The sequence below is a fragment of the Mytilus californianus genome, unplaced genomic scaffold (genome assembly GCF_021869535.1).
Source record: "Mytilus californianus isolate M0D057914Y unplaced genomic scaffold, xbMytCali1.0.p SCAF_8, whole genome shotgun sequence".
Classification (NCBI taxonomy): Eukaryota; Metazoa; Mollusca; class Bivalvia; order Mytilida; family Mytilidae; genus Mytilus; species Mytilus californianus.
Genome location: NW_026262734.1, coordinates 51,469,599 through 51,541,687, shown reverse-complemented (window position 1 = coordinate 51,541,687; position 72,089 = coordinate 51,469,599). Strand labels below are relative to the sequence as shown.

The following is a 72,089-nucleotide window of genomic DNA, read 5'->3' as shown; positions in this document are numbered from 1 at the left end:
TTATTTCCATAAACATCTGAAATGAAGAACCTTCATGAAATAACAACGACCGCTTTCATGCCCTAATAAAATAGGAACTGCCTCATCAAGTGCTCGGGTTTTTTTTTACTTCTGCATATAACTACCGTTTTGGTTTGACAATAGTGTTTGTTAGAAATTTCAAGATAGTGTCAAGTACTGAAATCGACCGCATACTATTCTTGTATCTGTATAACAATTTTGAATGCATTACACCTTCAAAATCTATGAAAATGATGCTGGGATTAATCATAATGTTTCGTCTATACACCATGCATTTACACGGCTTTCATTCGGTATATCGAAAAAAATTATCGTGAAAGAATAAGTAACAGTGGTCAAGCATTGCGATCAGATCGTAAAAGAATAAGTGACGGTGGTCAAGCATTGCGATGAGATCGTGAAAGATCTGGTATCGGATCGTGACGGCAAATAAATACAAATCAACAGCAAAATCTGTGAAAATATCCATTGTATTACATGTATTATGAACAGGCGAAAAAAATAAGAAAACAAAGAAATATGTCTGTCAAAATGGTTCAACTTACTTAATAATACTGTGCTCTAATTAAGTTAAAACAAAATGCAGTACTTTTGAAGAAAACGAAAAAGGCGACACATAATAAGCATTGTGTAAAAGTTTCCTAACATTTGGTTGAGGCAAACTAAAGTTAAGAGAACGGAAACGAAAAATTCAGCAAATTGTTACATTTGTAAAGGAGCATAACTCTAGAACGGTAAAAGAGACGCCCACATTCAAACGTGATCTGTGTTTTGTGGAAATAAGCATTGTGTATAAGCTTCATAACATTTAGTTGAGGCAAACTAAAGTTAGAGAACGGAAACCAATTTCGGGACGTTCGTACGGACTGGGCTGCGGCGGGAGCACAAAAACCACATTTTGGATCCACAATGGTCACATTCCAATAAATCATGATATATTTGAATCTAAACTTTTTATTTGTCAGATAATACTGTGTGTAACAGTAAAATGGAAGTGATTTTTCCTTGAAAATGTAAAGCTTATTTTTTAAAAGAAGGATATTGTTGATTTTTAATCAAAATTGATAGTGAAAGATTCGACATCGCGTTATTTTACGATAATTTTTCTCGATATACAGAATGACAGTCGTGATATTCTACGTTGACCAGAACAGTATTAATTTGTCCATTTATTTGCTTTAGATCTTATAAATTAAACAAAGCTGAACAATCTATATACTCTACCTGTGTTACCTGTAAAAATTATAACTATAATGCGGGCAAATGTAATGCGCCCGTAACTGCAAATCTGAAAGAAAAATATCCTTCGACTTTTCTCATTATTTCATTTTTAATTTCATGATAAAAATTATTTTATTTAAAAGACTTTTCATTTATATAAAGTCAGACAAAAAAAAATAAAATAATTATATATAAACAAAACAGATTTAAAAAAAAAATCTATTAATGAAACTAGGAAATTTAGTCTTCTCGGTTGCTTCAATCTCATCTTGCATTGCACATTTTAAATAAAGACATAAATTGATCGACGACGAAAAAAGATGAAAAACTTTCATAAACTAGACAGTGTACTTACTGATCTGTGTTCCTGTCCTCAGTAAGAAACCATATAAGAATTCGTAATTTTCAAGTAACACATTATTGACATGTTGCAGTTATATTGACTTTCATTCTATATCTAACATTTCTTAAATTCTCTGTTGATCAATTTAAAAATAAATAAGAGATTTATGTCCAAACTCCGCAATAATTCTAGTTATAAGTTATAAGTACACTGTAAAATGGTGTTTAGATCCTAGACAGAATTCTAAGCACATCTTTTGTGCACTCTTTTTTACACGTTTTGGTCTAAACGTGTCTCAGTACAATGTGTTTATATAGGATTGTGTTTAGAATCGTATTTAGCTTAGAAATAAGTGTTTTATTCCTAAACACTTTCATTCTAAAACACATCTAAAGGTGTTTAAATTCAAGACATGTCTACATTTTATGTGCTTACTTAACATGTGTTTAGAAATTAAACACAATTTTAAACACGTTTAAATCTAAACATGTAATGCACGTGCTTAATTTCTAAGCACGACTTTTACAGCAACTTCATAAATGACTAAAATAGTAGTACAAAGACTAAATTAACTATGTAGGTGTCACACCACCAATTCAATCAATCCAGTCAATATCAAGGACATTTTGTTAAAGAAGACCTAATTTTTCAAAATATTGTACTCTTAACTGTGCTGTTTATTGAAACTGCATGTAACAAATAAATTTAAACAAATAAAAATTTTGCTTAAAGAAATTTGGTCATAACTTTGACTTCTCCATTCTGGCAGTAAAACCCTTGCTCAAGTTTGATGTTTGTTTGGCTGCGCTGGGTGTATAACACGCAGCCACGCCTAGTAGGAATTTGTGATTTTAAATCCGAAGCATCTTGTTTAAAGAATGCTATGCTTTCTGCACAGTAACGAAACTTGCAACAATTACGCGAATGTTTGGATTGATTGATTGTTGGTTGCTTAACGTCCAGTGTCATCGAATGTTTGGAAGAATGTCTGCTAGGTATAAGGTAATAGATGCTTACTAGTGGACATTTCATGTTCAAATATTATCATATCTCGCAACAAGATTGATGGACTGATAGTTTGCTTAACGTCCAGTGGCAAATATTTCATGAATGTTCAGGACGATAGCAAACAAGAGAATTTGGTAAGTATTATTCATATTGTCTATTTATTGCCTGGGCAAGGACATATGATATATATATAAGAAGTATATATTGTAAAAGACTGTTATGTGCCATCTATATGTCTTTAGGTAATGATTGTCGTTGGAGGTATATCTCTTTGACGTATACCGCACATCTATTTTTATTTATTTTCATGACATCATGTCATTTTATCCTTACTTATTTTGACTTAAAATCTAATTTTAGAAATTTAAACATGGATGTAAATTTAGGTGAAAGAAGTATATAATAAAGAATCTGATTGTTTACCTTAAAAGGAGGCCTTATCACATATTGGTACATCATTCTACAAAGTAATGCATTAGGCCCTATGAAGATATATGTTGCTTACTTGCTTGCTTGATTTTTTGTTGTTTGCTTAACGTCCAGTGGCAAATATTGCATGCATATTCAGGACGAAAACAAATAATCTGTTAGTGCATCATATAGGTTATGTAAAGTGGGTCGACCGAAATAAAGGTTGATAATTTTCATTAGCTTACACCTGCAATTGGGGGTATTTTGTATAGGGCTGATATTTTGCTTTCAACAGGCCATATACCCCTCAAATTGGTTTGTTAGTGTGCATAATGGGTAACACTCTCTCTACAGGTGGCATTTAATTTTACGTCCCCTTTCCGACCGAACGTGGCTGTGAATTTATACATCTCACACATCAAAACAGACGCCCAATAACAGCAAGAGTTTAACTGTCGGACAGATAAAAAATCAAGAAATAACCAATTTACTATTCCACAATCAAACCTGAGGGTCTGGATGGGGTCCTTCATTTCTGTATTCTTTAATTTGTTAGGCCATTTTCTCTATTCTTTATACTTTTTTACCATTATTCTCTATTCTTTATATTTTAGCACCTCATTATTCACTATGATAATTCTTTTTTTTTTGCCAATTTTTCTGTATTCTTTATATGTATTGCCCATTATTCTCTATTCTGTAAACCCCCATTCACATCCTCAACCATTGGGTTCGTTTGTCAGAGTGTAGCTGATTGGCGAAGCTGAACTACTTTAGAATATATTACAGAGGAATACGAATGCTGAACAGAATTAAGGTTCATCATAACCTTGTAGCAAATATGGGCGTATTTACACCACAAATTTCACTTTGAGTACATACAAACCTGTGCACCTGGAAAAGTTTTGGAGCATGACTGGACCTAGATATATAAAATTTAAATGCATTTCAAGTTTCAGAATATTAAAAACTTAACTGGATTTTGCTATTCATTTTTTTTTGTCATTCCTCAGAAGGTGCCAAAATAAACTAAGTTGGGAATGAGGTTTGAGAACTTCCCCACAGGTAATAATTGAAGTGAACTGTATTGATTGACATGGACAATAGATGGACAATAGATAACTGACATTACCTGGTGATTTAAACTGTGTACCTGAGTGACACCTGAGTGGACCATATCAAGTGTAAGTCAACTGTTTTTTTTTTAATTTTATCATCTTCTGCAGGGACGAAAAAAAGTGCACTGCAAAATCCAGTTAAGTTTAAAATTTTCTAAAACTTACAATGCATTTGAAAATTATTTATCTAGGGCATGATATGCCTTAAAACTTTTCCAGATGCACAGGTTTGTCTATACTCAGAGTAAATTGTGAGGTGGAAACGCGGCCATTTTAGCCAAAACATGAACCTTAAGCACTATAAAAGTCAAAAAGTCTAAAAAGACCAGTTTTTGTCTGAATTTGCATGAATTTTTACTCGACATTCTTAATTTGTCTGAATAATTTTTAAAAATTCTTGACATAGTATGAATTTGTCTAATAAGGTTCTTGATTTTTTTTAACAAGTGTCTTGACAGTATGAACATTGTCTTAAAATTTCTCGACACTTCCTGTATCATCTGATAAGAGTTTGGATTAGTCTCGACCAATTCTTGACTGTCTTAAATTTGTCTCGATCTGTCTTGACATATTCTTGACATTCTTAATAATGTCTGAATATGTCTCGACATATTCTTGACATTCTAAATAATGTCTGAATATGTCTCGACACATTCTTGACAGTCTTAAATATGTCTTGACACTATCTCAACAGTATAAATTTCGCCTGAAATGTGATCAGACTTATTCTGCACTGTTTATGACATTCTATTGCTGTTATATACTCCTTTGTATTATGGCTAAACTAAACTTTGAAGAATCAAGGATTAATTTGGTATAGTAAGATACCCTTTTGGTGCAACTAAGTTGGAATACCATGAATAATCCCCCATGTAGTTTAATTTTGATTTATTTTTATTAAACATTTAAGTAATTGTTTTCACTTGGAATATAAGTCGAAGGTATTGACAAACAGCATTTAGATTTTTGCCGTTCGCAAAACTGCCAGTCAAATTTGCTTTACTAAAATAGGTGTCTTGTATCTCTTTTGGACCCCACAATTCATCTTTTGGGTTTGTGTGGCTAAAAAAAGTGTGTGGGGGGGGGCTTTCGTTTAGGTCAAAGAATTTGTTCCCATCTTGATTCAAAAACCTTATTCATTTTTTAGAACAACCCAAAAACATTTTTTATTCAAATTTGAGTGTTGAATTTTATAATTTTTTATCAAAAATAAATATTTGTGATAACTCCTTCCTGAAAAGAAAAAAATGTTTAGATCTATATTATGCATGTCTGTTTGAGAACCATTTCATAAGACCGATGATTTCTATAGAAATCATTGATGGGACCCATTATAAATACATTTTTTTTTTTATTCCTGGAGTAGATAATAATTTTCTTTTAATCTTTGGGAATTATTCAATTTGTTTTTATGTTAAAATAATTAACTTCATAATTTTGATGAAGAAAATCCATTTCAATTCAATTTTTTTTCATCAAAATGATGATTTTCATTTTCATCTATCAACAAACTTTTTAAATTGTAGTGGCATGGTCGGTCAACTGATAAGTTGTATTGCTGATTACAGGTAAAGAAATAACTTCTATTTGACAGTTGCGTGTACTCTGGGGTGTGGAATACCTTAATTTTATGGGGAACATCCTGTCCATGTGTAATACTTAATATATTCCAACAGATGACATTACACAAATTTTTCTTCTGTTAAATGAATGATTTGTATATCATCATAATTTGCTATTTATATATACCACATTTTGGTATAATAATTATTTAGCATATCAACATTGAATATTATGAATGTAGAATGAAATATGTCTACAGTATGATTGGTTTGAATCATTTAATTTATAAGATTTAGGAATCAAAATTTGTAATTGTTTAAAAACCCACATTGAAATTGTTTTATATCAACACACCCACATTTGAATTATTTTATACTTTAGATTTCATAGCCATATTTGCATTTATAAAAATATTTATGTACCCAAATTTTCAATTATTTTACATGCCCAACTTTTATTTTTGTTGTAAAGAAATGTAACTTGAAACAACAGTATATCATATAAAGAGAAATAAAGATTAAAGTTATATCATGAATATTGGTCATGATTTGTAAAACTTAGAACTGTCAAGTAAATTTAAGACACAATTCAAAATGTTCAGAATATGTCAAGCCATACTGAGAAAAAATAAGAATGTCGAGAATATGTCGAGAAATTTCAAGACAGTATTCAAATATCAAGAATTTGTCAAGAAATTTTAAGACCATATTCAGAATGTCGAGAATATGTCGAGTAAATTTCATACAAATTTAATATAAATGAGAATTTGTCAAGAAAAATTAAGACACAAGTCAAACTTTTGGAGAATGTCGGGTAAAAGTTCATGCAAATTAAGACAAAAACTGGTCTTTTCAGACTTTTAGACTTGTGTAGTGAAGGTTCATGTAGTCAGAGTAAATTTTAGATTTGGCAGTGCACTTTTTTTCGTCCCTGCAGAAGATGATAAAATTAACAAACAGTTGAGTTACACTTGATATGGTCCACTCAGGTTAAACAGTTTAAATCACAAATTAATGTCAGTTATCTATTGTTCATCTATTGTCCATGTCAATCAATACAGTTCATTTCAATCATTACCTGTGGGGAAGTTCTCAAACCTCTTTCACAACTTAGTTTATTTTGACACCTTCTGGGGGAATAAAAAAGAGTGCACTGCAAAATCCTGTTACATTTTTCATTTTCTAAAACATAAACTATATTGAATTCTATATATCTAGGGCATGCTATGTCTTAAAACTTTTCCAGATACACAGGTTTGTCTGTACTCAGAGTAAATTTTGAGCTGAAAATGCAGCCATTTTAGCCAGAGGGTCCACATAAACCTTAAAGAAGCTCCCCTCATATAATAAATGTTGTGAGTAGTATTGATTTAAATGGACAATAGATGGACAATAGACATATGCAAACAATAGGTGATTAAACTGTGAAACTGAGTGGACCGTATCAAGTTAGTTTATTTTGCTATTTTCTGTAGACTGGAAAAAATGCACATCAAAATCCAGGTAAGTTTTTAATTTTCTAATACATAGACTACATATAACTTTTATATATCTAGGTCTTGTCATGCCTTAAAACTTTCTTACATGCACTAATTTGTCTGTACTCATAGTAGATTTTGTGGTGTAAACAGGGCCATATTTTTCAATTCGTTTTGATGAACCTTAAGTCTTATATATCAAAATATCATCCAAGTGTAATTCCAGATTTTGAGATGCCGTGCGCCAAGAAGTCCTATAGAAATGAAAAGAATACATACAAGATGAGTTTTGTTTTATGACTCTGTGGTGGCTTACGGTTCATCAAAAGGACTTGAAAAATACGACAACTGATGCATCTAGGAAAGTTTTAAGGCATGGCAGGACCTAGATATATAAAAGTACGGTAATAAAAGTTATATGTAGTCTATGTTTCAGAAAATTAAAAACTTACCTGGATTTTGATGTGCATTTTTTTCAAGTCTGCAGTCTGCAGAAGATTAACAAAATAAAGTAACACACGAGTTTCATTTGATACTGTCCATCAGTTACACAGTTTAAATCACCTATAATTATTTGCAAATGTCTATTGCCCATTTAAATCATAACACTACTCACAACATTTATTATATGAGGGGAGCTTCTCAAACCTCTTTCCCAACACTACAAAAGTCCAAAAGTCTGAAAAGACCATTTTTTGTCTTAATTTGCAGTAATAATTACTCGACATTCTTCAAATGTATGACTTGTGTCTTAATTTTTCTTGACAAATTCTCATTTATATTAAATTTGTATGAAATTTACTCGACAAATTCTTGACATTCTGAATATGGTCTTAAACTTTCTTGACAAATTCTTGACATTAAATACTGTCTTGAAATTTCTCGACAGATTCTCGACATTCTTATTTTTTCTCAGTATGGCTTGACATATTCTGAACATTTTGAATTGTGTCATAAATTTACTTGACAATTCTGAGTTTTACAAATCATGACCAATACTGTAAATTCAGAAATTATTGCGTTCATTTATTATTGCGATTTTATCATTTTAGACTGAAATGCGATTTTAATTTTTACGATTTTGAGAAAAATCCTGTTTAATTCAAATAAAATATTTCAAAATGCGAGTTTAAATTATTGCGTTTACAACTCTGTCGCATTTTTCGCAATAATAAAAACCTCGCAATAATTTCTGAATTTACAGTATTATACATGATATAACTTTATCTTTATTTCTCTTTATATAATATACTGTTGTTTCAGTTACACTTGTTACAACAAAAACAAAAGTTGGGCATGTAAAATAATTGAAAATTTGGGTATATAAATATTTTTATAAATACAAATATGGCTATGAAATTTAATGTATTAACAATACAAATGTGGGTATGTTGATAAAAACCAATTCAAATGTGGGTTTGTAAATAATTACAAAATTAATGTTGATTCCTATATCTTATAAACAATTGCTAAATGATTAAAACCAATCATACTGTAGACATATTTTGTTCTACATGCATAATATTCAATGTTAATAGGGTAAATAAACAATTATTGTACCAAAATGTGGTTTTATAAATAGCAAAGTATTATTGTATCCTAATTCTTTCAAGGATTTGTATAGTCGTACTATACAAATCCTTGATTTAACAGAAGAAAATTTGTGTAATGTCATCTGTTGCAATATATATTAGGTATTACACGTGGACAGGATGTTCCCCATACAATTAAGATATTCCAAATAAGTTATACACACCCCAGGGTACACGCGACTGTCATATGGAAAATTACTGCTTTACATGTAATCAGCCATGCAACTTATCAGTTGACTGACCATGCCACTACAATTTGAAAAGTTTGTTGAGAGATGAAAATGAAAATCATCATTTTTATTAAAAAATTTTGAATTAAAATGGATTTTCTTCTTCAAAAATTATGAAGTGAAATAATTTAAAATAAAAACAAATTGGATAATTTCCCAAAGATTAAAAGAAAACTATAATCTACTCCAGGAATAATAGAAAAATGTATTTATAAAGGGTCCCATCAATGATTTCTCTAGAAATAATTGGTCTTATGAAATGGATCTCAAACAGACACGCATAATTAAGATCTCAAAATTTTTTTTGTTCTATGATTTCTTGAGAAAAAAATCAGGAGGGAAGTATAACAAATATTCAGTTTTTATGAAAAATTATGAAATTCAACACTCAATTTTGAATAAAAAATATTTTCGGTTGTTCTAAAAAAAAAAAAAATAAATAAGTTTTTGAATCAAGATGGGAACAAATGAAAATCCCCCCCTTTTTTTTAGCCACACACACGCACAGGATGAATGGTGGGGTTCAAAAGAGACACGTGGTCACATTTTAAAACTGCCTCAAGTCACCCATTTTAGTAAAGCAAATTTGACTGGCAGTTTTTTGACCGGCAAAAATCTCAAATCTTGTTTGTCAGTAACTTCGACATTTATTCCAAGTGGAAACAATTTAATTCAACGTTTAATAGAAAATAAATCAAAATTAAACTACATGAGGGGTCAATCAGGGTTTTCCACATAGGTGCACCCAAAGGGTATCTTACTATACAAATCCTTGATTCTTCTAAGTTTAGTTTAGCGGCAATAAAAATGAGTATATAACAGCAAAAGAAAGTGTTTAAACAGTGCAGAACGTGTTTATACACAATTCAAGTGAAATTTATACTGTTGGGATAGTGTCAAGACATCTCTAAGACCGTCAATAATGTGTCGAGATATATTCATACAGTTTTAAGACTGTCAAGAATGTGTCGAGACATATTCAGACATTATTAAGAAAGTCAAGAATATGTCAAGACATATTCAGACATTATTAAGAATGTCAAGACTATGTCAAGACAGATCGAGACAAATTTAAGACATTCAAGAATTGGTCAAGACTAATCAAGATTCTTATCAGATAATACAGAAATTGTTTAAATTTTAATACTGTCAAGACATTTGTCAAGAAAAATCAAGAACCTTATTAGACAAATTCATAATATGTTAAGAATTTTTAAAAATAATTCAGACAAAGAAAGAATGTCGAGTAAAAATTCATGCAAATTCAGACAAAAAATTGGTCGTTTCAGACTTTTTGACTTTTGTAGTGCAACATAGTTTATTTTGGCACCTTCTGCAGGAATGAAAAAGAAAATGAATAGCAAAATCCAGAAAGGTTTTTAATTTTCTGAAACATACAAAATGCATTTAAAATTTAATTATCTAGTTCCTGCCATGCCTTAAAACATTTCCAGGTGCACAGGTTTGGCTGTACTCAGAGTAAAATATGTGATGTAAATACGGCCATATAAGCCAAAAGGTTATGATGAACCCTAAATTTCTGAACAATTTCATTTATCTTGGTACAAATTTTGGAAGGGGCCTATAATTTTTAATACAAACACCCGACATTGGCCAGGTCTTCACAGCATGCAGTAGGAAACTTAAAAACATTTTTAAAACTTATCCATGAATGCTTCTTTCTACTTATCATGCCATACAATATTGAAAATAAACATGATATTATCATAAGAGTGAAATTTGTTTCAAAATTCTGGGTACTCCGCTGACTATTACAGTTTCATTTTTATCAAACTTAAGTACTCCGTTTGACTTCTGGTTGCCTCGTTTTCATTTAAGTTATATAAATATATACGAAAAAAGCCGATTTCAAGATTTATAACAAGAAGCTGTGACATAATTATCCCCAACAAGTACTTTAACTGGCAAAATTTGCCATTATAGCAGTCTTTGATTAACTGCACATCAGAACAGTTTTCTTTTTCTGATATAAAATTTGGATTTTATATTAAAAAAGTAAAAAAAAAATTTGAAGATTCATTTTAAAAGTGTTAAAGAACTTTTTAATGTGCTTTGAAGAAAATTGTTATTTAAACCTTTTTGGTTATGATGCATTTGAATACAACACATTCTGGGTGACAATCGATCATTTAAGATACTATAAGAGAGGGTAGGAATGCCCTTTTCCGTCAGGCGTCAAACGGTCGTGATTCGTCAGAGGTCTCAAATAATTATCCGTTACCGTTATTTTTGTTAAAAATTTAAAGTGCAAAATCAGTCATTTTTTGTATCGTCATAACGAAAATGTACATTTTATCGTCATGCACCAAAAATTACCGTTAACGTCATTTGGCAAGATTTTTTACCGTTATTCGTCATGAAGGTACCCAAATACTTCTTTCTCAACGAATATTCATAAATCTCGCTTAAAAATTCAGAACGAGGCTATATTCGGTAAACATTTTAACAAACATGGCCGCCATGAGTGAGGACGAGAAAGATTTCCTTGAATTATCCAAGATGGGGAAAGGTAGTGATCAACATTGTTGTGTCCCCAACTGCAAGAGCAATGGTCGTCGCCATCAAGTTTCTTTCCACAGATTTCCTCAAGCTGGTGCAAGGAGAAACTCGTGGATTCAGGCAATCAGAAGAGACCCTGTACCACTATTCAATGTAAGGTTATGAATCATCGTTGTTAAACCCTCTTGCTGCCAAAGGGACATTTATGGCTTCTACACACAAATCTTGTTGATTGTGTAGAACATCAAAGGTCCATGGTAACGTCACAATACTGAGGGGCACTGACAACGTCAAAAGACGGCGCCAAAAGGACGATTTTGGCGGGAATGAAGCAAACTGAATAAAATGCATTATTTGTAAACTTAAAACGGATGTCAAAAAATGATACAGGATCATAAGCTTGTTAGTACTAGAGTACCAACTTATTTAACGTGTTTACTAATTATATAGTTCGTCATTTTCATGTAAAATGTTGCATACTTTCGAGAAATTTTTTAAACGTTTTTTTCATACATCTTTCAATCAGAATATCTCATATAATAATCGCATTCCTAATAAATAATCATAGAAAAGGTAACTGTTATACATTTCTTTAGTACGGAGCCCTGTTGGTCTCACACAGATTATAAAGAGTCTTTTAAAGTCCTGCGCTGAAGATGTGCAAAGTCTAGCGCTGGAGATGTAAAGTCTAGCGCTAGAGATGTAAAGTCTAGCGCTGGAGATGTAAAGTCCAGCGCTGAAGATGTAAAGTCTAGCGCTGGAGATGTAAAGTCCAGCGCTGGAGATCTAAAGTCTAGCGCTGGAGATGTAAAGTCAAGCGCTGAAGATGTAAAGTCTAGCGCTGGGGATGTAAAGTCTAGCGCTGGAGATGTGTAAAATCTAGCGCTGGAGATATGCAAAGTCTAGCGCTGGAGATGTAAAGTCAAGCGCTGAAGATGTAAAATCAAGCGCTGGAGATGTAAAATCAAGCGCTGAAGATGTAAAGTCAAGCGCTGAAGATGTAAAGTCTAGCGCTGGAGATGTAAAGTCAAGCGCTGGAAATGTAAAGTCCAGCGCTGGAGATGTAAAGTCAAGCGCTGGAGATGTAAAGTCTAGCGCTGGAGATGTAAAATCAATCGAATTATACAAATTCCAAACAAAAAGAAATTAGAAAATTCAGCAAAGAGTCAGAAACTCACTAAAATAAGTAAGAAAATACCAAAACGAGAATAAAAAAATTTATAGACGGAAGAAGAAATGAAGCACACTATGACCAGCAAACAACCATTAGATAGCTGATAGTGGGGGCATAAAGAACCCTCAGATAGCTGATAGTGAGCATAAAAAAACCCTCAGATAGCTGATAGTGGGCATAAAGAACCCTCAGATAGCTGATAGTGGGCATAAAGAACCCTCAGATAACTGATAGTGGGAATAACGAACCCATAGATAGCTAAAAGTTGGCATAACGAACCCTCAGATAGCTGACAGTGGGCCAAAATGTGGTTTTATAAATAGCAAAGTATTATTGTATCCTAATTCTTTCAAGGATTTGTATAGTCGTACTATACAAATCCTTGATTTAACAGAAGAAAATTTGTGTAATGTCATCTGTTGCAATATATATTAGGTATTACACGTGGACAGGATGTTCCCCATACAATTAAGATATTCCAAATAAGTTATACACACCCCAGGGTACACGCGACTGTCATATGGAAAATTACTGCTTTACATGTAATCAGCCATGCAACTTATCAGTTGACTGACCATGCCACTACAATTTGAAAAGTTTGTTGAGAGATGAAAATGAAAATCATCATTTTTATTAAAAAATTTTGAATTAAAATGGATTTTCTTCTTCAAAAATTATGAAGTGAAATAATTTAAAATAAAAACAAATTGGATAATTTCCCAAAGATTAAAAGAAAACTATAATCTACTCCAGGAATAATAGAAAAATGTATTTATAAAGGGTCCCATCAATGATTTCTCTAGAAATAATTGGTCTTATGAAATGGATCTCAAACAGACACGCATAATTAAGATCTCAAAATTTTTTTGTTCTATGATTTCTTGAGAAAAAAATCAGGAGGGAAGTATAACAAATATTCAGTTTTTATGAAAAATTATGAAATTCAACACTCAATTTTGAATAAAAAATATTTTCGGTTGTTCTAAAAAAAAAAAATAAATAAGTTTTTGAATCAAGATGGGAACAAATGAAAATCCCCCCCCCCCCCCTTTGTTTTAGCCACACACACGCACAGGATGAATGGTGGGGTTCAAAAGAGACACATGGTCACATTTTAAAACTGCCTCAAGTCACCCATTTTAGTAAAGCAAATTTGACTGGCAGTTTTTTGACCGGCAAAAATCTCAAATCTTGTTTGTCAGTAACTTCGACATTTATTCCAAGTGGAAACAATTTAATTCAACGTTTAATAGAAAATAAATCAAAATTAAACTACATGAGGGGTCAATCAGGGTTTTCCACATAGGTGCACCCAAAGGGTATCTTACTATACAAATCCTTGATTCTTCTAAGTTTAGTTTAGCGGCAATAAAAATGAGTATATAACAGCAAAAGAAAGTGTTTAAACAGTGCAGAACGTGTCTATACACAATTCAAGTGAAATTTATACTGTTGGGATAGTGTCAAGACATCTCTAAGACCGTCAATAATGTGTCGAGATATATTCATACAGTTTTAAGACTGTCAAGAATGTGTCGAGACATATTCAGACATTATTAAGAAAGTCAAGAATATGTCAAGACATATTCAGACATTATTAAGAATGTCAAGACTATGTCAAGACAGATCGAGACAAATTTAAGACATTCAAGAATTGGTCAAGACTAATCAAGATTCTTATCAGATAATACAGAAATTGTTTAAATTTTAATACTGTCAAGACATTTGTCAAGAAAAATCAAGAACCTTATTAGACAAATTCATAATATGTTAAGAATTTTTAAAAATAATTCAGACAAAGAAAGAATGTCGAGTAAAAATTCATGCAAATTCAGACAAAAAATTGGTCGTTTCAGACTTTTTGACTTTTGTAGTGCAACATAGTTTATTTTGGCACCTTCTGCAGGAATGAAAAAGAAAATGAATAGCAAAATCCAGAAAGGTTTTTAATTTTCTGAAACATACAAAATGCATTTAAAATTTAATTATCTAGTTCCTGCCATGCCTTAAAACATTTCCAGGTGCACAGGTTTGGCTGTACTCAGAGTAAAATATGTGATGTAAATACGGCCATATAAGCCAAAAGGTTATGATGAACCCTAAATTTCTGAACAATTTCATTTATCTTGGTACAAATTTTGGAAGGGGCCTATAATTTTTAATACAAACACCCGACATTGGCCAGGTCTTCACAGCATGCAGTAGGAAACTTAAAAACATTTTTAAAACTTATCCATGAATGCTTCTTTCTACTTATCATGCCATACAATATTGAAAATAAACATGATATTATCATAAGAGTGAAATTTGTTTCAAAATTCTGGGTACTCCGCTGACTATTACAGTTTCATTTTTATCAAACTTAAGTACTCCGTTTGACTTCTGGTTGCCTCGTTTTCATTTAAGTTATATAAATATATACGAAAAAAGCCGATTTCAAGATTTATAACAAGAAGCTGTGACATAATTATCCCCAACAAGTACTTTAACTGGCAAAATTTGCCATTATAGCAGTCTTTGATTAACTGCACATCAGAACAGTTTTCTTTTTCTGATATAAAATTTGGATTTTATATTAAAAAAGTAAAAAAAAAATTTGAAGATTCATTTTAAAAGTGTTAAAGAACTTTTTAATGTGCTTTGAAGAAAATTGTTATTTAAACCTTTTTGGTTATGATGCATTTGAATACAACACATTCTGGGTGACAATCGATCATTTAAGATACTATAAGAGAGGGTAGGAATGCCCTTTTCCGTCAGGCGTCAAACGGTCGTGATTCGTCAGAGGTCTCAAATAATTATCCGTTACCGTTATTTTTGTTAAAAATTTAAAGTGCAAAATCAGTCATTTTTTGTATCGTCATAACGAAAATGTACATTTTATCGTCATGCACCAAAAATTACCGTTAACGTCATTTGGCAAGATTTTTTACCGTTATTCGTCATGAAGGTACCCAAATACTTCTTTCTCAACGAATATTCATAAATCTCGCTTAAAAATTCAGAACGAGGCTATATTCGGTAAACATTTTAACAAACATGGCCGCCATGAGTGAGGACGAGAAAGATTTCCTTGAATTATCCAAGATGGGGAAAGGTAGTGATCAACATTGTTGTGTCCCCAACTGCAAGAGCAATGGTCGTCGCCATCAAGTTTCTTTCCACAGATTTCCTCAAGCTGGTGCAAGGAGAAACTCGTGGATTCAGGCAATCAGAAGAGACCCTGTACCACTATTCAATGTAAGGTTATGGATCATCGTTGTTTAACCCTCTTGCTGCCAAAGGGACATTTATGGCTTCTACACACAAATCTTGTTGATTGTGTAGAACGTCAAAGGTCCATGGTAACGTCACAATACTGAGGGGCACTGACAACGTCAAAAGACGGCGCCAAAAGGACGATTTTGGCGGGAATGAAGCAAACTGAATAAAATGCATTATTTGTAAACTTAAAACGGATGTCAAAAAATGATACAGGATCATAAGCTTGTTAGTACTAGAGTACCAACTTATTTAACGTGTTTACTAATTATATAGTTCGTCATTTTCATGTAAAATGTTGCATACTTTCGAGAAATTTTTTAAACGTTTTTTTCATACATCTTTCAATCAGAATATCTCATATAATAATCGCATTCCTAATAAATAATCATAGAAAAGGTAACTGTTATACATTTCTTTAGTACGGAGCCCTGTTGGTCTCACACAGATTATAAAGAGTCTTTTAAAGTCCTGCGCTGAAGATGTGCAAAGTCTAGCGCTGGAGATGTAAAGTCTAGCGCTAGAGATGTAAAGTCTAGCGCTGGAGATGTAAAGTCCAGCGCTGAAGATGTAAAGTCTAGCGCTGGAGATGTAAAGTCCAGCGCTGGAGATCTAAAGTCTAGCGCTGGAGATGTAAAGTCAAGCGCTGAAGATGTAAAGTCTAGCGCTGGGGATGTAAAGTCTAGCGCTGGAGATGTGTAAAATCTAGCGCTGGAGATATGCAAAGTCTAGCGCTGGAGATGTAAAGTCAAGCACTGGAGATGTAAAATCAAGCGCTGGAGATGTAAAATCTAGCGCTGAAGATGTAAAATCAAGCGCTGGAGATGTAAAATCAAGCGCTGAAGATGTAAAGTCAAGCGCTGAAGATGTAAAGTCTAGCGCTGGAGATGTAAAGTCAAGCGCTGGAAATGTAAAGTCCAGCGCTGGAGATGTAAAGTCAAGCGCTGGAGATGTAAAGTCTAGCGCTGGAGATGTAAAATCAATCGAATTATACAAATTCCAAACAAAAAGAAATTAGAAAATTCAGCAAAGAGTCAGAAACTCACTAAAATAAGTAAGAAAATACCAAAACGAGAATAAAAAAATTTATAGACGGAAGAAGAAATGAAGCACACTATGACCAGCAAACAACCATTAGATAGCTGATAGTGGGGGCATAAAGAACCCTCAGATAGCTGATAGTGAGCATAAAAAACCCTCAGATAGCTGATAGTGGGCATAAAGAACCCTCAGATAGCTGATAGTGGGCATAAAGAACCCTCAGATAACTGATAGTGGGAATAACGAACCCATAGATAGCTAAAAGTTGACATAACGAACCCTCAGATAGCTGACAGTGGGCATAGCGAACCCCTAGATAGCTAATATTGGGCATAAGGAACCCTTAGCTAGCTGAAAATGGGCATAAAGAACCATTAGATAGCTGATATTGGACATGAAAAACCCATAGATAGCTGATAGTGGGCATAACGAACCATTAGATAGCTGATAGTGAATAGAATAGAATAAAGGTTGGCGACGTTGGCGACGTTGGCGAACAGTATTAATTTTATAAAGATTGGCGACGTTGGCGACGTTGGCGAACAGTAATGATTTCGTAAATGTTGGCGACGTTGGCGAATAGTAATGATTTCGTAAATGTTGGCGACGTTGGCGAACAGTAATGATTTCGTAAATGTTGGCGACGTTGGCGAATAATAATGATTTCGTAAATGTTGGCGATGTTGGCGACGTTGGCGAACAGTAATGATTTTGTAAATGTTGGCGACGTTGGCGACGTTGGCGAACATTCACACAATCCTGTACCAGAATGCAGCTTTCTAAAGGTTCGTTATGCCAACTATCCGCTATCTAAGGGTTCGTTATGCCCACTATCAGCTATCTGAGGGTTCGCTTTGCCCACTACCAGCTATCTAAGGGTTCTTTATGCCCACTATCAGCTATCTAAGGGTTCGTTATGCCCACTATCATCTATCTGAGGGTTCGTTATGACCACTATAGGCTATCTTAGAGTTTGTTATGCCCACTATCAGTTATCTGAGGGTTCGCTTTGCCCACTATCAGCTATCTAATGGTTGTTTGCTGGTCATAGTGTGCTTCATTTCTTCTTCCGTCAATACATTTTTTTATTCTCGTTTTGGTATTTTCTTACTTATTTTAGTGAGTTTCTGACTCTTTGCTGAATTTTCTAATTTCTTTTTGTTTGGAATTCGTATAATTCGATTGATTTTACATCTTCAGCGCTAGACTTTACATCTCCAGCGCTTGACTTGACATCTCCAGCGCTGGACTTTACATCTTCAGCGCTGGACTTTACATCTCCAGCGCTAGACTTTACATCTTCAGCGCTTGACTTTACATCTCCAGCGCTAGACTTTAGATCTCCAGCGCTGGACTTTACATCTCCAGCGCTAGACTTGACATCTTCAGCGCTGGACTTTACATCTCCAGCGCTAGACTTTACATCTCTAGCGCTAGGCTTTACATCTCCAGCGCTAGACTTTACACATCTTCAGCGCAGGACTTTAAAAGACACTTTATAATCTGTGTGAGACCAACAGGGCTCCGTACTTTAGGGCTCAAATGCCGCGATTGAATTCTCAGTGAAGATTTTTTTTTGTAAAAGTACACAAATGTTACCCGATATACTTGTATTGCCATACGATATTTCAATACATTTTATACCCGTTTCATCACTGAAGCACTAATCTTAAAATATTTATTTTCATTCGAAATGGGGATGTTAAATTAGTAGGTGACCCAATGATTTCCTTTCCTATCCTACATATCATCCTTTCCCAGTGGCAACCTCAATTTTCAGCCATTCATCACAGATCTTTTACTTTGTAGGACCCACTGAGCAACAGATTTATTGTACGTTAAATTTCAGACGTCCTTAATTTTGCATGAAATACTTGCCACTGAACGTTGAGAAGAGAACAATTTATCAATCAACAGATTTTAAAAGATTGTACTTCATCATAGAAAATGAAAATGAATTATTATTGATTCAGGTTCATTTGTAGACAATAGAAATTAATTTTAGAGATTTTTTCCCACGCTTTTCTGTTTTTTTTTTAAATTCGCATTTTCAAACATTGCTCTAAAATTTTGAGCAATATGTGGTCAACAAAATAGTAATAAAACATGATTAAAAAACAAACAAAATGAATATGGATAATAACGTCTATAAAAATTATTTTCTCGCCTACCGAAACAAGGCTTGGAATGAAAATTTTAATCTGACACGTTTGATACTTTACAACAAGAAGTAGTCCATAGAATCGGCTGCTCGGAGTTTTTAATTATTTTTGTTTGTACACGCATTGTTTTTATTTTTATTTTTATTGGGGGCCGTTGTTTTGTTTATACAAATATTTGAGAGATTTTTTTACTGTATTTATCAATTATAACAAGGTTTACTAAGCTAATCGAATAACAAGGATAAATATATTTTAGTATTTTAGAGGTGGTTAAGAATCAGTTGTGCATTTCACTTGACAAAGAAAGCGCTTATAAAGCTAGTAGCAATGGGTATATCATTTTCATTTTTTTAAAGACAAGAAAGATAAAAAAAAACTATATTTCAAGGTTAAAAGTTGCATTTTTAAATAATAGTGTATTAAAAACATCGTTTATAACAATCTTAGAGCAATAGTTTTCATAAAATTACTTTTACATCGCTTTTCATAATTACGGCTACATCGACGCGGGAAAGCGCTGTTCTACAGAGAGGCACAAGTTTTGCAACGTCACAGATATGAAACGTCAAGATGATTTTGGCGCGACAAAGCAAGAAAAAAACTCGGCAGCAAGAGGGTTAAGGTTCATGTGGACCCTTTGGCTAAAATGGCTGCATTTTCACCTCAAAATTTACTCTGACAGACAAACCTGCGCATCTGGAAAAGTTTTAAGGCATGGCATGCCCTAGATAAATAAACTTCTAATGCATTGTATGTTTTAGAAAATTTCAAACTTAACTGGAATTAGGGAATGGTCATTATTTATCAGCTGAGGGGGTCGGTTTAAATTTTTCACATTAAAAGTCTCTATCGATTAACAGTTGGGAGAAGATGATGACTGCAAGCTACAATGTAAAAAGTTGCAGGCATTGACTTGAAAAATAGCTATGAGAAGTATGTGGACATTGACACTATCCGTAACAGAATACGACATAAAGGGGTTTTCCTTGATTGCAGTACTCATTTTCTTTGATTTTGAACTGATATTTCATAATACATTCTACACTATAGTTCTGTTATTTTATATAACATGTATAAGTAGCTTGAACTAATTAATTTGATAAAGATAATTTACTTTGTCTGGTTAGCAGTCATTAGTAAGTGATATTCTGTAAATATTATATTGCCTGATGTTTCATCATGACCTTCCATATTCTTTATTTTGAAGCTGATGCAACTGATTTTAGAAAACATTTTTCTGTTGTATTCTTCTTTGAGAAAACCCTGAGTATACAATAGAGTTTTTCTTCTTGTTTTTTTTTTTCCTTCTTTCGAATATGAATAGCTGACACATGCAAGAAGAAAAATGGACAAAATGAGCATTTAAATGAAAACAAATATATATTGCTTTTTTACTTGAACCTTTATGAACAGAATGAAGTCATACCTTAATACAGATTGTCCCTGATTTTGAAACTGCTAATTCTTAAAAAGTTAAGCTTTTAAAAGCACAGTTAGCCTAATTTGTTTATATACATGAGCATGTGCTATTATAAATGAATGGAATGAGGTAAAAAGAAAAAAAAAACAGAAAATTCTTTGTTCCAATTTATTTGAATGCAACCTATAATTCTACAATATTATGTATAACCTTTCAATAATGAATTTCCCTCTGTTATGAATAAATGTAAATTTACTGTCTGACACAGAATTATTTGTGAATGAAAAAACATTAAAAAAAAAGAGAAAACATGGCTCAATTCTTTTAATGTCTTTATTAAAATTTTGAAGTTTTGTAAATGTTTTTTGGATTTTAATTTTCTCATCATATAGTTATTTTTTTTATTTCAATCCCACTCTTGGAAGTGCAACTGAAAATAACACATTACAAATATTACTAATTGTATGGTTCTAATCCTTCCTGGATCAAATATGTACAAAAATGAACATGATTTATTTGAGATAAAGAAATATTTATGTAGGTTAATAATTATATGAACATTCAATATTTTATTTCAATGTGAAAATGTTTTACGAAATCCGATGTGTATTGTTTTGTGTGTGTGATTGCCATGCTGCCCAACAAGGACCCTCGATTTGAACATTAAAAATTCTTTTTATTATTCGATATCTTTGAAATAATTTCATAAAATAATAATACATATTTCACGACAAATGATTTTAGAACGTACACACCTTTTACAGTCCTATATCATCCTAACAGGCGGAAACCCAGTTGAAATAGAACAAAAGAATCGAAGTTCTTTGTTAGAGAAGGCGATAAATGCTTACTGTAATGTTTACTATAGTAACAAAAAGTTTAAAAGTTAATAGAAACAAATAAAATGACAGTTTTCGGCTAAATTACGAAGTATTTTATCATAAAAACACCATTTGCATAAGTTTTCAATTTACTATTACATAATTAAGCAGAACAATAAGATATCAAGTCGACGACATGGGTGTCTATTCAGTTGGATCTAAAAGATGCATAACCTCCGATTTAAAAACAAATAATACCACGGACGTAGAACATATTAATCTATTTGTTCCTTAATTTTCGTTTCTGCCCTTCCATTATGTGACTCAAGAAATTTTCCAAAAAATGGGTAACAATTGCATCGAATAGAGAAAATCGAGTGCACCTTTTTATGTTAGGGCGTGTTTGAGTTGAATATTTTGTCTTGAAAACGTAAAAAGCAAAAGTATTTGATACATCATCTCGCTTCAGATTCTATCATTTTTATATATCAAGGCTACAGGTTGACTTTATAACATCGAAAATACACAGTACTAAAAAAATGAAATATATGGGTCAAGTGAAATACCTTTCTAATGAATCACAAAAACAGAGTAGGTGTGTTTGAATAGCAAATTTTTACTAAAAGTACTTGACGACAGACTTTTAAGTTGGATCTTAAAAATGCATATTTTCGAAAAAACTTCATTTTTTGTGTGTGATATCTAGGGTTAATAGTCTTCAACCACTGAAAATGTTTAGTCTGCCCTTCCACGAAATATTGAATTAGAATTTTTTTAAATGTTTATGAATTTTCGAAAATTCCATCTGACAACCGATCAGACAATAGTTTTAAGTTGACTGAATGCAGACAAGTACATTAACTGATGCTCATAAGCTAGTAGATACATTTGTCTTTTAAAATACAACTGGCATATAAGGATCGTAATGATGCTATGTGGATAAATTTATCGGTTTTCAAGAGCTAAATTGGCAGCGCGTCATCCCTACAATGGCTTCCATTTTTACAATTGTAAAAATGAACTGGCGTAATGGGGAGATAATTTTGACGAAGTAGAATCCTGACTGCTAAGAAATCGCATCAAAATGATGTGAACACTTCAGAAAGTTGTAATACACATGTTCAGAAACTTTTAAAACTCAATGTTTCCTGTGGTCAAAACTAGACACTGCTAGAGACAAATGTTTTATACAGTTGTTAATCTTGAGATAAGTCGGATTGTAAACTTCCACATCCTACTTGTCCTATGGATAATCATGGAACTATTATATTGAATAAAATAGTTCCATGGGACAATGAACCATAACAGATGACTGTGATAAGGAGTGATCAGATTCACTATCCTTGAGAAATTAGGCATCCTTCTAGTGCTCACTGTACATGACCAAAGATTTAATAATGACAGAAATTATTTTAAAGATTGCACACTCACTTCAATATTGTCAACAATTTATATGCTTGTCAGACATAAAAACTTTCATTGTGTGACCCCCCCAGTCAAATAAAATTTTTGATGGCAACCCCCCCCCCCCCCCCCCCCAGCTGTATGATATTTTTGGTAGTGACCCCTCCTAAAATGAACCGACCCCCTCAGCTGATAAATAAAGACTGTTCCCTTAGCATTGCACTTTTTTTCGTCCCTGCAGAAGATGATAAAATTAACAAACAGTTGAGTTTCACTTGATATGGTCCACTCAGGTACACAGTTTAAATCACCAATTATTGTCAGGTATCTATTGTCCATCTATTGTCCATGTCAATCAAAACAGTTCACTTCAATTATTACCTGTGGGGAAGTTCTCAAACCTCTTTCCCAACTTTGTTTATTTTGGCACCTTCTGGTGGAATGAAAAAAAGTGCACTGCAAAATCCGGTTAAGTTTTTAATTTTCTAAAACATAAAATATATTTGAATTTTATTTATCTAGGGCATGCTATGCCTTAAAACTTTTCCAGATGCACAGGTTTGTCTGTACTCAGAGTAAAATTTGAGGTGAAAATGCAGCCATTTTAGACGAAGGGTCCACATGAACCTTAACCTGCAGAATCTTCAAAACTATTTGCTACCGCTATATCACCACATACACGGAGTTTTTTCTTTCACATAAAATCAAAAACAAAAAAAAATATTAATAAGATATTGTTTATTTTTTGTAAACAGAAGTTGTATCGTCTGGTGACCTATTTTCGCCCTACCTTTATTTCATCTATTTTTATCGCACATCTGTATATAATATTGTGTTTTCAGGTTTCTATAAATAAAACTGAACAACAAAACTGCATGCTTTTTCGAATGAGAAATGTTGAAATGTGCTATAAAAGACTTTAAATACAGATTCCATTCAATGACAATGTGCATGTGTACATGTTTAACAATATACAAAAATCAGTATAATTGTATTTTTTTACTCCTGCAGTGCCACAACAAAAATACAAATTACTATAAATGAGAACTATCTTAAGTATGGATAGTCATTAATATAAAAAAAATATAATTTGCTCAGCTGTGATTCAATCAGGATCCATGACGTACATGTATATTAAACTATTATTTACAATTACTATTTTATATGTAAGTTTGTGGCAACTACAAGACCAAATATTTACATGTATAACCAGTGGTGGATCTAGAACTTTTCTAAGGAGGGGGCAGCTCCAGTCATGCATTGGTGATTCCCTATTCTATCATTTTTTCCCCATAATTATTTTGACTACAATGATTAAAATAGTTAATACAATGTATGTCTGAATGTCGCTATAATATGAAAAACAGATGGCATGACCAAATCATGAAATGACACCTAGTTTTAATTTTAGCAAATATTGGTATACCAGTATTCTCATTCCTTAAAAAATAGATTTAAGATATGTATATGTATTAATTAAGTTGTTGTAATCATTATATAAAATATATAAAATTAATAATGAAACTTTGAATGTTTAATACAGGATTGCCATTTTACCCATCAGCAGTTTACATTTTTTAGATGCTGGATCATCAACTTACCCTGGCCTTGTGACAATGTGTGACGGTTGATGCTGGAACATCTTCATAAGAATACAAAAATTATTCTCAAAATGGTTTTTGTTTGTCAAACTTTTACCAATATTGCTGGTCAATATTGTTATGAAATATTAGTTTGCAATTAAAGATCATTTTGGATGATTTGAAAGACATCCCCATGCAGCCGGACTGTTTGATGTGGAAATAGATCATGCCAGTCAAAAATATCTCATGCTTAAGATAGTAATGTATATGTATGCAGTCATTTTGCTTTTAAAACATTTTTTATTTCAGGTAACTATCAAATTATTTACATGTATTTCATATTATAATTGTGAATGCCAGGCTTTAATCAAGATTTGAATAAATTACTCTTTTGATATGCGAGTTTCATGATTGTTTGAGGTATTGTTTAGCCAATAACCCCAGGCTTTTCTGGTGAATTATATTTTGTATTGCAATCAAACGATGACAGCGCATATTTATGAAATAATACTCTGTTCAATTACTCAATATTTATTTTGTGGTAATCAGCATCTTTGAAGTTTTTATTTTGGTTGTTTACAGCCACTCGTTATTCCACTTCGCAAATTAATAGATTGATTTTAATTTAAATGTGAAATTATCATATATTTTTTAAACATTGAAACAATCTTTCACCGTCATCTACATGTATATGATATAAATAAAATTGAGAATGGAAATGGGGAAGGCGCCAAAGAGACAACAACCCATCCATAGACATAAATACATGTTTATTTTATATCATTTATATACTTTAAATACAATTGTTCAATTTTAGATCAATGCATACACATTTGTGTGTTCCTTGCACTTCTTAAAAGAGGATTTCAAGTGGACACCAGATAGGAAACTCTGAAACCAGATGCTGTACCAACAGTGTTCAGTTGGACAAGAGATTTCACCCCAAGAAGAGCTTTGTTTAAACACATCACACCAAACAAGAAGCCAAAACTGCAGTCAGAGAATGAGACATTGTTGGATAGTATTGTTAGTGAATTTATTATATAAATTATAATTTGTAAATTGATATGACATTATTTGAAGTGGTCGTATGAATACCACATGGTGCTGTTCTTTTTAATCTAAGGAATGGGATTTCAAATGCACTGTAAACAGAATTAAAACACTCCAACAATTAGTTCTAAATGAAAACACAAAAGTGTCAAAAAGTTGGAAATCCATGGTAGAATAAAAATGTCCAAGAATATATTCAAAAGGACATACAAGTACATCAAACTGACAAACAAGACATGAAATAAATAGTACATGAAATGAGCACCAGAAATATTTACATTGACATGTGCAGAGTTCTTGAAATCTTTTTTCACCTGGTGGTCCTTGAAGAAAATCTGCAGGTCCTCACTATCATTTCTATTGCAAATTACCAAAATTGTGTTGGTCCTTCCCAAAAATGTGGTGGTCAAATCCCTAGGACCACCACATTTTGAGAACTCTGCATGTGTACATGTACTAAAGTTGCTTTACTTAAACATGTTTAACTACCAGGTACACTGTATCTTGGATTAAGAGTTGTCTCATTGGCACTCATATCACATATTCTTACTTGTATATAGTAATAATATACATGTATATTCACGACAATGTAGCATTGACTAGGATGCATGTACATGTACATGTACTTCATATTTAAATGTTGATTAAAGTACTTTAATCTTGAATCTAAAAATGTTATTTCAGCAAAAATTTATTCCATTATAAATGAAAAGTCAGTGTACAAATCATACAATATTATGAATTTGGTCAGAATTTCTCATTAGGATGAATGCCAGGATGTAACTGAAATTTGTACAGTTTACTAAATAAGACTAGAGTCAACATAGTCACGATAAAAGTTAGTTATAAAATCATCCCATGAAAATATAATTTTATCCATTTTATGAGGCCCTTGATGTTTTGTCACATGTAAATTGTAATCATGACCTTAGACATTACATTATGTGTATTTGAAGGATAGCCAGTTACATGTAGATTGTTCATTTGACTCATTAATTCTTATTTCAGTCAGAGGAGCACCAGTTAAACCAGGAAGAAGATATTCAAGAATCTGAAGAATTTGAGGAATCCTAGGTATGATAAATCAATTAATTAGGGCCCTACCATGAATAGGCAGTGCCCAAGAGCAATGCATCTGACATTTTGGTAACATAATTTCTAATATTGACATAGAACTATTTGTATTTATCATTGCAAAGGAATACATGTGAAAAAGGGATGTCCTAAACTATATGGAATTATCTATAATTATTATAGATATAACTTGCTTTGCTCCACATCAATTACATGTAACTGGTGAAATTGAATGTTTCAAACAAAATGTAAGTACTGAGTATTTTCTGGAGTATTTTTTTGTTTGTTTTCAAACACCATTGTAAATTTCCGCTCTTGGTTTCCTCCTCTTTTGCTGTTGCATTAATTAAATAATTTGAATAATGTGAATTTCAGTGTGGTTGCTGAAAACATAGAGAAAGAACTAGAGAGAAAGTTGATAGAGAGAGATGAAGAGATTAAGCAGTTAAAGGAGAAGTTAAGAATAGAACGTTTTGGGGTGTGCAGATTTTCTAATGATGATGCAATGATTATGTTTTATACAGGTTTTTCAACTTATGCTTTGTTCTTGGCTTTTTTTAATTATGTTCAACCAGCTGCTAATTCAATGACCAGCTATTATTATAAAGCCACTGATACTATTAATTTGTTGGTTTCCAGACAAAGGACCATGATGGTTTTAATAGACGAGTTGTTTATGTTTCTGTGCAGGCTTAAGTGTGGTTTATTTGAGCAAGATTTAGCTTGTAGATTTAATGTTCATGTTTCAACTGTTAGTAGAAAATTAATAACATGGTCAAATTTTTTGTATTTTGTACTGGGTAGCATATATATATGGCCAACAAGGCAACAGATTCAGAACAAAATGCCTCAGGTTTTTAAAACTTTGTATCCTACTACTAGAGTTATTATCGACTGTACTGAGATACCAACTGAGAGACCATCATCTTTGGCACTCAATTCTAAGTGTTACTCTACTTATAAGAGTACACATACTTTTAAAAGTCGTGTTGGTATTGCACCGCATGGTGCCCTTATTTTTATTTCTTCATTGTATACTGGTAGTATGTCAGATGTTGAGATCTTCATCATCAAACTCAATTGTCTCCAGATGCTGTTCATCAGCCCTCCAAACATACAAATGACACCACTTAAGTCCTGTAACAGCAAGTTGCATAATGACTTGATGATAATAATTGTGATTTTTTTTTTAAGGTTAGGTTTCCATCATCATTCTTTCTCAAATAAAGACAGTCTACCAGAGGCTTCACTGGACATTTTATTTCTAGCAATCCATATGGTGGCAACATGGCTGGGTTGTACACTTTCCTATCAGGACTAGCTGCCAACCAAGGTGAGAATGGGCTGACAATGATACCACTGGGGAAAATATTCACATTTTCATTCTGTAACTGGAAAAGTTAATTCATTTAATTATGACAAACATTTGATGTACAGTCATTTCTGATTGATGAAGGGTTTAAGTTAATTTTTAATAAATAGAAACTGGTCTTTGACTATGACATCATGCTTATTTATTAAAAGCATTTGACAAAAACTATTTTGAATTTATTATAAGGAAATGAATGAATCTCATATTATTTGCTCATAAAAAATATTTTTTTTTTTCTCGAAATACTATGATTTGAAAGGGCTAAAATCGAAGAATATGATATAATAGTTTTGAGATTGAGAAATTATTTCATATCCTTACTTTGGCATAGGAATCAGCAGCCACAGCCTCAAACATCAACCCATGACGCATACTCTCTGTCACCACTTTTCGTGTTGTCTAGCTACTAATGGTTCATTATCTGAAAAAAATTGAGAATATGGATATATCAAAAAGGGGCTGTATAGAAGGGGAATCAAATTTTACATGAAATAATATTGCTAATACACAAATACATGCATACTGTATTTTTGGTAATTGTTTTATTTCTTACAAGCTAGATTGTGTACTTTTTGAGAAGAAAGGAATCAATTTTTTTTAAATTTCAAATTCTTCTGCCATTTTTATCCCCTGAAAAAGAGGTCTTTTAAATGTTTATGCATGAAATGCAATTATTTTGCTATATATGAATTTCTTTAAACTAAGGTTATTGGTTTTTTTTCTACTTTTTTTGTCGTTTTAAATTTATTTGGTCATTCACATCAAAAATCAATTTACAAATTTGCAAGATGCTAAATCAAATGGTATCAATCTATCTTAAAGTGATTGTATGTTTTTTTTATAATGCATGTAATAATTTGGTTGTTTGAAGATACATTATTTTTTGTGAATTTCTAGTAGTAGGATACAACCATACATGTACATGTGTATATATATTATATTTTAATTATTGTCCTATAATAAAATTACTTATATTTTTTATTTGTGTCTTTTATAGAAAATAAAGGGATATGGATAAATATATTAACATTTTAACAAAGTCAAATATGGTGAATGGTTTAATGAAAAGAAACTCGTGCAAACAATTCAGCTAGTGATCAAATAAAGGGATATGGAGTAAGGGCTATTCCAATAACAGTTATGTGGGAGGGTAGGAAGGATAGTTAAATAATTGAATGTGGGTCATTGGTCTTTTTAGCTCACCTGGCCCAAAGGGCCAAGTGAGCTTTTCTCATCACTTGTCGTCATCGTCCGTTGTCGTTAGCTTTTACAAAAATCTTGTCCTCTGAAACCACTGGGCAAAATTTACCCAAACTTGGTGACAATCATCATTAGGGTATCTAGTTTTATAAATGTGTCCGATGACTCCGCCAACCAACCAAGATGGCCGCCATGGCTAAAAATAGAACATAGGGGTAAAATGTAGATTTTGGCTTATATCTCTGAAACCAAAGCATTTAGAATAAATCTGACATTAAGTAAAATTGATTATCAGGTCAAGATCTATCTGCCCTGAAATATTCAGACAAATATGACAACCCGTTGTTGGGTTGCTGCCCTGAATTGGTAATTTTAAGGAAATTTTGCAGTTTTTGGATATTATTTTGAATATTATTATAGATAGAGATAAACTGAAACAGCAATAATGTTCAGCAAGTAAGATCTACAAATAAGTCCTCATGACCAAAATTGTCAGTCGACCCCTTTAGGAGTTATTGCCCTTTATAGTCAATTTTTAGTAAATTTTTGTAATCGTTTACAAAAAAACTTCTTCTCTGAAACTACTGAGACAAATTTACCATACTTGGCCATAATCATTATTAGGGTATCTAGTTTAAAACATTTGTCCGATGACCACGCCTTCCAACCATCATTGCTGACATGGTTAAAAATAGAACATAGGGGTAAAATGCAGTTTTTGGTTTATATCTCTGAAACTAAAGCATTTAGAGCAAATCTGACAGGTGGCAAAAATGTTCATCACATTTAGATTTATCTGCCCTGAAATTTTCATACGAATCCGACAACCCGTTGTTGGGTTGCTGCCCCTGAGTTAGTAATTTTACAGAAATTTTGCAGATTTTATACGACCGCAAAACAATTTTGCGGTTGTATATTGGTACGACGTTGTCGTCGTCCGAAGACACATTGGTTTTTGCACTCTAACTTTAGTTTCAGTGAATGGATCTCAATGAAATTTTACCATAAGGTTCAATTACACAAAAGGAAGATTGGGATTGATTTTGGGGGTTATGGTACCAACAGTTAAGGAATTAGGGGCCAAAAATAAGCATTTTTGTAACTTCCAGACAAAGCTTGTGTGTTAGTGTATGGATTTTTCTGACATTGTACATGTACCACAAGGTTCAATATCACAAAGGGAATGCTGGGATTGATTTTGGGGGTAATTGCCTCAAAATTTTAGGAATTAGGGGCAAAAAAAGGGGCAAAAAACAACCATTTTTCTAGTTTCCAGACAATAACTTGTGTGTAAGTCTATTGATCTTTCTGAAATTGTACTACAAGGTTCCATATCACAAAGGGAAAGCTGGAATTGAGTTTGGGGTTAATTGCCTTAAACGTTAAGGAATAGGGGCCAAAACTAAGCATTTTCCTAGTTTCAAGACAATAACTTGTGTTCAAGTGTATGGATCTCTCTGAAATTGTACTGCAAGGTACCATACCACAAAGGGAAGGCTTGGATTGAGTTTGGGGGTGATGAATCATAAGGGGGTTCAAAAAATTTGGGGGGGGATTTTTTTTTCCTTTTTTATACGCCCGTTTATTTTTCTTTTAAAATTTTCAGTTTTAAGTTGGTTATTTCTGATTTATATATATAAGGTGAATAATATGGTTTGAATAGGTAAATTAGAATTTTTTAAGTTCTTAGACCACATTCATTCTGTGTGTCCATACTTGCCCCAACTGTTCAGGGTTTGACCTCTGCGGTCGTATCAAGCTGCGCCCAGCGGAGCATTTTATTTGTTATTATCTTAGATATCATTATAATATCTAATATCTAATATTATTAATTATGATTTTACCCTTACATTTGTATTTTACATGATTTCCAAAGCATTAGTAAAATACAGGTGAGCGACACAGGCTCTTGAGCCTCTAGTTTTAGTATGTGTCTATTACCATTATGCAAAATTATTTAAAAAAAAGTTCTTGGTTGTAGGGATATTTTAAAAGTCCCTTCCTACCCTCCCACATACATTTTAATGGAATAGCCCTAAATGTGTATGTGACATAATCGCACATAAACAATACAAAATGTACATAGAAAAATGACGTTTACACAATGAAAGAGGCTTTTATTTCTGTTCATCATCTTGACAGTCGCTGGATGGTATTCAACAATGAACTAAGTATTCGTACCCTACAACAAGGTCAATAGGGCTCTTAACGTCGACTTAGCAGTACTATTGATAAACATCAACCACAGTTCACCATCTGCGTCGCCACCAGCTGCAGGGTGTAAATACTCCCAGTGTCTCGCCAAATAATAGTTTAATTTCAACAACTGCAATATTTTTATTTCTATGGAAGTAAATTATTGCGATTACCAAAGTTTTAAAAGAAATACAGGGATCAATGGGCAGGAAAAAAAACTGAAAACATGAGAAAGACTGCAGATAAGCAACAAACAGGAAAAATTACTTAAGGTAATAAAAGTAATTCAATTATAGGTAGCATGCATTCAACCAAATATCTGAGTTGAACTCATGTGCTTTGAAAGGGTAAGAATTTCAACAAACTAAAACCTAGAGGTCACTCACTGATTATAAATGAAGTAATGACCAGCAGTATGTTGATATTTTGTTAACTTATAACTTACAAGTAGTAGGTTTTTTTTGGTGCAAATTAATTAAAAAAAAACTCAAACTGTCAACACAATAAATGCACATCTATATACTCCCTGTCGAGGACTTGAACCTCAATCTCTTACCAGTGGTAAGTGTAATACATTATACTAACAAGGTTTGTAAATATAGATTATGCAGCATTGAACAGTTCAGGAGATGTGATCACCTTCCTTCAAAGTACCAGTACACAATAATGAAACTGAAATAGTTTTGAATACAAAACATGCCAATAGGACCCTATATAGCAGTAAATAGCTTATTCTTTGGTAGGAGTTAAGTTCTACCTTGAAGGCCATATACTGCAGCTTAAACTACATTGTCTCTTAGATAGAGAATTGTCTCATTGGCGCTCATGCCACTTCTTGTTTTTAAACCTATTTTTTTATATATATATTTTAAGACACAACATGGTTAAATGAACTCCATTTGTTTACCTCTATTTCATGTGGACTTTCATTTTTTTTTGGGATCTGTGACATCTTGCTGTTACCATACAACCATTATCCAATTTATGAACTGTAAGCAAATTAAATTGGTATATATATGCAAGTATGCCAATACAAATGTAGCTTAAACGCATGTTAAGAGTAAACAATATTGTTCTAAGGTTTACACATGATTGATTGATGGCTGCATTATGTCCAGTTGCAAATACCATTCATACACAGGATGATGTGTAAACGTAGTTAAATAAAACAAAACTGTACATGAAGAATAAAAAATGGGATATAAATGAATCAGTTTTATTACGCTGAATATTTTTTCATGGACACATGACTTTAAAATATAAACTGCAAAGTATGGATGGTGCAGTGTATCTTATGACAGACCCTTGACCCTTAGGCCGCGAAGAAAAGAGCACACATTTTCGTGCGAACGTTCACTCGTTCAATGTGACGTCAAGTAACATTGTTTTAAAACACACAGATCAAAAAGGTTGAGAACTGAGGACAAAATAAAACATGACTATTTATTCTTCAGATAAAAAAATCCATTCAAATTATATAGGGACACATATGTCCTTCCCACGGCCTGCCAACAATGGACACATATATACGTCCTTCCTGCTGCCTGCCAACAATGGACACATCCTTCCCGCTGCTAAAGGGTTAAAAAAACAGGGGACAAATAATTATATACTGTACATTTACTCATGCATACAAGATTCAAGGTTAATAATTAAGGGCTTTCAGTTTTTTATAGGGTAGTGGTTGTTACCCTCATGTAGTGCCATAGCCAGACTGCACTCTTCTTGGTCTCCAGGATTAAAATGTTTAACTTAAGGATCAATTAACTTGAACAGCAACAATGATTGTGCACAAGAAAAATGACTACAAAGATTTTTCACCTATTAAAAGGCTTGTAATAAATTTATAGGTGATTTCAGGAAGCTGATGCTTATATGTTATTATGTATGGAGATAACAATAAATGAAAAAGATTATTTATCATTCTAGCATGTCTAGTGAAGATGGGGTCAAAATATTGATAGTTCAATCTCAATCATGATCTATATTGTCGTATTGTCCCACATTTCTCTGCTACGTAATGTCACATTTGATAAATTTACAGTGGATTTGAACAGGGGGATAACACAACTGTAAATAGTTTGTTTACTATTTTTTAGAGGGACCTAACGTGCTAACGTAGACAAACAGATAGTTCATTTTTGCGAATTGTTATTATGTACGATATTGAAACAACATGAAATTTAAAAGGGTTAAAAATGATGAATCCGCGCCAGAAGTGAAGCCTGAAGGACAAATACCTGAAATTATATATTAAATAAGTATTTCTCGCTGAAATACTTATATCCCTTGGATATCTCTTTGTCTCCCTGACTCTTACTTCCTGATTTTACAACAGATTCTACAAAACTAAAATAATTAAATAGATGGCCGGTAGACAAGTCAAATCCTTCGTAGAAGTAGAATCTGATGTTTTTACGTTGTCATTTGCCGCCATATGTTGTTGTTGTTGTTGTTGTGCTGGTAAATTCCTCCGTTGACTTCGGAGCACCCTGTCGTAAACAGGTATAAGGTTACCAATTGAAAAGATTGTTGGTGGTGTTCGGAAATATTGTTTACTGAAGTGACCGAATATAGCCTCGTTCTGAACATGTTATGAATATTTATGAGGATCTCATTAAGAAAAGAGTATTACGAGCCTCATAAGAGGGTGTTATTGTTTCGCTTGTAAGGAAACACATACATTTAAGTTTAATCGAAAAATTAACCGCATTCTTAAAGATCTTTGTATGTGTATCGGACTTATCTAAACATCCAATTCGATTTTAAATCTAATGTCCGTTACGTGGCAGGAGTACTCCGGTGTGCTTCAAAAACGTGCACCCAAATTGGACCATGCCAATTTCATGACGTAATTTGTTTTTCTACTTGGCATATTATGTAATTGATTGCTATTTCTTACTTGGCTACACGTGTTTACAGTTTCAGTGTTATATACTTCTTATCTTGTATCTTAAAGATGATGAAAGCATAAAATATAGAGATAAAACTCTTAGAAACGAAACATACAACATTATTTTAGTGTGTATTGATATGTGTGCACTGATAAATAAATAACATTATACACTGCGAGTATGGTGTTTTGTGACAACCTAATTTTTTTTTACTTTGCATTTACGTAAATGATGAAATATTTACTAAAAGAGGGACGAAAGATACCAGAGGGACAGTCAAATTCATAGATCGAAAACAAACTGACAACGCCATGGCCAAAAATAAAAAGACAAACAGACAAATAATAGAACAGATGACACAACATAGAAAACTTAAGACTAAGCAACACGAACCCCACCAAAAACTGGGGGTGATCTCAGGTGCTCCGTAAAGTAGAACGTTATCACAGAAACTATATCGCTTGTACCTCAATTTCCCTTAAACATGTTAAAAAAGAATGTGAGGATGTGTAAGAAGCCTCATTTATTTGTGTTACGAACCAATTTGTTATCATTTCATAACAAATTAGCAACAGCAAAGATAAGAAAAAACATATTATATACACATTGTATACCATATTATAAGTATTGCTGATCATTTTTGCTTTTCAAAGTTTCCACCTATATCTTTTTCGAGAAAAAGTAAATTCAAGTCGTTATATAATTTGACTCGGTTGGTAGTTCTATAATAACATGTTGACAATAATGCTGTCTCAATCGATAGAACTATATAACCCCTTAATTCACATGCTTAAAAGCTTAAAAATAGACAACTTGATATTTATTTTTATGACAGTACGCATATTCAGCATCACCTGTAGACCGTGTCAACCTTGTCGACCATGTCAACCTGTCATCGTGACAACCTTGTCGAACATGTCAACCTGTCGACCGTGTTAAACTTGTCGACCATGTCAACCTGTCATCGTGATAACCTTGTCGAACATGTCAACCTGTCGACCGTGTTAAACTTGTCGACCATGTCAACCTGTCGATCGTGTTAACCTGTCAACTTTTCGACTATGTCAACCTTAAAAAACAAATATGATAAGCAGCAACAAACGACAGCAACTGAATTACAGGCTCCTGACTTGTGACAGACATATACAGAATAGTGCTATAGTTCAAAGCCAATAATAACTAAACACAAAAAATCGTATATCAAAAACTAGAATATCAATTAGTGCACATCCAATGGGTTTAGTGTAAAGACGTCTTAAACATTCTTAGAAAACATGACCTTGTGCAATGCAAAAATATAAGTATCGATAAAATGAAGGACCGCTCATAGCTATATAGCAATAATATTTAGTTATGTTTATTGATAACAAAATCAATGTCTGTACCGATAAAACGATATTCAAAGATATTGTTACAGTGTTAAATGAATAACCTTTTAGAATAAGTTTATTTAAAGGATAGGTAAGTTTACACAGATCGTATCTAAAGGGCTCTTTAGTTTAAACAACATCGCCGTACGAATTTGTGTACATTGTATTTTTTTCCAAAATGTATTGCATGTTCCTACTGGTACATTATTGAAAATACGCGTTCATTTTGAGAAATAGTTTGACACTAGTGTCGGAATAATTTTTTTACAAGACTATAGGCTATACAAGATATTGTTGTTTTAGAAGAGTCGAGCAAGAGTGAGGGCAAAATTTGAAATCCCTAAAAACAAAACAAACAAAAAACCATATGATCGATTCAAAGGTTACCGGGTAGTTTAAAGACGTAATATAGCCATCTACTGCCTTGGTCAAAACCCCTCGTCTATGTGCTGGAGAATCAATACCACAGTACTATAGGAATTTCAATTTCATTTTTAGATGATCGGAACAATATTGTATATCGAATCACCGATTAAGATGTATTTACTGAAGTTACTACAATTCAATATTTATATTTAGACAAGATTCAATATTCTATAATTTTCTGATAATACTTCTTTTTTTTCAATTCATGTATGCCAGGAGTCATTCCAAAGAAATAATTTCATTAAAGTTCAATATTTATTATCGAGGCAGTTAAAGATAAGTGAATTCATTTATTTTTAAAACAATTTGGTAACAATAGAGCAAACAATTTTCTACCAAAAAATTAAAACCTATGTCAAATGTGTTTTGTTTGTAACCTCAGGAATGAACATGATGAAGTAAACATTTTTTATTTCAAATATAAGAAATTACAGGTTTTTTTCGCAGTACGGCGAAAAAAAAAACCTCAACAGGTTGTATTCATGTAAATGTATAGTCATTGCATCTCTAGTATCAGAAATCGAAATTCACAATATGCTTTTCTTAGTGCGGTCGGAAAAAAATAAATCAAGATGTTACCTTCATTGTAAATGTCTGGTCCCAAGTCAGGAGTCTGTAGTTCAGTGGTTGTCTTTGGTTCATGTTTGTCATATTTGTTTTTCGTAAATTGTTTTGTTATAAATTAGGCCGTAAGTTTTCTCAATTGAATTTATTTTCATGTCCGTGCCTTTTATAGCCGACTATACGATATGGGGTTTTTCTCATTGTTGAAGGCCGTACGGTTGCCTAAAATTGCTTACATCCACTTCAACTTTGAACTTTGATGGATAGTTGTCTCATTGGCAATCATACCACATCTCGTTATTTTTTATATTCTGGTATTTTGATAACTAGAGATAAATAACCTTGACCAAATCAGACTGAAAATCAATATTTTGCCCTACAAAGTTAAGGACAATGCAAGAAATATTTAAGTCTGAAATTGGGAATAAAGCAGGGGAAAAAAATCGCTATTTCAATAAATTCGCTATAGTAGCATGCTAGCTAAGGTAGCAGCTGATGTCGATTTTACTACACTTGTTAGATATGTCATAAAATTCAAGATATTATGATTTTGTTTTCAATGAGTATTCTTTCTTTAAAACTAGGGATGTAATAAAACAAAATGAATTATAATTTTGATTTATTTAACCGTATAAAAGCCAACCGCCATATTTAAAGACCTAGTCTCCTGATGTCTTGTTGTAATCATATGTGATGTCTGTTCATAAAGTCTAACTCTTTAAGATATTCTTTCAAGATCACAATCTGGTCTGGTAAAGTAACTGAAATAAAAATTAAAACAAGTTATTATCAAGTAATTTGAATAGAAGTTCCTTACATGTTTTAATGCATAGTTCAGACTCAATAGAGACAAATGACACCGACTACACTGTTTAACACCATCCGTTTAGTAGCAACATCTATGTTGTGATAAGTTTGGTACGTCTGAAACGCTGTTTAAACCTCCTTCAGGATGATGTGACAAGTTTGGTACATCTGAAGCGCTGTTTAAACCTCCTTCAGGATGTTGTAATAAGTTTGGTACGTCTGAAGCGCTGTTTAAACCTCCTTCAGGATGTTGTGATAAGTTTGGTACGTCTGAAGCGCTGTTTGAACACTCAAACCCATAGATTGTAAAGCCATGTTTTGTTAACGTTGGGTTAAATGAATAAAAAATGTGATGTATTATAAATCAACGAAACCCCAGCCCGTGAATAAACATGACTTCGTTTAGAGGTCAACATATTCAAATCAATGATAGACCAGTGCCAATGCCATGATTTTGTGTTAATCTCTAAATCTCTGGGGGACAAGGTGTGAAATCATAAAATTAGAAACTACATGTATACAGTTTGTGCATTAAAATAATTTGATATTGGTTGCTCATATATATTATATTTTTTTAACTGTTGTATTCACAAATTCTTAGACTCTGGGCGATTTAGAGATAGGTAAAGCGTATACTCATTTGTCCGTATCTGAAGACCATATGTTGACTTTAAAATGTCTTATGATTTTGTTTATGTCGTTGGGTAGCTATCATATATCCCACAACCATATGTTATGCCTATTGACAGAGACTACAAAAGATCTGTGCTAAATATTGAATAATTTAAAGGCAAAAAAAACATAAGATATTAACAAAGACAACCGCTGACGATATTTGTTTTGGGTACACAATCCTCACGTTTCCTAGTTAAAAGGGATAGCATAAGGTACAATGAAGGATAAACAATAAAAATCGTTTCAGCTTTGAAACAATTATATAGGAATAAAAAACGACATTAAGAATTCTGACCATCTTAACCTCATTATAGGCGCTGTACTTCCAAGATCTTGTAGCAATGTTCATACAGAAAAGACATGACTTTATGCAATGCCAAGTGCTTAATCTGTACAAAATCTTGTAAAAAGGGGGAAATAAATGATAATAAACACTTGATAGTGGTCTGCATGAAATTTTACATGTTCTTTTTGTCGAAATTGACATGCATAAAAGGACGTCGCTTACCAAAAATGAATCAATTTATATCCTAAACACAATAATATATAATTTCACTTCAAACATAATTTTGGTTTTGGTTTAAGATGTTCTTCTTGTATATTTCTGGAATAAATAATATTTAATAATAACAGCTTGCCAAATTCTGTCAAAACTGTGTCTCAAGTTTGTGCTAACTTCAGGCGTTTACAATTTATTGATATGTCTAGAATAAGCCACAATATTGTAAGAACCTTATAATTTAAGTTAAGATTGAAAAACGTTTTGAAAATGGCCCTAGTGTTAAATAAATACTTACCTCTTGCTTAATATGTGTTTACCAATCATGGTTTTAAGTGTAAAAATAAAACCACATGAGTGGCTACCAAATGTACTTATCCGACCAGGAAAGCATTGTTAAAAAAATCAAGATAGTTGACAAAAGCATAAACCGAGCAAATTCATTCATTTTTTTAAAATATACTAGTTTACATTATTGTTTAGGGACCAGCTGAAGCACGCCTCCGGTAGTGGGATTTTCTCCCTGTGTTGAAGACCCATTGGTGGCCTTGGGCTGTTTTCTGCTCTTTGGTCGAGTTGTTGTCTCTTTGACGCATTCCCCGTTTCCATTCTCAATTTTACACTTTATGATATGAAATATATCCAATTGTCAACTCAAGATTAAATAGACAGCGTTGTATGAACAATTCATCACAGAGTCAAATACGGTTTTTACTGATACCTAAAGGGACAAAAAGAACTACCTGTTGAGATTAATGAAGGGAAATCAATGTTATCACATACTTTCCGTTATTGAAAAGTTTTTTAATAAAAATAATAAATATAATTCATATAATTGCAATGTTAAATGAATAACCCAATATTTTTATTTCCCTTTGCTCATAACAACGAATAAAAATGTTATGCATTTTTAGACGAGTCTTAAAAAGCAATACAAGCAAAATGAAAATATTTTTCATTCTTCCCTATATTATTAATTCTTTGCTCATTTTTCTGTGTTCATTATTTTTTGCTATTATTCTCTATTCTTTAAACACAATTCAGATCCTTATGAAATGGGTTCGGAAAATTACGTCTACAGAAGAATAATGTCAAGAACCGTTACTATCGTAATTCTAAAATAATGGACCTCGAAGTTAGTACTTCTTTAAAATAAACATGGTTTTACTCAATATTCTATATTTCATTTGATTTAATTTTATTTGTTTTCCATAATCATTTGTTCAGTTGTATAACATGCCACCAACCCTTAAGGAAATAATCATACATTTGATATAAAGTTGGAACTTAAAGATATAATTCAGAAACTTACCTGCATAGAATATTACCCCTCCACTCCTACTATGGAAACAATCCCGCAATCACGTGATTTCTGTCGCATTGCTCGCGACAGGTGGGATACTACATGTATATATCGATTAAATTAATGTTAAATTCATTGTGACATATGGTTTCAATCAAACCTTGGCAAATGCTGTAGTGAATATCTTTGTTTTTTTGTTTTTTTTAAGATCGTCAAGATATATTTAGGATAGGTTTTGAAGTTCGAATCGAATCCGCAGGTGATTGTACCGATTCTTGGAATTATTAAGGGGCATTAGCTACGATTTTGACAATATAAGCTAAAATAATTGATTTGTTTTTCTTGCCTTCAAATATTTACATAAACAAAATATTGAATAATTATTCGATCGTTATAAGCAGTCAGTTTGGTTCAATGTTGTCAAAAAAGGTCCCAAAGCATCGCTGCTATATTTTTGACTTGCAAGACAATACGTTGACCTCATTTGGATCCATCAGACGGCCGTCCGATCAGTCAGCCTTCAAGTTCCCCGCTGAAATTTTTTTTCGATCGCGGACGGCCGTCCGTTCAGCCTACCTACGTCCCACCTCATTTGGATCCATATGCATATTACCGAACCTTTAATTTGAACGCAGTAAGTTCTGAAACTAAGATCGAACAGTAATGCATATGTTTACTTTATATATAGGCCTTGGCATTTATTACATGTATATTTAGTTTGACACATGCAAACTTTTTCTGTGTGTCAAAGTTTGTTTTCTAGACACCCTTCAGACACTTGCTCAAATGTATGATCCAACCATTTTAACTTCGTGAAATACGTGGTATCCCATGATGATGTTTTTTTTGTATATTGGTTACCTTTCGATCATTTATACAAGATTATATTGCAATAATGCTGCAGAAGTTGTTTTTTGTGTTTGACAGGTTACCCAAAGTGAGAGTAAGAATTATGATGCTTTTCAAAAACCACAAGAAAATGGAGTTTTAAAGACAATTTTTTAACAACTTAATTTCAAAGACTAGTACTGTAGTGTCGGAATTTGTGGTCCATTTTCAGTCGCCAATTTGCAGTCCCTATGCAGGCGAATGTGCTATTGCATATCATTTGAATTCCTTTTTTAGACGACCTGAACAATAAATGTATATCGACACAAAGAATAAAATGCATTTACTACATAACAACAATTCAACGTTAGACATTTTTCAATTCTTTAAAATCGATGTCAAATGTTTTGTTGATCACCAATATGTTGCATTTATTGTAAATGTAAGGTTAGTCACTCGGCTAAACTCGGCCGATTCCGTTCCTTCATCTAGAAGAGTAGCGGATTAACTCGAGGATTGCCGATTGTAAGGTTAGTCTGAACCCAATACCAAGATGTTGCATTCATTGTAAATGTAAGGTTAGTGTGACTCCAATATAAATAATAAAAATCCAGTTTATTTTCCTTAGTGCGTTGCAAAAAGTAGTGACATCTTTGTAAATGTAAGGTGATTCAAAACTTAGTCAACCATCGAAAAACAAGTAAAGATGTTGCAGCAGAAATGAAGTACATGTATAAAGAAACACTATTCTCTGTTCATAATTAATTATACACTTAGTCTTGTTTGCAGCTTTCACGCATTCTTTACCGATATCCAACTATTGTGACGCCATGAAAGTATTTGAAGTCTTGTTGATATTAGTCGTATTTTCTTGTTTTACTCAACAAGTCTTTGGACGTCCGAGTAAGTAATTACTTTATTATTATATTCAGTAACTTTTGCGATGTTTTAATCATTGCAAAAATTGTGACAGGACAGGTTTCGCGAAAGATTTTTTTAAATCCAGGATTTCAAGAAATCGCATCTAATAATTTCAAATTATTGTCCATATTTCAATTATTGGTAGCGATCAGTGCTACCGTACTGACACAATTTATAACAATGTTCTTCTATTGAAAATAAATTTTGATAAATTAAGAAATTAAGGTACCAACTCCCTTAGGCAAAGTCGAACTTCGATGAATTAGGCTTTTCTTTTTAAGTTCCAGGAGTCGGTTTCACAAAAAAAAATTACGACTAAGATTTTTTCAAAACATGCATAGTTTCTTCGAATTATTCGCATTTCCTTGTTAAAAGAAAATATCACTTAGTAAAATCTCTTTAAAATTCATAGTAGTATGAAGAGGACATAATCCAGAATTTTTGAAAGGGGGCGTAATTTCAGAAAAAGTAGAAAAGTGATGATAGAGCCGCACGGAGTGAGGCAAAAAAAATGTTTGGACAATTTGATGCTTTTTATTCAAATTAATTGTGAGAAACATGGTAATTTTTATTGGCGATCAAAACGGTAGGCGTACGCTCTCTACACTCTATCCTGGAACCGCCACTGGTATGAATCACTGGTGTCTAAGGTTACTAGCCAGTAAGGTGACAGTATGTAAAACACTATTTATCACACAAAATAAAAATAAAAGATAAAATTTGAGGGAGAGGTTATGCTGCCTAAATGGTGTAGTAGCACCTTCATACAACACAATTTTATTTGCGGATCCAGGGGTTGGAACCCCACTTTTTCCTCTTTTTTTTTTATTCATGAAATTTCATGGTGTTCTGGGGTTGGAACCCCTTTATAAAAATGGCTGGAACCGCGCCTGCAATTTTATTCTATACATTTTCCAAAACCTCTGAATACAAAAGTTTTATCCGCAGCTTTCGGACATAATTAAGTTTGCGTTTAAGAAATGGACAGCTTCTTTTTCTAGCTAGTTAACTTGATATTCAAAAAGCGCAAAGACTCTGGGAGGAGTAATGTTAAGGGAAGATCCTTATTGTAAATTTGATTAAATTACGTTCATAATTTTGATTTACGCCTAGTATTTTTTGTCAATTTCTATAAATCTCAATGGCATAGTTATTGTTTATCATACATGTAATTGTAGTTGGTATCTTAATTATTCTAGTGCAGTCAAAAAGTATAGAAAACAGTTACAATACACGAATCGAGGGAGCGATACGGGGTTACTGGGCTTTTTGATTACAAAATCTGAATGTACCATTGGAGACATGAAATGAAACGATATATTCTACAGAAAAATGGGCCAAACAAATAAAGAACACACAAAAAAAGCCCCCCCCCCCCCCCCCCACAAAAAAAAAGATAAAAAAAAAGATAGCAAATAGCGGGGTGCAAAAATTTAAAGAATAGAAAATATGGAGCAAACTTTAAAAAGAATAGAGAAAAATGGTTTAAAAAATGAAAGAATATATAATTGTAGGACCCCTATTCAGATCCTCGTATATGGTTATGTAAATAACTAATACATGATTTCTGTATGCGTACTTAAACCATTGTCGTGACGTCGGCCTATTCATTTACCGTGGATTCTTTTTCTAGAATCAACGCTTCCTAAATCTGTCGCTGAAGTGGACTCACAAAACTATATTCAATTGTTTCAATTGTGTGTCTAATTTCATTAAGTTTGAATTGCCTAATTCACTGATTTCTGTTCACTAATGGAATTAATTTAAAAACTTACCTTCCATTTTTGTTATTTTATATGCCTTCACTGGGAATCGAACCCGTCCTTGAAATCTGTTATGTGTGACTGACATCAACATATCCTCTCGGCTACCAATCGGTTACAATTTAAATGTCTATTTTATATATATAAATGAACATATGATATACATCGGTACAACGGACACACAGGACTTGTACCTTTATATATACATAATAGGCAATCATATAGTATAAGTTGGTAGCCGCGATGTTAGCATGGTTAAGATCAATGAGTTAAAGGTAGGGACTTGTCGGCCAAGTTTAGGATCGAATCCCTGTATTCTCTTTTTTGTCCCTATTCCTTAGTTTTCCTTTTGTTTTTTGTTTTCTTGTTTTGTATGTTATTACCGTTTATTTTTGGACTATTATGGACTATTTCACAAATTTGAAACGAAAATGATTACATTCTATTTGTCCATTTTTGTTTTATAAATATAGTATGATTTCATTTGTTTTGCTACATAATTTAACAAATGTTTATTCGCAAATTCCTATGCGAGAAAATCATGATGTGCCTAGCTAGAATTAGGCTTCTTGCTGGAAATGTCGGTAACATACCTATTATATATACTTTATATATGCTCTCTGGTCGGGTTGTTGTCTCTTTGACACATTCCCCATTTCAATTCCCAATCTTATTAGAAATAAGTTCGAATATGTCTTATTTTGTAAAAACCGATAATATATTCAGATGCCTGATGATATAAAGATCTTTAAAGGCAGACGTGTTGTGTTATGTTTGTATTTTTTTAACCAATTAATTATGATCTTAGATTTATTAATGCATCGTTGGACACGATAACATGGTTATTTAAACTCACTTACAATACCTTCTAATTAAGAAAAGGCTTTAATTTTGAAAAGACATTAACACAATAGTTTAAGTTATAGATACAATGGATAAGCGTTGATTCATGAAAAACAAACCATTCGCCCTCCGGGCTCATGGTTTCTTTTTCAAGAATCAACGTTTATCCATTGTATCTATATAACATAATTTATAATATCATTTCTATATTAAGGAATTGATAAAGGTGGAAATGATCAAGGCAAAAATGATAAAGGTAAAGATAATCAAGGTGGAGATAATCAAGGAGGAAATGATCAAGGTGGAACTGAAGATGGAAATGTTCAAACTGTAAATGTTCAAGATGTGGATGAGGGTGGAAATGATCAAGGTGGAGATATTCGAGGTGGAGATGATCAAGTTGGAGATAAGCAAGGTGGAGATAATCAAGGTGGAGATAATCAAGGTGGAGATGATCAAGGTGGAGATGATCAAGGCGGAGATGATCAAGGTGGGAATGATCAAGGTGGAGATAATCAAACGGGAGATAATCAAAGTGGAGATGATCAAGGTGGAGATGATCAAGGTGGAGATAATCAAGGTGGAGATAAGCAAGGTGGAGATGATCAAGGTGGAGATGATCAAGGCGGAGATGATCAAGGTGGAAATGATCAAGGTGGAGATAATCAAGGTGGAGATAATCAAAGTGGAGATGATCAAGGTGGAGATGATCAAGGCGGAAATGATCAAGGTGGAGATAATCAAGGTGAAAATGATCAAGGTGGAGATAATCAAGATGGAAATGATCAATGAGAAAAATAAAGGGGAACATGATCATGATGGACATGAAGGAGGAGCATCACAGTAAAGAATGAAAAACCCAGGAAATCTTCTGAAATGAAATAAAAAAAACTATCCTATCATGTATTTCTTATTTATTTCTGACGAATAAAAGTTATCAAATATATCATAACCCTACAATGCATGCGTAAGTCTGGAATGTGTTGAAAAATAAGTACACTTACATTTGTACATGTGTATGACACCTTTAATTAAAATAATATACATGGTATTGATAAAATTGTTGATATAAACGTGTAGTGAATTTTTACGATTTATAATTCCCTGAACCAAGGTTTACTAACTTTTATTTTTTATTTGGCAATATTTTGTTTTGTTTGTAATATTTGTGTTTACAGTTTTTAATCTTTTATTTAATATTGTAATCAGTGTTTTCCTCGAGTTGATTTTTGTGTATATATGTTAGAATGAGGAGATGTGTTATGATTGCCAATGAAATATTATATACCAGTAACCAAAAGGCGAAGATTTTAAGAACTATCGGTCATCGCACGGTCTTGAAAAACCATATCATATTGTAAACTAAAAGGACTCAGCATTAAAAATGTGAAATGTGAATCTAAATTTAAAAACTATGAACGATGCCCCCTCCTGTTCTGCCTTACGCATGTATAGTTCCTGAACCTACTATTTCCAGTGGTCACCAAGTTCCCGGTATTGATTAAATATTTGACAATACTAAAAAATCTTGTTCATTGCATTAGGAACATTAAACTGTGGAAGTTCAAACCATGTTTTCAATTATAAAGCAAGTGAGAAGAAAATAAAGTTCAACTACTGGTTTTTGTGAATATCTAACCCTTCTGACTTTCAGTACCAAAAAAAAATTACCTTTATACGGACGGACGGGTAAATTAAAATGCCCGTCGACATTTTGTCGCGGGGGCATATAAAGAAGAACCGACTGCTGATCAGCTAAATGCAATAAACGAAAAAACTAATATGGCAGACAGCTACCGAAGGACAACCGCTGAACTACTAGTTTCTGACTTGTGAAAGGCATATAAAGAATGTAGCGATGTTCAAGGAGAAAGAAACTAAAAATATAATGTGCTTAATACATACATCAATAATTGTATAATATTGGATCAGTGTTTCTTTCACTTTGTTTAATATTTCGCATTGGATAGTAGATCTAGGACATAATATATTAACATTAGTATAATACAAAAAATGTAGTCCCAGAGCAGATATACAGTTTAAGACAAACTTTAAAACAAACAAAAGCATTTATTTTGTTTGCCTAAATCCCGTGAGATACCATTCTGCCACATTGTCGATACTTTACATTTCGAAGCAAAATTTACCTTGAAACCAAGACTGTTTTACTTGGAAGATGAAAAGGTTTCATTCTATTACACGAATTTATTTCTATAAAAATATACAGACTTGGGACAAGGACGTATAACTAACATACATTCTTGCTTGTGGTCATAATATAGAAAATTGAGGTCAAATTCGATATAAATCTTTTTTTACTGTTGCCGTATGTCGTTTACGTGCAATAACTTGAGACTGTTTAACAAAGGCTTTTCAATTTTTGTTTGTTGTTTCTGATGACAAATTGTTTCGATATTGACGATTTCATTTTTGCTGTTTGGAGTTATGGTCCCTTTTTTTTTTTGGAAAATGACAGTTTCAGTTGTTCTGTGCATTAAGTTAAGAACTGTTCCACCAATGCTTTTCAAATCTTAAAATAATATTTTGCTACTGATGACGAACTTCAGGTCAAGTTTGATATTGATGATTTTCACTTTTGCTGATTAGGAGTTATATATATATATATATAGCCCCTAACTTCCTTCTATTAACAGTTACACAAATAAGTTATAACAAAACCTTTTGCTGTCAATTTGGCGATCTCTTCTTATTTTTTCCAACCTTAAAAATGAATACCTCTTTCAGATCTTCTCCCTTATAAATGTAAACCTCTTGAATTTTACCTGCTTTTACAGTTGATGTATGTATGCTACGTTTAAGCCTCCATTCATTGATTTAGTAAGAGTTTGATATATTGTATACACTCCTGTTTATATATGAATTCTAGATTTATCCTCCTCAGAAACTATGTTTGACAGGTCAACAATACTTTGTATGTGGTTTTTTTACCAGTTCATGTCTATACTGCCTTCACCTTATTTTTTAGTGATCAAGTCATCAGGTTATTTTTTCATTTCTTGGGTCTGTCCTACAGCAACTAGACATCACAGGCCAACAATACTTGGTATGTGAAATTATGAATAGTATATGACAAATGATATATTCTAATTTTGAAACTTCATTGTTCATGTACTTCGACTCCCAATTTTAGAGTTCATTTGCCTTTAATTTCCAGCTAGACATTCTTCTGTGTCAATACTTCATTGTTCATGTACTGCAATTTCCAATTTTAGAGTTCATTAGTCTTTATTTTCCAGCTAGACATTCATCTGTGTCAACCCTTGTGTAATCTTTTACATGATCTTTAAAAACTAAAACTGCTGAAGACTAGGACTGGAAAAGTCCCAGCTGAAGAAAAGGACAAATACCCTACTTCCAAATTTTATTAAATATCTATTTTATTGTAAATATTTTACAAAAACAAGCCAAAATTCTAAAAATTTAAATAAGTAACCAATGGTGCATGCTCATGGAAGTGTCAACGTCTTAAGAGCTTCCAATATAAAGTTTCATGAACATCTGATGAAGCATGTAGAAGTAGTTGCAACCACAAAGAACATACTGAGTTTTTTTTAACTGTAAAGTGGTGTAACTCTAGGAATGGACCAAAATGGCCTATTAATAAGTGCATCTTAATACAAAAATCTTCCAATATACAAATTTTCCTGAACGTCTGATGAAACATGTATCAGGAAATACTTCTACAAAGTACATACAGAGTAGTATCAAAATTTGTGTAAGTGAAAAGGGACATAACTAGGATTTGTCAGTTGACCAGGATGCTACTTTATATATCTTTACAGATCTTCCAATATACAAAGTTTCATGAACATCTGATGAAATATGTATGATGAATTGCTTCTACAAAGTACATACTGGTTAGAATCAAAATTTGTTTAAGTGTAAAGGGCCATGACTCTAGTGTTTGTCATCGGAACTAGGATGGCCAATTTATTAATAATATGTGCATCATCATGTTTAAATCTTACAATGCAAAGTTTCATGAAAATCATGAAACATGGAGGAATTGCTTCCACAAAATGCATACCAGTAGTAAGAATAGAATAACAAATTTCCAAGTGCAAAGGGGCATAACTCTTGCAGGCTAATATCATGTGAGTTGGCAACTATGCTTGCAGCAGCATAGCAGGTTCTCAATTGAAAAACATACAACAATTTAAAAATTTATTGAGAATTTATTTCATTTTTAATTTGAAGTATTTCTTCTTCATCATCTTGTGCAAATTTCTGTTGTAAATCTTCAGGAACTTCAACTTCCCGTAAGTTTTCATGTTCAGGAGCTGGTTCATCTCCTATTAAAACATCTATTAAGTTCATTATTGCAGGATGGTTCATACGTTCTGGTTCCCATTTATGATATTCTCTCATTATGACATATGTGTTCTTTTCTTTGACAAATTGTCTCCCTTTTTTTGTTGCACAAAGCTGAAAAATAAAATGAATCAATCTAAGAAAAATGTATGTTTTTCATATTACACTTCACATAAAATCAAACTGTTTCTTATTACTATTAGAAGGTACAGCACAGAGCCATTGTACTTCAGAAAACATTTCATAACTCGATTCAAATCATTGATCAACTTTCTTTAGTTCTCTTATGGTTGTGGCCTGTTATCTATTTCTTGCATGAATAGATATTTCTCGTATCACACTGCATGGAGTGTGATACGAAAAAGTGATACGAAAATATGCCTTTATTTGATTGGCTTATCCAGCATCATAAGACAATATTTTTGTATTACAGCATTTCCATTGGCTATTCGTTAGGTCATTGATGACTTTCAAAGGTTAAGATGATGTACATATCGTCCATGGCAACGAACATACTGTATAGCGGGTTATTTTCGCGGGGTGTTTATTTTCGCTTATTTTGGCAGGCCAGGAGAAATCACGAAAATAAATTCCGCGAAAATTTATGCATACGTTCGATACTTTCTAAGTTCAGTCAAGGGTCTAACTTAAATAAGTTATTAGAGAAAATAACATACATTTGTTATTGAGGGCTAAAAAATCAAAAATCTGTGATAACACATGTATGTTACATGTTTCAAAGGGGCATTTTACATCCTTTATTTTGTTAAATTGTGTACTATTTCTATTGAAATTATAATTGTCTTTATGTTTATTAAACTTTAGAAAGATATAACAGCCCATAGTTTGCCAATCATGCATAACACACCCATGTTATTACAGAAAAAATATGCCTGTAATAACTAAAGGGTGTTATTACAGCTTCTCTACATTTCTTCAAAGCCTTTTCTCCTACATATATCACAATGTATTTTAATATATTGTAATAAATAATGATAAGGGCATGTAATGAGGTTCTGCGCAAGCTTCCTAGTCATTCCCAAGTGTCTCATGTAATAAGTTAAATGCCTGTAAAAACTAAGCCTTGTTACTACAGCTAAGTTATCACTTAAAAGCCTTGTCTCATTGATTTACCATGGTTGATCAAAAATGTATTAATTGAATTGGAAAATTAGTTTTCAAGGTTATGTATTAAGTTACTGCACAAGTTTCAAGAATTCCCAAAATTGCAAGTGCCCACTGAAAATAAAAAAATTTATGGTACATTTAACTGATAACAAACATATGTTACTACAGATTTAGAGAAAGTATCCATAATAACACATGTATGTTATTTTTCTCTAATAACTTATTCAAGTTACACCCTTGACTGAAGTTAAAGTGTTTTGTAAACTATCTATTTTTTCCCTTTCAACGGATAAATCAGGGTTTTTGTTAATTTAAACAACATAAATGCCAAAGGCCATTGTTCACTGGCTATCAGGTGTTAATTAGTTTATTGGTTACATGATAAAATAAATAATAATATAAGAGTGTAAGGTACGCTGTCAGGTTTTTTTATCCTTATTAATTAGTGTCAAATTATATAAGAGTTGCAAGTCACTCATGATAATTTTATAATCTAATAAGTACATCAAAGGTCCGGTAAATTTCGTAACTGATCAGCCGTAACATTTACAAGAAGTTTGTACACCTGTGAAAAATAACTATGTACCGGTATTCTATTGACTCACTGTATAAAAATAATCAATAAATAAATTCATGCAAGAAAAACAATCATTTAACCATAACAATAGACCCTTGTTTGTCAATTTTTACAACTTTTTAACTGGCTCCACTTCAGTATCCGCCAAAATATTTAATTGGGATTAAAGAATCTGCCAAAATAAAAACCACCAAAATTTTGTATACATTGTTGCCCCTAAATCGCGAAAATTTTACATCTGCGAAAAATAACCCGCTATACATTGCTATACGGTATATCATGTATATGTGATTTCTTCAATAATATACTAAACACTCACACTTTTTACCTGACAATCTTCTCTTTATCAATTTTATTACATTCTGAAGCGTACAAAAAGTCTTAAAATGTCTGCTGTTAAAGTTTGACACCGGAAAAGGACATATGACGTCATACTGGAATGTGCAAAAGACTAGATCAACGATTCACAAAATTTTTAATTTAACACAATGATAGTGTTGACCATAAAAGAAATAGGTTTAACAACTTGTGAGAATTGGATATCGCTTGATATCACTCTTGTTATTTAACTTAAATAGTAATAATAAACTTGCCACTGGCTCGTTTATTATTATAATGAAATTAAATAACTCCAGTTGATATCAAGCTATATCCCATTCTCACTCGTTATGAAACCTATAAATATCATGTATATATTATATCTTCTTTAATTTTTATTTGTATTAAATTTTAAAAATTACAAACATCATGAACACTTGTATAACAGACACCTTGAATAGATACTGTAAATTCAGAAACTATTGTGTGCATTTATTATCATATTGTGATCTTTGAAAAATGGACAAAAATGTGAGATTAACTATTGCAATTTCAGGATAATCTGCATACAGATATATATATATACAATTTATTTGGCAATCGTCAATGGCAGTCAGCAGGGTTTAAGAACATCAGTTGTTCGACCTGTTAGTCAAATGCGATTTGTTAAAATATACTTTTCACTTTTTTGGTCTTTTGGAAAATGTTGTTTGTGCTGTATTTAGACCCCTCTACCAAGAAATTTGTTTTACATGCACACGTATAAAAATTGCGGTTTTTATCCAACGCAATCATAGGTTTGAACGTTGTTTTCAATTTAGACTTGTTTATATATATATATATAATTACTCTTAATATCAGCACAACAATGTTAAATCTGCAAATTTGCGGAAGCAAGTTTTTTTTTTCCCTCGACGGGATTAGAACTCATGCTATTGGGATATCGAGACAAAACCGCCTGCACTGTGTCCAGCGCTCTAGACCACTCAGGGCACCTAGACTGAACTAATAATTCAGCTTTCGGTTGCCTAGTGTTACCTTTCCTCGTCAGTAGAATCTAGAGTTGTAACACAGTACATGTTACAGGGATTGACACCATCTTTAAATAGGTACTAGCTATACATCATGTACATAGTCCATAGGACCATTCAAAAAAATAAATCACTAGTCCTTATGGATTCATTGTAGTCCCAAGGCGGATCAAGTCGCAAAAAACAATTTGCCGACGGTGTCGTACCTTCTGCATATTTTGCAGTAAATTTTACCCATCTTGTTAGTTACGTGATACTCGAGCCAGTCAAAAATTTTTTTAGCCAATTTGGCTGGAACTCCCGGACTCGAACATTTTTATTATATTCTTGTTTGTTTTGTCGCATTTCCTCACCTGTTTTTGTTTTTTTGGCTGGGGGCCCTTATAATCATCAGGTCTCTCCTATGACAATGTATGAAGTTTACATTTGTGTGGGAATGACTAAAAAGAAATCAAGAGTGAAAAATTTAACAACAACGACCATTGAGAATTTTCAAAAGATTTCTTCAATTTGCCGTCAGATCATAATAATTGATAAAATCTTGGTCTGTCTTAATTTCGGGCTGTGAATTTTTACATTTTTCAAGTGTATATTGAAATTATTGCGATCATTAATATTTAATCCTGTCCCTCGTCATCCCTTGTCAAAAGTTATAGCGGTTAAGTTAAATACCCATTGTCCAATCAAAACGCGAGTGGGGGAAATCGATTTTCCACTATTTATTTTTGATATTTCAAAAATACACGGAAGCACACGGAAGCGACAGACCACATGGTGACTTCAATAAGATTTTAGACAAAACATGATAATCAGGCATATAAATTTTAGTAGTCCATCGGACTATTCACAATTGCCAACACAGTAGTCCCCAGCAAATTTTAGATGCCTCGGACAATCGGACGAGCGGAAATGTCAAAGCCTGTTGTTATATTAGGCATGAAGATGGAATTGATTGCAGATTAGTTAAATATCTATACATATACATATATGTGTCTGTTATCAGAATGTTAGTTCTTATTATTTCAATATTAACCCAGTCGCATTATTCGTAATACCGGTAATAAAAACCTCTCGATAATTACTGAATGGAGTTATGTTCACAAGGTGTTATTGTCACAATACTCCCCAACAATGGTCAAAGTCCGATAATTCCTGAAAAAAAAATTGTCAAATCAAAGTAGATCTCTTGCAGTCAAGGGTGTAACTTGAATAAGTTATTAGAGAAAAATAACATACATGTGTTATTACGGATACTTTCTCTTAATCTGTAGTAACATATGTTTGTTATCAGTTAAATGTACCATAAATTTTTTTATTTTCAGTGGGCACTTGGGAATTCTTGAAACTTACGCAGTACCTTAATACATAACCTTGAAAACTAATTTTCCAATTCAATTAATACATTTTTTATCAACCATGGTAAATCAATGAGACAAGGCTTTTAAGTGATAACTTAGCTGTAATAACAAGGCTTAGTTATTACAGGCATTTAACTTATTACAATTGGGAATGACTAGGAAGCTTGCGCAGAACCTCAAAGAGTCATTACATGCTCTTATCATTATTTATTACAATAAATTAAAATACATTGTGATATATGTAGGAGAAAAGGCTTTGAAGAGATGTAGAGAAGCTGTAATAACACCCTTTAGTTATTACAGGCATATTTTTTCTGTGATAACATGGGTGTGTTATGCATGATTGGCAAACTATGGGCTGTTATATCTTTCTAAAGTTTAATATACATAAAGACAATTATAATATCAATAGAACTAGTACACAATTTAACAAAATAAAGGATGTATAATGCCCTTTTGAAACATGTAACATACATATGTTATTACAGATTTTTGATTTTTAGCCCTCAATAACAAATGTATGTTATTTTTCTCTAATAACTTATTTAAGTTAGACCCTTGACTGTCTTGAACCTGTTGTAAGCATATTTTACACTTTGTATGCATAGTGCTTGCCATGTCCTGTATAAGCCTGTTGGTTTCATTGCAGAAGTACAGATCTTAGTAATTGTCAGCTCTCACAATTAATAAAATGCTTCGCTGGGCGCAGCTTGATACGACCGCAGAGGTCGAACCCTGAACAGTTGGGGCAAGTATGGACACAACATTCAAGCTTGATACAGCTCTGAATTTGGATTGTGATTAAATATTTGACACAGCATAGGTTTCTGACACAGAAAGAATGTGGTCTAAGAACTTCAATTTTTTTAATTTACCTATTGTGGTCCAATGTCCAAAATCAAAATACATGGTTAGATTCAGCATATCAAAGAACCCCATATATTCAATTTTTGTTGAAATCAAACAAAGTTTAATTTTGGACCCCAACTTGGACAAACTTGAAAACTGGTCCCATAATCAAAAATCTAAACACATGTTTAGATTCAGCATATCAAAGTACCTGAAGAATTCAATTTTTGTTAAAATCAAACTAAGTTTAATTTCGGACCCTTTGGACCTTAATGTAGACAAATTTAAAAAACGGGACCCAAAATTAAAAATCTAAAAACACGGTTAGATTTGGCATATCAAAGAACCCCAATAATTCAATTTTTGATGAAATCAAACAAAGTTTAATTTTGGACCCTTTTGACCTCAATATGAACCAATTTGATAGAGGGCCCACAAATAAAAAATCTAAATACATGGTAAGATTCAGCATATCAAAGAACCCCATATATTCAATTTTTGTTGAAATCAAACAAATTTAATTTTGGACCCCAATTTGGACCAACTTGAAAACTGGGCCAAAAATCTAAAATCTAAATACATGTTTAGATTCAGCATATCAAAGAACCCCATATATTCAATTTTTGTTGAAATCAAACAAAGTTTAATTTTGGACCCCAACTTGGACCAACTTGAAAACTGGTCCCATAATCAAAAATCTAAACACATGTTTAGATTCAGCATATCAAAGAACCCCAAAAATTCAATTTTTGTTAAAATCAAACTAAGTTTAATTTTGGACCCTTTGGACCTTAATGTAGACCAATTTAAAAAACAGGACCCAAAATTAAAAATCTAAATACACGGTTAGATTTGGCACATCAAAGAACCCCAATAATTCAATTTTTGATGAAATCAAACAAAGTTTAATTGTGGACCCTTTTGACCTCAATATGAACCAATTTGATAGCGGGCCCACAAATAAAAAATCTAAATACATGGTAAGATTCAGCATATCAAAGAACCCCATATATTCATTTTTTGTTGAAATCAAACAAAGTTTAATTTTGGACCCCAATTTGGACCAACTTGAAAACTGGGCCAAAAATCAAAAATCTAAATACATGTTTAGATTCAGCATATCAAAGAACCCCATATATTCAATTTTTGTTGAAATCAAACAAAGTTTAATTTTGGACCCCAACTTGGACCAACTTGAAAACTGGGCCCATAATCAAAAATCTAAACACATGTTTAGATTCAGCATATCAAAGAACCCTAAGAATTCAATTTTTGTTAAAATCAAACTAAGTTTAATTTTGGACCCTTTGGACCTTAATGTAGACCAATTTAAAAAACGGGACCCAAAATTAAAAATCTAAATACACGGTTAGATTTGGCACATCAAAGAACCCCAATAATTCAATTTTTGATGAAATCAAACAAAGTTTAATTGTGGACCCTTTTGACCTCAATATGAACCAATTTGATAGCGGGCCCACAAATAAAAAATCTAAATACATGGTAAGATTCAGCATATCAAAGAACCCCATATATTCATTTTTTGTTGAAATCAAACAAAGTTTAATTTTGGACCCCAATTTGGACCAACTTGAAAACTGGGCCAAAAATCAAAAATCTAAATACATGTTTAGATTCAGCATATCAAAGAACCCCATATATTCAATTTTTGTTGAAATCAAACAAAGTTTAATTTTGGACCCCAACTTGGACCAACTTGAAAACTGGGCCCATAATCAAAAATCTAAACACATGTTTAGATTCAGCATATCAAAGAACCCTAAGAATTCAATTTTTGTTAAAATCAAACTAAGTTTAATTTTGGACCCTTTGGACCTTAATGTAGACCAATTTAAAAAACGGGACCCAAAATTAAAAATCTAAATACACGGTTAGATTCGGCATATCAAAGAACCCCAATAATTCAATTTTTGATGAAATCAAACAAAGTTAAATTTTGGACCCTTTGGACCTCAATGTGGACCGATTTAAAAACAGGTCCCAAAATCCAAAAACTTAATACACGGTTAGATTCAGCATATTAAAGAACCCCAAGAATTCAAGAATAAAACCCCATTGAAATTGATCAAGAAATAAGCAATTTATACGAAGTATCTTCTTTTGCACAATACTGTGCAATTGAATATTTCTTGCTATTGCGCAATACTGTACAATTGACAATTTCTTGCTATTGCGCAATATTGTGCTATTGGATATTTCTTGCTATTGCGCAATACTGTTAAATTGAAGATTTCTTGCTATTGCGCAATACTGTGCAATTGAAGATTTCTTGCTATTGTGCAATACTGTGCAATTGAAAATTTCTTGCTATTGCACAATACTTATTATATAATAATTTACACATCCTGTTTGGTGTGTATCTCCTACCATATCATTATTATTTGCTTTTAAATATAAATCAGAAATAACCAACTTAAAATGGAAAATTTTAAAAGAAAAAAAAAAGGAATAAAAAGAAAAAAAAAAAAAAATCCCCCCCCCCCCAATTTTTTGAACCCCCTTATGATTCATCACCCCCAAACTCAATCCCAGCCTTCCCTTTGTGGTATGGTACCTTGCAGTACAATTTCAGAGAGATCCATACACTTGAACACAAGTTATTGTCTGGAAACTAGAAAAATGCTTATTTTTGGCCCCTTTTTGGCCCCCAATTCCTAAACGTTTCGGGCAATTACCCCCAAACTCAAACCCAGCTTTCCCTTTGTGATATGGAACCTTGTAGTACAATTTCAGAAATATCCAAACACTTACACACAAGTTATTGTCATGAAACTAGAAAAATGCTTGTTTTTTGCCCCTTTTTTGGCCCCTAATTCCTAAAATTTTGAGGCAATTACCCCCAAAATCAATTACAGCCTTCCCTTTGTGATATGGAACCTTGTGGTACAATGTCAGAGAGATCCATACACTTACACACAAGTTATTGTCTGAAAGTTACAAAAATGCTTATTTTTGGCCCCTTTTTGGCCCCTAATTCCTTAACTGTTGGTACCATAACCCCCAAAATCAATCCCAACCTTCCTTTCGTGGTATTGAACCTTAAGGTGAAATTTCATGGAGATCCCTTCACTTAAACTAAAGTTAGAGTGCGAAAACCAATGTGTCTTCGGACGACGCCAGACGACGACGACAACGACGACGACGACGACGACGACGCCAACGTCATACCAATATACGACCAAAAAATTTTTAATTTTTGCGGTCGTATAAAAACATGGCAAATGACAAAATTCAAATGATAGCGCACATAACCACGATAACCTTTGACATTGACCAACCTGAAATAAACATTCTACGATGATTTTCCTAATGTCTGGATCAGACTCTCTCTGTTTGTCTGGAGGTAAATACTGAAGGTCTGCCGGCAATCTCTCCATGTCATCGTCATCAAACTCCTCTCCACCAGCCAGTGGCAACAACAATCGAGGAAGTAAATCAACCTTGTCTCCTAGCAACCATTCATGGTAGCCTGTAACGTGTGAAATTAAATACCATTTAGTTGTTATCAGTCATGTAAGTGAATTTTCCATTGGGCTCTTATAATATGTGCATCAACCAATTTAACCTGTCATGTTTGTCACATTGTCATGATTGTGTTTGTTTCATGGATGGATATATATTTTCCTCCTGTCCACTCAAATCAGTAATTACCCAAAAATGTAACATCATTTGGATTCCAGCTTAAACATTTGGCATGTTTGTTGTCAACATGGTCAGTATTAGCATAAATAATGCTACATGTATTTCTTATATTTCTGATAATTCCATTGTACAGAAGTAGAATTTCTACTACAATGTACATCTGCCAATTTGCTCACAATCAACAACAATTAAAAATGTAATGATGTTTTTGTTTTTGTTTAGAATGTTTTAAAGCTTAACCATCAGCAAAATTTTAAATAGAATTATTGTTGAGGTAGAGGTATTTCCCTACCAACCCTATTTGTACATGTATGCTGACCCTAAAGTTTTTATTGGCACTTTTTTATCATAATTTGGTACAAATCTGCAATCTCCCCACTTTTCTGTAAATCATTGTGTCGAGCTAACCATATCTACCTACCTGTATCAAATAAGCAATTTTTAATAAGACTTGCTATTCCTCCTCTTCTGATCGCCGATTCCTGGTAGGTTAAGAATGGTAAACATCGCTGAATGACATATTCTCGTTCTGTCATAAGTTCTTTTCTAACTTGTGGCACCTGTGACAAATTAGCCAGCAATGGTGCTAGGAAATGTAAATTTGACTTAAGATTATACTTCACATTGCACATAGCATTTACAATCTTTGATAAGCTGACATCCTGGCTTTGTAGAATGTTCGTGGCTATACAGCCTGCACACTCTTCTGGCCTTGACAAGTTTGAAACAAATTTGCACACACTATCAGCCTGACTGAAACTTGGGTCTAAGATTTTTTTGAAACAGTTCACAATAAATTCTGAAAACTTGTTGTTTTTAACAATCTGTAAACTTAACTTGGATTCTGTTGCAATATTGGTCAAAGCTTTATATGCTTTACTATGAACAACATCGTCTGAATCTTCACAAAGGGAGATAACTCCATCCAAAAAATTCTGACTGCTTGCAATCATTTGTTTTCCGTCTTCCTTTCCAGTCATTCCCAAAACATAGTCTATTGCAATATTTTTGACATCCCCTCTAGCTGCTGGATTCAGAAAGGGAGAGAACTCTTTCTCCAGGTCTTCTTTACTGTGTTCTGTCATATCTGAAAGAAATATCATAAGCTGAAGTCACAACACCATATATGACCTTAATTATCAGACAAAAGTTACCTTCTTTCGTCATGTTAGTTCCATTTTGATTTACAAAATACAGAATACTTTTTTTGCATTTGCAAATGTACTTTTATGTGATTACAAATGTTTCTATAAGATTTTATAATATTAATTACATGTACTATGTTCACAGTTATACATGTTATAGAAATAAACAAATAAATGTTTCTACAGAACTAACAGGTGTCTTTTCCATTATATTCTGATTGGGTTCTCATTGAAATCAATATGAGTTTTAATCTATTTTAAAAATTCATACCGACTTTACTGTGTAAAGCATAGTAAAATAACTGGGGAATGTGTCCATGGGACACAGACATGACAGATGATGCCCCCGCTTGCATATTATATAAAGTTATAAAGGGACATAACTGAAGAACGGTTAAAGTGATGCTACTCAAATTTATATTGGATCTGAGTTTTGTGGTAATAAGTATTGTGTGTACAATGTTAGTTTCATAACATTTGGTTGAGGCAAACTTAAGTAAGAAAATGGAAACAAAAAATTCAGCAATTTTTCCATTTGTAAAGGGGCATAACTCTAGAACAGTAAAAGTGACACCACCAAAATTCAAACTTGATCTGTATTTCGATTTTGTGATAATATGCATTGTGTATAAGTTTCATAACAATTGGTTTAGGCTAACTTAAGTTAGAGAACTGAAATGAAACTTCAGCAATTTTTCCATTTGTAAAGCGGCATAACTCTAGAACAGTTAAAGTGATCCCACCAAAATTTAAACTTGGTCTGTATTTTGTGGTAATAAGCATTGTGTATAAGTTTCATAACATTTGGTTGGGGCAAACTAAAAAAAGAGAACGGAAACATAAAATTCAGCAATTTTTCCATTAGTAAAGGGTAACAACTCTAGAACGGTTAAAGTGACACCACTAAAATTCAAACTTGATCTGTGTTTTGTGGTAATAAGCATTGTGTATAAGTTTCATAACATTTGGTTGAGGCAAACTAAAGTTAGAGAACGGAAACGAAAAATTCAGCAATTTTTCCATGTGTAAAGGGGCATAACTCTAGAACTGTTAAAGTGACGCCACCAAAATTCAAACTTGATCTGTGTTTTGTGGTAATAAGCATTGTGTATAAATTTCATAACATTTGGTTGAGGCAAACTTAAGTTAGAGAACGGAAACGAAAAATTCAGCAATTTTTCCATTTGTAAAGGGGCATAACTCTAGAACGGTTAAAGTGACGCCACCAAAACTCAAACTTGATGAGTGTTTTGTGTTAATAAGCATTTCCTATTAGTTATATAACATTTGGTTGAGGCAAACTAAAGTTAGAGAACTGAAACAAACTTTGGGATGTACGGACTTATGTACGTACGGACAAGGGTAAAACTTAATGGTGGAGGGCATAAAAAATTCCATCTTCATGTATATTTTGTACATGACTATATATATGTAAAATAACATTGTTTTGAATGTTTAATCCAAGGATTTTTTAAGTCCATGTTGTATTTTATATAATATTTCATTTTATCACTGACAGTATTAGTCCTTGGTGGTTTTGAAAATCTTGATTTTTCATTACAGTCACAAGTGGGACTTGTAAATCACAAGTTGTCTCCCTTATACCTATTTTTATAGCTATGAAGTCAGTCAGCCAACAAGTTTTAGGAAATTAAAAAAAATTGTTGATGACCGAAATAGTCCTTTCATCAGCAAGATTATATTTGTATGTCCTGTTCATAGCAAACCCTTTTTATAAAAAAGGGGGATAAAAAAGTGGATAATTTTTCTTTTTTCATCATACATTTGTGTCATATTATAAACAGGTATCATATATTTTGACCAATAAATTGATTTGATATATAACGAATTGATGAAAAAGTTCCTAAGTGTTATGTAGAGCCCAAAAAACAAGAATTCCCAAGTACCTATACACAACACAAGACAAATAATCACCAATTTAGCATATATTTAAAAAAAATTGCTATGTACATTTATGTACAATTATCAAGTTTATTTGTAATTGATGATACTGTGCCTTCCAATAATGATCAATAATTGGGCTTTTGTTTCAGTAGAAGTTTTGATTTGATCATGTTGATGTCAGTTAGTAACAGAACTTGTATCAGGACCATGTATGCTTGATATACTGGAAATATAAATGGGCTGTTATAATGAATATCTGGACTTCTTTTACTTGAGGAATCCATATACTTAGTCTTTTTTGTTACATGTAGTTCTACCCTAGTGTGACTGCATAGCTCAGTGGTTAGGACACCTGGGGGCCTTAGTTGGTCAAGGTGACCTTTGGTTTTGACCTTGAGATCAATCTGCACATATCTCTAGCATGTCTAGGTTTGTCTGTTTCACCAAGTAGTCCGGTGGATCTCAGTTTAAATTGTGGATAAGGCTAAGGTGTCAACTCTTCTGGTGCTCAGAATCAGGACAATGGCTCTAGAAACTTTCAAGATTTTAAATATTAATGCTCCTTCATGTTTGAACAATCATCTACAAGTTCAATCTACAAAATACTCTTTTAGATATAGTAATATCAGAAAATATTAGATGTTCCCCAGGTAAAAACATCTACTTATGGTAAAAAATCGTTTAAATATGCTGCAGCTACACTTTGGAACAGTCTTCCAGACCATTTAAGGACGGAAAACAGTTGTTCTCAATTTAAGCACTTGATTCAGTTTTGGAATGATTCGAAATGTTGATGTCCTGCATGCATTTGATGTAGAAGTCTTCGCTGTTATACTGTCAGCTCTACAACTAATTTTGTTTAATTAGTTTATTATTAAACTGCTTTCCATATTTATTTATTAACTCAAATTTGAGCCTAAATGAATTGCTTTTTTATCTAGCGCTTATTTTTAAATTTTAAATTTCTTTTACTGCTGCTAACTCGCTGTCAGGTGACCCATAGAGGCGCTTGCAACATGAGCTGCTGATGTTTTTTTTGTCAAACAGTACTATTTCTATTTAAAATTTTTAAATAAATTTAAAATCTTTTGTAAAAATTGCTAAAAATCTGAAAATTTGATTGATGCTTACACAATGCCGCATGTGCGTGGGATCTAATTTCTATTTACAGTGAATTATATATACAAAATAAAATAAAAAATTCCAACGTTTACAATTCCGCTTTCATCTGTTTCTGTACCATGTGTACTATACATTTTGGTTAAAAACTTTATACAGTGTACAGTCAGGGATATAACTCTATAGGGTTATTACAGAAAAATAACATACATTTGTTATTGTGGACTTAAAAATTAAAGAACTGTGATAACATATGTATGTTACATGTTTCAAAGGGACAATATACATCACTAGTTTAGTTAAAATGCATACAAGTTCTATTGATATTACTATTGTCTTTATGTACACTTAACTATAGAAAGATATAACAGTTCATAGTTTGCCAATTTTGCATAGTACACTTATATGTTATTACAGAAAAAATATGCCTGTAATAACTAAAGGGTGTTATCACAGCTTCTCTATATAACTCCAAAGCATTTTCTCAGACATACATCATGCTTAATTATAATGTATTTTAATTTATTGTAAGAAATAATGACCAGAGCATGTAATGAGGTTCTGCGCAAGCTTCCCAGTAATTCCCAAGTGTCTCATATAATAGGTTACATTCCTTTAATAACTAAGCTATGTTATTACAGCTAATTTTATCCCTTAAAAGCCTTGTCTCATTAATTTACCATGGTTAATCAAAAATGTATTAATATAATTAAAGAATTAATTATCAAGACTATGCATTTAGTTTCTGCGCAAAGTCTCAAGAGTTCCCTAGAGCCCATTATAAATTAAAATATTTTTGATTTATTTTACAAATAACAAACATATGATATTGCAGATTTGGAAAATTTAAGGAATAAAGAGTAGACAACTCATGAAAGTATCTGTAATAACACACACAAGTTATTTTCTGTAATAACCCTATAGAGTTATATCTCTGACTGGTGTAGAACTTATTTAAATGTTTAGATGTTTGTTGAGAACAGATATTGGAATCTGTTCTCTGAATCAGCCAAGAGTAGTACATTTTACTGCAGCTACATGTACAGGCATGACAGGTAGAAGGTTCCATTGTAATATTGTTCTTGAGTAAAATGAGTATTTGTATGAATCTTTAATGGTGTGTATAGGTCTAAAAGAATAAATGTGTGTTCTTGTATCCAATTGTGTAATTAGATCTGGCGGGTATACGACTACAACTTGTACAAGATGGTGTATGATTTTGTAAAAGATGATGCCTGTTCTTATTCGCCTTTTCTCAAGAGTTGTTCAATTAAGTGTTCTTAATTTTTTTTAAGGCTATAGAAACCTTCATTAATCCTTATAGGGAGTGTACACGGAATTTTCCACTGCACCCTTGCAGCTTTTAACAGGTTGGGGACAAGTCAGGAAATGTGGGGTATTCCCTGTTTTCAGGGAACACCCCAGTTTTCTGGTGTTAAAAAACCCCAGTTTACAGGGACTTCCTTTTTCTATTTCAATTTAAAGCATGAAATCTACAAAAGCGCACATTTTAACTGCGTCAGTAGTATTTGTAAATACTTAAAGTATTTCAGGAACAACAAAACATGAATAAGTGAAGCCATGTTTTTTTCTAAAACTCAAAAACATACAAATCTTTTGTTTAGGAGTCAATTGACCAAGTTGCATGCTCCAGGTGTAACTGACCATAACTGAATTATATTGGTATCCGGTCGTTCCGTCCCCAAACCGATCCGGCCCCAAGTCGATCCGGCCCAAAGTCGATCCGTCCCAAGTCGATCCGGCCCACGTCGATCCGGCCCAAAGTCGATCCGGCCCCATAATAAAATATGAATAAACTATATTGACTTTGGAGGATTTTTAACAGTATAAATGGATTTTGCAAAAAGTATCGATGATGGATGACAACAGGTAAGTGAAGTATTGGTGAACCAGTCAAAGAATTATTTTAAATCGATACGAAACTGAGTGTGATTGTGTCTGTTTGTATAGCAGCTTCAACATATTAATATGAAGTTATTTTCCATGATAACTTTGAATGTCATGGCGATTTTTATTTTATTTAATTCACACACAGAATAGCTACATTTCTCAATTTGAGAAGTTTTAAGAACTTAAAACAAAAACAAAGTTTGTATGTATCAGCTTGGGGATCGGCTTGTACCGTTGTGTATGTAACTATTAATTTTGTTATTACACAGGATGAAAGACTTGTTAAGATCACAGTCAATTGAAAGAAAATGCTAATTACTGCTGATTAATGTTGATGTCTGTTGATTGTACTAAATTCTGTTATATACGTTTTTATTATATTTATACCCAATAATCTTGAAAACTTATAATGAAAAACATAATCAACTTACTTGTTTTATATTCATCTAAAGAAAATATTTGTCAAAGGCCATTTTTTTTACCGTACACCTTTTACATTATAATAAAATTCATAATCATTTATGAATCACAATTAATATATATCTTTATTTTTATTCCTTATAAATATATTTTTTTTATTGGGGCCGGATCGACTTTAAATATGGGCCGGATCGACGTTGGGCCGGATCGACGTGGGACGGATCGACTTGGGCCGGATCGACGTGGGGCCGGATCGACATGAAACCATTATATTCACTTCTATTGAAAATTTCTATTCATTGAATTTAAATGCCCAAGTGATTAACTTATCTTGTTGTCATCTCATAATTGATGATCAAGGTATGAATTGGTGAACAAAGGAATTGTTTTGTTGTGAGTTGAGCATCAAATTAGACTTGAAATAAGCTTGATTTTTGAACTAATAAAAACACTTGCTATCATGAAGCATTGTTATCACATGTAGAATGTGCGCTTTTGTAGATTTCATACCATAAATTGAATAGGAAAAAAGAAGTCCCAGTATACTGGGGTTTTTAAACACCAGAAAACTGGGGTGTACCCTGAAAACAGGGAATACCCCACTTTTCCTGACTTGAGCCCAACCTGTTTAACTTTCAAGGTGTGCTTCGAATAACGTTGTTTTATGACTAGGGTACGTGTAAGGGTTGGGGTAAGTTTTGTATAGCTCTAATGGGGTTGGAATATATTACTGAGCAAGGATTTTAAACTATCAACAATCAAAAACATTCACTTAGCAAGAAACTAACTTGATCGAAATATGTGCCTTAAAAATCACGTTTTTCTTCGAACAGGAAGTGACGAGTAAATCGTAAGAAAATAATCATTTCCGGAATATAATAGAAAATCCGTAAATTAACTGAGCAGGATGCTTTACAACTTATGTACATGTTCAGTTATACTTACTTACTTATAGCAGAAGTCCATTAATAATAATGGACTTCTGCTTATAGTTACTTATAGTTGATTTCCAGTACAGGATCCCTAAGGTTCCTCTTCACCAGACTCATACTTTAATTTTTTTCTATTACTGTTTTGTCCGTGACTTCCCGAGTCCGGGTATTTCTGCTCTATAGTCAAACAGAGAATGTAGTTTATGTAATGGAAAGTGTATGTCACCTGCAGTGGCGGATTCAGAAATTTTCATAAAAGGGGGGGGGGGGGGGGGGGGGGTGGCACTAACTGTCTAAGAGGAGGCCCGCTCCAGTCATGCTTCATTGATTCCATATATGGGTCAATTTCAAAAAATGTCGAATTTTGAAATTGCAATATTGATTTAAAGTTACTTATTCAAACAACCCTCGTCATAAGCAAATCAAAACAAACAGTACTTATAGAACAACATATAAAAAGATGCAATCTTGATAATGTCATACAAGAATATCATGTATTGAAACATTTTTTGATAGGTGGTGCAATATTTTGTCTCTCCTGTTACCATGTTCAAAAGAAATTTCGGGTTATTTAGAAAAGGTTTCGATAAAATTTTAAACTTGTTTTTCGTGGTCAATAAGATGGTTTTCAAGAGCAAAAACTTTTATATATATTCATTCTGGGAAATAATAGATTATTTGCCAATTTTCCATGTTGTACTGAAAAATGCCTCTAAAAATTGGTTTTCAAAGGTTATAAAAATAACCACCAGTAATGCAAGTCTAAGATAGCAATTCATAATGTTCAGCATTTGTTCTCTCTTTCAAATAAACCCAACATCAAGTAAATCCCTCGCACGTTGGTTTACTTTTGTCTATATTTTATTGGTAACAGGAACGTACGTTAATGATATATCACTATATTAAGTTCTATCCTGTTACCTTTTTGTCTATCCTGTTACCGATAGCAGTATATTGCACCTGCAAATGCTAAATTGCGAAGATTAAGTGATAATGTTTTTCTGTCGTATTTTTGGTTTTCAACACGTTATTGCACTTTTTGCAAGTATAATATTGGTGTAATTAATCAATATGTTGGTAACAGCATAGACATGACAAAAAAGTACCCACTATTTTTTTTCACTAAATGTCTTCAAATTTCTTTTCTCTACACTGTTATACAAGAAACGTACTGTGTTAAATGTTTAGGTTACTTTGCGCTTCTGAAATCAACACTGACTAGTTCAATATTCATAGGGAGAAAATTTTAACGGCTGATTTAAGTAGCGGTAACAGGATGGACATGAACTTCATGTACGCTGATTGAATTTAGTTTGTAGAAAAAATGTTACATAAAATAATAAAGAAGCAACGATTTTTCGTTAGAGTTATTATTTACGTTCTATAAAAGTCCCTTTTGCAGATATCAAGGCGATCAGAAAATAGGACAAAAATCATTTGTCCATTATGAAATGTGTTACTCGGACACTGTACGCACATTGATTACGCAAAAATCGGACTTTGATATATTTTAATCTTATCAAAATAGATCTAAATCGTGTTTACTATTAATGTTCTGACTCATAAATCCTACAAACTTTCATTTAAACACTTACAACTGCATTTTCCATTAGAAATAAAATTTTTAGCATGGGTGTACTGAAAATTCAACATTTTTTGAAAATGACCCATATAATCAACCAAATTTTTTCCACAAAAGGGGGGCCCGGGCATCCTGCCCCCCCCCCTCCCTAAATCCGCCTCTGACCTGGCTTTATAAAGTTGTCAATAGATTGTGCAAATGGATTATGTATGTATATATGGAACAAATAAACGGAAAAAGTCTTACAAACTAAAAAATATCGCAGTCGGAAAAAGATCGAGTCACCAATGGCAAGGTTCCGCAATCGTGGATGCGGCAAAAAAATTAAGGATAAAAGTCACACATTTGATAAATGTTGGAGAAAAGTCTCAAGTTTACCTTTTTGAATAACAAAATGTTTTCGAGCTGATATATGTATAAACCTGGGCACTTTCTTCTATGACTTGCCTCGGTCACGGTTGGAAAGATAGTTACAGGGAATGTTTCAAAAAGACAACAACCCGACCAAAGAGCAGAAATTAGCCCATGTCAACTAATGTGTCTTCAACAGGCATGCAGCGGCGAGACAATCCCGCAGCGGAGGCGAGCTCCAGCTGGCCCATAAACAATAATGTACACTAGTTCATCGAAATGGACGCCACACTAAACTCAGAAAGTTACAAATGAAACAAAATTTAAAAAAAAAAATACACACAAGAGTAACAAAGGCTATAGAAACCTGATAGGCGCAAAATGCGAGGGGGATTAGGGGGTAAACATGTTTCAAGTGTGATATCTCAACCCCCTAACCTCCACCCAATGTGGAATAAACAAACGCACAACAAAACGTAAAGTAAAACTCAACTTAAACATGTTAAAAGAAGTCCGAGTCCCATTTTAGAATAGGTAACAGAAGAAACTAAGCAATATGACAATGAGATCAACATGAATTAACAAAGAACCACTAACAGTTACTGATATGCAAGCTCCAAACCTCAATTAAAGAGATCGAAAGATTTTGTCTTCATCATATGAAAATCAACCACAACTCCTCCTGTTAGGGGTTTAGTTTCATGTCATCATAAATTATAACAGAACCCATGGCGTGCCAACACTGGTTTCAGAATAAATGTGTTTATTTCCGATGCAAAGACCCTATGAGCGATTCAGTATCAATTCCAAGAAATGCCTTCTTTGATGACCTTATAACAGTATCGTACCTATATCCCTTAAGAATATATATGTTTGTTTAAAGACTCCTCAGTTGAGCCTTTATGTATGAGGGGAAGGTGTACAAAAGAATTTACCATAATTTATGTTTGAGTTGCTCCCATGAAATAAGATCTTTCAGACTTCTTGTCGAATGTCTTGAACTTGTTGAAAATAGGCCCCTGTTCACCCCTTAAATTCTGTATTTTTATTTTTTTAGCCATTTTTCTTTATACATTTTGCCAATTATTTTCTATTCTTTATATTTTAGCACACAATTATTCTCTATTCTTTACCTTTTGTGCTATTTTTCTCTATTCTTTATTTTTTAGAATAAAAAATTGTGTCTGGAACTTTTGCAATACGATTATAAATCTTTAATTTTTCGAAATACTAGGGATTTTCTATCACAGGAATAGATTACCTATTAAGCTGTATTTTGCAAAACCTTTCTTAATTTGTGGGTCCTCAAAGCTCTTCAACTTCTGCTTTATTTGACCTTTTTAACTTTTTTGATTCGAGCGTCACTGTTGAGTTTTTTGTAGACGAAACGCGCGTCTGGCGTACTCAATTTTAATCCTGGTATCTACGATGAGTTTACTTTACTATTAACGCTACCAAAATTTTGGTATACAGTAAAATGCTTGGTCGCATTTGTTGTTATAACATTAATTTTCACGAACACACTTAACAGAGAAGGAGGTTCTCGCAGTATATATAAGGGATTTTATAAAATTGGATAATACAGCAGGCTTCTGAACTTTTTTATTTAGATGTTGCAACTCGTTTGGTAAATTCCGTTTCGTTTCGTTCAATTTTGTTTCGTTCCGTTTTGCTTTGTTTCGTTTTTATTTCGTTTAGCACTATATGCTTTGCAGACTTTTCACAGGAGCTTCTTGGGAGAATGAAAAGACCCCAGCGTTATCCTTTAACGTCACAGTCCACTATGATATAGATGATGTCCTCTCGACTAAATACTTCAAAGTTTTGTGACTATGTTGAACGCATCTATCCCATCGAACTTGAAATAAATAATACCACAGATACTGTTAAGTCTGCCTCATATCTTAACTTACATCTAAAAGTTGACAATGAGGGTCGGTTGAGAACAAACCTTTACAACAAAAGGGATGATTTTAGCTTCCCAATTGTGAATTTTCTATGTAGCAACATTTCAGCAGCGCCTGCGTATGAAGAATATATCTTCCAGTTAATGCGATATTCCAGAGCTTGCGTTTCTTATCATGCCATGATTTCCTTGATGATGCTGCTGCTAACAATGAAGCTATTGAGCCAAACTCCAAAAGTTTTGCTAAACGAGGGTTCGAAGTGGTATATCCCTTCGGAAGTTTTATGGACGCCATCATGAATTGCAGATAACCGTTATGGGATATCTGTGTCACAGGCGATCACAGATATGTTCCAGTTGACGTTACCACAATCCTGTCCTCTTTTACTCGATTGTTACATAACCGAATGAAACTCTTGCCGAGTGAGTTCTTCAGTAACATGAGCAAGATGACGGGTGCCACTAGTGAAGAAGGATCTGCTTACCCATCCGAAGTACGTGAGACCCCCCAGTTTTTCCGGGTTTGTGTTGCTCAATCTTTGGGTTTTTTTGTGTGTGTGTGTTTTGTTTTGTTGACTTCGTTTATTTTTTCGTCGATCTTTCGTTTTTTATTATGACGTTGTCAGTTTCTCTTCGACTTATATATGTTGTTACATGAGTTGTGAATACCCATCAACAACTTCCGCCTTTTATGTACCCCTCATTCTGATCGCACATGGCTTCGAGTTTACACATCCCGCACAACAGATCTAGAACAGATGCCAGGTTTTACTGCCGAATGAATGAACCCCAGGTGATATTTTTAATCCCCAGTCAAACCTTTGAGTAAAATAATAATGAGTAGGCAACTTAAATGGAATACTATCATTTTTATTATCAATGCATACAATGTGTCCATGCAGTAATGTTATTATTACATGTATAAATGCGACACTTAACTTTATCATAATATGACTATGTTACAAACTAAAAGACAAATTGAAAGAGTTGGTCCTGCTTTGTTTCATCAAAAAGAATGGCCAACGTAGATACAAGTATCTTGTCTTAGGGAGGTATAAATCCTACTTTGTTAAAAATCATTCTGGTTCAAACAAAAAATTCTCTGAAACGGACATTATCAAGATGCTTGATTTCTCGATTGGCAGGACGTGTTTTTCAACAAACAATCGGTATCCCCATCGGAACTGTAAGCTTTTCATTTAACTAAAATCCGACTTTTCCAGTTTGCAATGGCGGAGGAAATCTATGAAAAAGTGGGCAAGGGGCGGGGTGGGGGAGCGACAATTAAACTTCTTAAGTAACTCTAAAAAGTAAATAAACAAAAAATAACGCAAATGCCAAATGAAAACTATGCAAAAAAGGTTTGATAAAACTGACAATGCAAGCATCTTGTAAAACGAATCACTAAAATTTTCAAGTTTACTATTTTTGGCGTAAAATACGACTTTTCAATCATTTTTTTAGATGAAACAATACTGTTGACATGCACGCTGGATGCAATCCGTGTGTATCGCGCCTGAAAAAAAAATATGGTCAGGGTAACGAAAGTAGTTTCGGCAACATGGTAATCAAAGTGAAAACCAAGGGAAAAAATTCTAACGGACCAATTCGATTCAAGTATTTGTAGCTGCGGAACCGTAGCTCTTAGGTCCTTTTCTCTGATTGTAGGTTGTTGCTGAGAAAATTCTTTTTCTGAATCAAAACTGTCAGATTCATCACATTCCAAGTCTGTTTCTTTGATCTGACGATAATTTTGAAGTGTTTCTCCTTGAATGCGAAGAAACGTTGATGCATTTAACATAGAAATAGACTGAGAAGATTCCAAATAGATATAAGAAGATTTGGTATGAGTGCCAATGAGACAACTCTCTATTCAATCCAAAATTTATAAAAGTAAACCATTATGGTCAAAGTACGGTCTTCAACACGGAGCCTTGGCTCACACCGAACAGCAAGCTATAAAGTGTCCCAAAACTTTCTAGTGTAAAACCATTCAAACGGGAAAACCAACGGTCTAATATATATAAAAACGAGAAACGAGAAACACTTATGAACCACATCAACAAACGACAACTACTGAACATCAGATTCCTGACTTAGGACAGGTGCAAACAATTGCAGCGGGTTTAATCGTTTTAATGGTACCAAACCTTCACCCTTATCTTAAACAATAGTGTAACATCACAACATAGAAAGACACACTATAAAATATCAATTGAAATGGCTTAACTCAATCAAAAGAAAGTTCTCCTTTCGATGTCTATGTTACCAATGCAAGCTTAACCAATTGTTGTCCTCAGTGGCGGATCCAGCCATTGATAAAAGGGGGGGGGGGGGTCCAACCATATGTCCCCATTCAAAATCATTGATCGTAAACAAAAGGGGGGGTTTCCCCCTGGACATCCCCCCACTGGATCCGCCACTGGTCCTCGTGATAATTTCTTAGCATCCATTTTTGCAATTTGGGTGAAATTTCCACTCTATGCGTTGGTACTGGTCAAAATTATTTGGTTTTCTATCGATAATCTTATATCGAGGTGAATTTACTTTAAACCATGTGTAATATATTGTCGGAATGAAGTCAAAATGCCGTAGCAGAATAATGTCCACGTTCCCTCTTAAAAAATGTTTGCAATATATTTGTAACTTTATACACTCGATAATCACTGTCTGAAGGAGTGTTTCTCTGCCATTCATATTTCGACATGATCAATTTGGGCTGTTGTCAGATTCATAAGCACCACACACAAACCAACCACATTCGTCACATAAATAAACACCCTCAGGAAAATCGTCGTCAGTTATATTTTTAGGTATATTTTTGACACAATTCACGTGGTATCGTCTATTACATCTAACACATTTTAACAATCTGGTTCCATTTGACTCAATCAATATAACACATGAATCACTCAGTAGTTCAGTATTGAAAGAAAATCTATCATTTGCTACAAGAGTACAGATAAAAATATTCTTCCTCGTATTCAGTAGAGTTTGAATTTGCCGACTGTGACATCTTGTTTAGACATTATTCGAACAATCCTGAAAAAAGAAAGTGCATTTATTTGTTATTTTCAAGCATTTCATTTTCAGCTCATGACTAATTTGCATAATGTTTTGACTCATAAAATATTTAATTAGATGCATGTTTTTTTATTACCATGAATCATTAAGAATATAAATTTCGCATTTTCTCCTTAAAATTTTGTTTTAGATTCTTTGTATCTTTATTATCTTTTATTTTTTCTTATGTTAGTTTTATTCATTTATCTGAATTATTGCACTGTTCAAAGCAACAATCATTATCTATAATTCGGTCTAATGCATTGTATCTCAATTCACCGTTAGAGCTAAAATGTCGGACATTTAAAATTAAATCTTCTATAAACACATCCATCGAATGA

At 32.9% G+C, this 72,089-nt stretch overlaps 2 protein-coding genes across 3 annotated transcripts; one reads left to right on the top strand and one right to left on the bottom strand.

Annotated features, from left to right (window-relative positions):
• Positions 1–43,859: 43,859 nt before the first annotated feature.
• LOC127712068 (uncharacterized protein DDB_G0290685-like) lies at positions 43,860–44,950 on the top strand. Its single transcript, XM_052218261.1, has 2 exons — positions 43,860–43,899; positions 44,373–44,950. Exons 1-2 carry the CDS (start codon positions 43,860–43,862, stop codon positions 44,948–44,950), a joined length of 618 nt encoding a protein of 205 aa, XP_052074221.1.
• A 3,380-nt stretch (positions 44,951–48,330) lies between these two features.
• LOC127712227 (protein HGH1 homolog) lies at positions 48,331–64,756 on the bottom strand. 2 transcript variants are annotated; one of them, XM_052218555.1, is made up of 5 exons: positions 64,703–64,756; positions 57,836–58,501; positions 57,051–57,241; positions 52,627–52,696; positions 48,469–48,604 (listed from the first exon to the last, which is right to left on the bottom strand). In XM_052218555.1, exons 2-4 carry the CDS (start codon positions 58,497–58,499, stop codon positions 52,658–52,660), a joined length of 894 nt encoding a protein of 297 aa, XP_052074515.1. In that variant the 5' UTR covers positions 58,500–58,501; positions 64,703–64,756; the 3' UTR covers positions 48,469–48,604; positions 52,627–52,657. The 2 variants fall into 2 exon arrangements, with proteins under 2 accessions (XP_052074514.1, XP_052074515.1); XM_052218554.1 differs by lacking the exon at positions 52,627–52,696 and having other exon boundaries at positions 48,331–48,604.
• Between the last annotated feature and the right edge of the window lie 7,333 nt (positions 64,757–72,089).

What these genes read in the sequence shown, in the direction of transcription:
- LOC127712068 (XM_052218261.1), top strand. Translation starts at nt 43,860, where the DNA reads ATGTGCCTAGCTAGAATTAGGCTTCTTGCTGGAAATGTCG. An exon ending in GCTTCTTGCTGGAAATGTCG is followed by an intron (nt 43,900 to 44,372) that starts GTAACATACCTA and finishes TTCTATATTAAG; the next exon opens with GAATTGATAAAGGTGGAAAT.
- LOC127712227 (XM_052218554.1), bottom strand. Translation starts at nt 58,499, where the DNA reads ATGACAGAACACAGTAAAGAAGACCTGGAGAAAGAGTTCTCTCCCTTT. An exon ending in AAATTGCTTATTTGATACAG is followed by an intron (nt 57,242 to 57,835) that starts GTAGGTAGATAT and finishes CACACGTTACAG; the next exon opens with GCTACCATGAATGGTTGCTA. An exon ending in TCGTAGAATGTTTATTTCAG is followed by an intron (nt 48,605 to 57,050) that starts GTTGGTCAATGT and finishes TTTATTTTTCAG; the next exon opens with CTTTGTGCAACAAAAAAAGG.